Here is a 72,089-nt window from a genome sequence, read left to right as displayed (position 1 = left end):
CTCTTGTATGGGTCTGTAGGTGCCAAATTTCCCTCAGTGTTTATCAAAGGATGCCTTTATTTCATGCTCATTTTTGAAGGATGAGACTTCAGCTTATAGAAACTCTTTTGCAGGAGTTTTCCCGTCATTTTACTTTTATTTTTATCTTTATTTTTATTTTTTTGGCTGCACCATGCAGCATGTGGGATCTTAGCTCCCCAACCAGGGATCAAACCCATGCCCGCTGCAGTGGAAGCACAGAGCCCTAACCACTGGACCATCAGGGAATTCCCTCCTTTTGGGAGTCTTAACAAATAGGTTAGAACTTTTCACTAGTTCCCCTATGTTTCTTACATTGTTTTCTGTGTGTGGGTGTGTTAATCTTTTCATCTTTATGTGCTTCATTCTGTATATTTTTTTCATATTTATCTTTCAGTTCACTAATTCTCTCTTCTATGTGTCTAGCTTCATGTTAAACCTCCATTGAATTCCTGATTTCAGTTATATTTGTTTTTCTGTTCTAGAATTTCCATTTTGTACCTTTTTATAATTTACTGTTATCTGTTGAAATTATCAGTCTCATGTTTTATTATCTCAAATATATTAATTATATTTACTTTAAAATCCATTGTATGAAAACTCCAATTTTAAGGTAACTGATGGGTTCCTTATACCAACTGCTGCTTCTTTTGATTTTCCATTACACTGTCTTGATTCCTTGTATGGCTGGTTATTTTTGACTGAATGTCAGATATTGCATGTGAAAAGCGGTAAGAGGTAATTTGAGACTAGGATGTTACCTTCCTTCAGAGATTTTGTTTGCTTATGACAGGTGGCTAGGGACACTAGCAATCCTGAATTATGTTAATTCAATCATTATATGACAAAATCAGTCCCTTCTGGGGAAGATCTATTTCAGGACCATCCTTATTCATGGAATGTAGCTCTTTAGTTTGGAGTCCCAACCTAAAACCTGTGAGTTTACCAATGCTTCCCTCCTTGGCAGCATTGAACTTCTTTTCCTCCCCTAGACCTAAGCGTCTTTAAAGGCTCAGCTCACCTTATCAGCCTCCCACTTAACTTCCAAAATTGGCAGATGCCTCTATGGAAAAGCAGTCCCAAATGCAAAGCTCAGTTCTCTTTTCTTTTTTTTTTTCTTCTTTTCCTTGACTTATTAGCTCACTGGTGATTTAAATGGTTTTTTTCCTCTTAAAATTTTGTCCAGATTTTATAGTTTTCTTAGCTAGAGGGAAAGGATTGTTTGCTAATATATTTGTTTTCACATACAAAAATTAAAAGCTATACAGTCATATTTCTTGATTGTTTTCCCCATCATTCATAAAAAGGCCTACTCTACTTCAATTTACAGTTAAATTTCATCTGGTACTGATTTTAGTATGAGCTGTGAGATAAGGATCTGGTTTATATTTTTTCTCAAATAACTAATTATTGTCTAATTATATATTGAATAATTCATATACTCTCTTGGACTTACACACACACTCTGTTAATGTGTTAATGTGCTAAGCCATCTTTATATTACTTTAGTCTTTTTCTGGATTTTTCTATTGTGTTTAACTATTTTCTCTATTTGTTTTTTCACCAGCACTCCATTGCTTTTAATTACTGTAGCTTTATACTATGTCTATACATCTGGTGAGAAAAGGTTTTCTTCTTCTTCAAAGGCCCATTACACCTGGTTTGGGGGTTTTTTGTTTTTTAGAAATTTTCTGGATAGTATAGCATAATTCATTTCATCAGATGTACTTTTAAATCTTTTGTCTCAACTGCCAAACCTCCCTCCCCAAACACACACCCTAAAGAGAATATTTTAAAGAGGACAGACATCTTTACAAAATTAAGTTTTTCTAGCCAGAAACATCTTAAATCTCAAAGTTAATATGTTTTCATATAAATACTGCATGTTTCTTAATAAATATATTCCAATATATTTTATACTTAATATTTTCTTCAATTATATTTTCTAATTGGTTATTCTTTGTAACAGGGAAATTATTGATTTTTCCCTTATGAATATTAATATGCCAACAACCATCTTACTCATTATTTCTAATTATTTCTGGTATGTTTCATCAGTTGATCCATTTGGCTTCTGAAGATATAGAATTATATTGTTATGCAATAGTGAGAATTGTGCTAACTTCTTTACAGTACTTACTCTGTTCTCTTGAATAATAGCACATTAGCTTGTGTGGGAATTAATCTCAAATTTTAGCTTTAGGCTTGAGCCTTAATTCACCCAAACTAACCATTTATCATGATACCAATCTACTCACCAAAGTGATTGGTTCAAGGATGAATAATACAGGCCCAGACTCAATGGGGCATGGCACACCATTGGTCATAGTGATTTTTTTTTAGGGTTTGACATGTGATTAAAGAGTTTCCAAGGTTTTCAGAAAAGGAGTTTTCTCATTCTCTGGACTGTGAGGTATAAACACATGGGACGCCTGGGACCCCTCTGGACATTTTGCTCCCATGAGAGAAGCAGTCCAACACACAAAGGAGCACAGAGCTGAAAGAACTGAGAGAAATCAAGCAGCAAAACTGAAACAAGCCATGCTTGAAACGAAACCTATCCTGCAACTTTATAAGAGCAAATATATCTTCCTCTATTTTTTGAAACCAGTGCACATTACTTACAACCCAAATTATCCTAACAGATACACCAGCCCAATGTGGTATTCAAGAAACACACCTAAAACAGAATGATAAAGAAAGCTTGAAAATAAAGGCATGTGGAAAATTACACCAGGCAAACGTAGGCAAACAGAAAGCAGAAATGGCAGAATCAAGATAAGATAAGAATTCAAGATCAAGACCATTAAGCAAGGTAAAGAGGCATATTATGACATCTACAAATACAATGAATGAATTCCTGCACACCAAAAACTACAGCAGCAAAATACATGAAGCAAAAAACTCTGACAAAGACAGGTATAACCATCATAAAAATCACAGCCATAGGGGGCATGATTTTGCATGAGAATTTGATGAATCAAGCAGATACAAATAAGTAAGGATATGGAGATATAAATAATACAAAAAAGACAATGTAAAACAAAAATAACATTTCCCTCTCTTCTTCACCAGAGAAGAAATTAGAATATCATGAACAATCTACCATTAGAAAGAGTCTGGGCCCAGTTCATTTTACTGCAGAGAGTTTAGGTTGCAAAATAACAAATTACAGTTCAGATAGTACTCCTTACTAATCTCAATTCTCACTATACAATTAAGGAGCCAAATATATTCAGAAAATTTGAACAAATTCTTTGGTTTCTCAACTCATGAGAACAGATATTTGGCTTTCTCATCCAAACCTTAGAAACCAAATATGATCAGCTATTGTGGTATTTTTCATCTCCTATGTGGAAAGACTCACTGTCATTAAAATGTTAATCCTTCCAAAAAGAACCTAAAATTAATGCAACTACAATTAGAATTTCTAAAAGTTTTCTTTAAACCTTGTTGTATACGTTAAACATTTTATAATATAAAAATTTTAAGATATAATAGAAGAAATCTGAATAAAGGAATGCCTGAATATGAATTTTGAAAATGCTCACTGAGCTCCAGAAATAATTTAATAGAATTTACACTCCCATCTATAAAGTATGAGGAGGCCTGTTCTACCACATCTTCAAAAGCACAAAACAAAGAGCTATAAATAATAATACAATGAATAACCATCTTCCCACTACCTTACCTGAAAAAAAGAAAAAATATAACAATGCCATCAAAGCTCACTGTGTATACATTTCAGATTCCATCCCCCAATCCCTTGAGGTAGTCACTCTTTCAAATTAGGAGTTTATCATTCTCATCTATTGCTTTATATTCTCACAATGTGTTATACACATAGAAATGTTTATCTGTTTTTAAGCTTTAAATAAATGATAAAACCCTGCATGCATTCCTCTGCCACTGCTTTGTTTCGTTTTGGAAAACAGTATGTTTATAAGTTGTTGATGCATTACTTAGTTCCAGCTCATTCTAGTTTTTCATCGTCTGGTGCTCAAATTGTCCTTGTGCTGGGTCTCCACTTCTACGAGCTCCTAGTTAATTTCTATCATTGCCTTCTATTTTTCCACTGCCTCCTGTGTGCTTACCCTCCATATCTCTGATCTTTTTTCAATGTTGATGCTGCTCCTCTCTGTTTCTAAAGCCATTTTCATTTCAAACCTGATCATATTCTCCCCTTCAATTTCTTTAAGCATGCCAGGTCACCTTTCCATTCACCAGGACTGAAATCCCTTTGAGAGGATGGAGGAAATCTAGTCTATTGTTTTTAATTTCCTGAAGTAATTATTATTCTAACACGTATTATGTGCCACCTTTCTTTTACATGTCACATTGCTTTTTCATTTTTTTTTTATGATTGTAAGGAAATCCCATTTTTCCTGCTACTTATTCAACTTTTATTGGGCACAATTTCATCTGGTCCTGATATTGCCCAATAACTTTGGAGGATTACCATCAATCCATTTCAGTGTTTACCTGGTCCCCTTGAATTGTCCATTAGGACTCAGGCTGGAAATCTGAACATTTGAGAGAATGTAATGTGTATAGTTTCAGTCATTCGGAAAACTGAGGAGGGAAGAGAAGGTAGTGAGTAGCTAAAGCTCAGATATGGTTCTATTGTCTGTAAGTACTTTTCCAACAAATGTGTTGATCCTCACCCCAGCCAATCCCATTAAGAGAAATATGTCTTAAGTTCCTGTCATTCTCCCCTTTCTCTGTGAAAAGTTAACTCCACAGGAAACTAGGTTAGTGTGAGAGCTCTTGGCTCAAAGGCCTTCCATTTGTTCTTACTTATCTCTGTCTAGTCAACTTTCCTCAGTAGATGCGTTGAGTCTCAGGTACTCCTCTCCCTTGTTCCCTTAATTCTCTTCTAGGTTGCCTCTTTTTAAGAACAGCATAAAGAACACTGTCCCTGGTCACTAGGTCTCTCTTCCCCTCCAGTTCCCCTCCTCCTCTGTGGTATGGAACTATATTCAGAGTAGGGATCTATTCCTCCTGTTCTCATCTTTCTGAAATTGTGAGGCCTTAAAAAACCCTTATAAGTTATTTCCCTAGAACTGCACCATCTGAAATGGGGCTACGTCTTTGTTAACTCTGCGTCTTTGCTGAAATTGTCTTTAATTGGCTGATCTTCAGTCTGTGGTGTGAGGCTGTGGCTGTTCCATAGTTGATAAAGCATTGATACAACCATGAAGTTGCCATGGGGAATAAGGGAACTGTATGCTCTAAGGTGGTTGGGAATCACTCAGGGGTCTTGTTCAAATTGCAAGGCGGGGGCTTCCCTGGTGGTGCAGTGGTTGAGAGTCCGCCTGCCGATGCAGGGGGCACGGGTTCATGACCCGGTCCGGGAAGATCCCACACGCCGCGGAGCGGCTGGGCCCGTGAGCCATGGCCGCTGAGCCTGCGCGTCTGGAGCCTGTGCTCCACAACGGGAGAGGCCACAAAAGTGAGAGGCCCGCGTACCGCAAAAAAAAAAAAAAAAATTGCAAGGCGGGACCTGAGAATAGGTATTCCTAATGAGCTCCCAGATGATGCTGATTCTGCTTGCTGCAAAGTGGTTACACTTTGATTAGAAAAGCTGTGTATTAGGTTCTCCGGAGAAAAGAACCAATAGGAATATATATATATATATATATATATAGAGAGAGAGAGAGAGAGAGAGAGAGAGAGAGAGAGAGAGAGAGAGAGAGATTTGTTATGAGGAATTGGCTCATGCGATTATGGAAGTTGAGAAGTCCCACATCTGCTGTCTGAAAGCTGGAGATTCAAGAAAGCGTATGGTGTAGTTCAAAAGCTTGAGCATTCTCAAGAGCAGGAGAACATTGATGTCTCAGCTCAGTCAGCAGAACAAGGACCCAAGTTTCCTCAGTCTTTCTGTTCAGTTCCTGGTCCTCAATGGATTGGATGATGCCCACCCACACTGGAGAGGGCCATCTGCTTTATTCAGTCCACCTGTTCATGCTAGTCTCTTTCAGAATCACCCTCATGGATACACCTGGAAATAATGTTTAATCAGATATCTGGGCATCCCATGGCCCAGTCAAGGTGATACATAAAATAGACCATTGCAGGCTGACATCATACAGCATACAAAGCAAGAAGGTGCTATATGGCTGGCCAAATAATGTAAATAATAGCTAATATTTATTAAAATGTGACTACATCCTAACCACAGTGCTAAATGCTCTCCATGGATTATCTCATTTAATTCTCACAATAACCCTGTGAGGTAGGTACTGTATTATTTCCATTTTATAGAAAAGGAAATTGAGGCATAGACTGACTGGGTAACTAGTTTGAGATTAAACATCTACTAAGTGGCAGAATTGAGCAATTTGACTTTAGAGCCTCAACTTGAAACACCATCTCCTGGTGCAATCCTGAGGTCGTTTCTTATACTGCTATTCTGTAGAAAGCAAGGGTCCCACCATGCATTTATAACAACTAGGTGTTTTGCTTAATGAAACTGAAGGGATGCTGGGGAAGATGACCTGAGATGGTGACCTCTGGAAGGTCATCAGCATGGTGACCAAACAGCGTGGGTGCTTCCTACAGGGTCCAGGTTGAGAAGCAAATGGAGCTTTACTGAGGAAAGAAAAGTGATAAATACCAATAAGAACAGTGTGAGGAAAAAACTAAGAGAAATCAGTAAGGAAAGAAAAAGCAGAACTTGGTGTCCTTACACGTCAATTCAGAGAAGGGAGAACTACTGCCTAGCAGAACCTTGAAATAAAATTTCCTTAGAAAGCCCCAGAAAAGTTGTGTGTCTGTTACAAGTTAAAAGGGTAAGGGGAATTTACATATGCTTTTCTCTTATTTCTGTGGGCAAAGTACTACTCCTTCAAGATTCAGACCCCAGTGAAGCTTTCCAACCAACCCCAGCCTCCACCACGGTTAGGGTTTCTTCTTCGATGTTCCAAAGGTCTTTGGGCATGACTCAGGGTGCACAGTGTACTCTCATTCATTCGTTTATTTACATTTCTCCCTCGCTAGACTGTGATTTTTTTTTTAGGACAAGGTCTTAGTTTATACACATACCTTGAGCTCTAGGTACACTGGAATACTCTGTTCACTGAACTTAAGCCTTCAGTCTTGACATCCTTCCCTTTTCACTATTGACCCATCAGTCTCCTTTAAATGCCCCTTTTCTTATGAAGCCTTCCCTAAATTGAGCATTTCACTCTGTACCTTTATGATGACACAAAGTATTGTCTTACTATTAGATTTTGTCAATCCCTTTTCTGCATTAGATTATAAACTCCCAGTGGTGATGACTGTGCCGTCATGACCTTTGAATTCTCATTAGAGCTGAGCCGAATCCTGCACATTGGTTGATGCTCATAAAATCAGATACTGAACACATATTCAAAAAGAAAGGAAAGGAAAAGAGGTTTAGATACAACAAATGTGCCTGGACTGGCTAAAGTGGACTCAAACAGCTTGAAACAAAGACCTTCCAGACCCTTTCATGCATAGAAACTTCCCAGATCCTAACTTCTTCTGCTACTGAACACGTCACTCGAGAATGAGCCATTTTCTCCTCAGTCTTTGGTAAATTGTCATGCATGTGTTTTTAGTACAGAAGAAGGAGGACACCAGGAGCTAGATTTACCTTTGAACAAAATCAAAATTAAAAACAATTCACTGAATGAAAAAAAAAATTAAGAAACAAAGGACTCAGAAATTTAAAAAGACATTTAAGAAACAAAAAGAGATTAAATCCTATTTTGTTTGAGGGGAAGATCAGACTTTGCCTGCTGTGGTTCCATACCTGGGGACTGAATAAATGCAGCCCTGATCACAGGGATGGTGGGGAGGGGGCGTGGTTACTGATTTATTCTCAAGTGGATTCCATGGGCTGTGAGTGCCCTTAGAGAAAGCCAAGAAAAATGTGGTTACTTGCGCTCTTCCGTTACAGGATAAGGAGAGAGCTTTTGTGATTTCCTTCTTTTCCCCTAACACCAATTGTGAGTGCTTTAATGTTCTACACATTTTGTATTTGTCTTGAGACAATATGACCTGAGGAGGTGGGGGAGCTGTGTGCCATTCAGAACTCAGAAAGCCATGACAATTAAAGAGGGAAAATGTGGATTATATAAAAAATTCATAGCAATTGTGCTCAAGACAAATTTATTTCTTCAGCCTCTAAAATAGCTGTCAACAAGAAATGACTTGTGGCTGAGTTTACAAAGTAAAACATTATTAAAACTTTAAGTTCTCATTGCTGTTTGCATCTCCTTTGCACTATGATTTATTTCACTCGTTTACTTTTTTTTTTTTTATGAAGACAACAACACAGAAACTCAGATCTTAGAATCTGAGAATCCAAAATCTAAACAACAAAACACAACAAAAAACAGAACCAAAAATACTTCTAACAACTTAAAATATTTCATGGAGTGCATCCTCAGAAAACAGTCTCCACTCAGCAAGAGTTTGGGAAACTGGCTTCAACAGGTAAAATGAATCCACAACTTCCTGCCAGTTTTTTCTTTTGTTTTGTTTTTACTAAACATCAGTATTTCTTACAATAGAAGGATACTTTGATTATCTTATCACCATGGGACAAAAAGTGTTTAATTTTTTACTTCAATCAGTCAAGCTCTTCTAGCTCAGCCCTCTTTATTCTTCCTCATACTCAAGCTCCTAAATTTATAGGCAGGAAAAAGAATTTTAACTACCTCAGGCAACAGGCCATACCATGGAGGAAACACCGAACAAAATAGCACTCTCTCCCGCAAATCAGCTTATATTTATAGCCAAAGTTTTACATTGTGTGTGTTCATTTTCCACTTCCCCCACTAAGTTGTCCCTGTTGAGAAGTTCTTAGCACCTGGCTCCGGAGAAAATGTCCTGAGAGCTTTCCTGAATTACTGTTTCACATTTAGCATCTTTTGACCATTAATCACCACTGTCAGAGAAAGGCTCTGCAGCATCATCAGTAATCAGCTCTCTGGTTCCCTGTGATCAAGGAGAAAGGGCATTTAAGTGCTAGAGAGAGAGAGAGAGAGAGAGAGAGAGAGAGAGAGAGAGAGAGAGAGAGAGAGAGAGAGAGAGAGAGAGAGAGAGAGAGAGAGATGGGTGGGGGGCAGCGGTGGGAGAAAATGCTATTTTTCCTCATAAAACAGTCGAGTTAGAGGGCATTGAGAAACCACCCCAAAAGAAAATCGGAAGCAAATTCAACACTCAAGATAAATATAGACAACAGAAATAAAATAAGCTGATGTGTAACCTGCAGGGTCTTAGGTACTTCCTAACACAAAGTTTTGTAGCTATTCCTGGAGCTAGACATAGCCTCCCGCTGTCATTCAAGAGCACAGTGCAATGGTGAAAGTGGCCAACACTGAGTGATTATACCATGCTGGCTCCCATTAAGCCCCTCACAGCTATTAGCTATGCCCCAATACCCTCCGAGGTGGATAACCTTATCCCATGCCTAAGGGCCACTTGTGTTTCTGCAATTCAGCATTTTTCAGATTTTGGGAGTCCATATGGAGCATGTACCACAGGGTATGAATCCCTTCCTTGGGGCCTGGAACTCAACCATATGAACATTCCTACAGCACAACGTGTGAACAGATACAAAGGAAGAAGACTGCTTCTTCACGCCAGGTGAGGTTTTACTGCCAAAAGTGTTTTTGCCAAACCTAGATAGGAAAAAAACCCAAAACCTGCTTTCAGAGGTTGAATTTTGGAGTTGAAGGTTGGATATATTCTCAACTCCATTTTCCAGGCCAAGAACCCAACCCGGGACTCGGAGAGGATCAAGTGCCTTGCCTCTTGGCACCGGCAACAGTGCTTCGGCTGGATTCAAGCAGCCGAATTCAAATCTCAGATCCCAGAGCCTGTGCCTAAAGCATCCCGCCGCCACTCTGACCCTCAGGCTTTCTTGGGGTGTCTAAGTACAGGCAGGTGTCTCTGAGGTCTTTCTGCTAATCCTGAAGACTCAAACTGTCCTTCCCCGTCCCTCATTACTTGTCTTTCTCTGCAACCTCACCCAAAAAATGACTGTAAATAGAAGAAAAAAAGGGAAAACATTGTTTTTCCTTCAGCGATAGCAGAAAGAGGCAGTTATCAGCCTTGATCTCTTTATTCCCTTAGGAATTTGAGGTTTGCTCCTGAGAGACAAAACTGACAAGGAAAGGAAGGGAAAGTGGGAGGAGGAGAGAGGAAGGGAGGGAGAGAGAGGAGATGATGGCGGTGGGGAGGGGAAAGGAGAAAGGACCTGGAGCCTGGGATCCAGAAAGAACCAAAGCATTACAAAAATCCAAGTAATTCAAGATGTCTAGGCTGCTGCAGTGTCAGTCTCCTCCATCTTCTCGGCTCGTTTGCTAAAGCCACCTGCACAAAGAGATGCTCTGCTTCTATGAGTGAAGATGCCAGATGAGTTCCACACCTGGCTAGACAGCCCACGCAGCTGGGGGATCAAGGACCGAGTTCAGAGAAGAGGGTGTGCTACCTAGGGATGAGTGAAAACTTGAAAATGACATTGGACTTTATCAGGCCGGAAGGGGGGGGGTCTGATCCTTCCAGCTCTTGAGCAGTCGGGTGAACCCAGCTGCCATCGGGGTTACAGTAGGTACCGTGGTGTGTGGAGGGTTAACTTTTTATGTGCAGAGATACAGTATCTTTAGCAGTGTTACTCTTCCCTCCTACGTTCTAATGTTCTAATATGCTTTCTCCCGGGAGAGAATGGAGTATACCCAAAATTACACATGACCCTGAAATGACCACAGGAACTTGTGGTTTGTGATTGTTTTTTGCTGAGCCTATCAAAGCAGGAAAAGGGCTGAGACCCTTTGTTGGCAGTTTTCTGGGATTTTTTTGTTTTTTTCATTTGTTTGTTTTGGCTGCATTGGGTCTTGGTTGCGGCACGTGGGCTTTCTCTAGTTGCGGCCAGCGGGGGCTATCTTTCTTTGTGGTGCACGAGCTTCTCATTGTGGTGGCTTCTCTTGTTGCAGAGCACGGGCTCTAGGCGCGCAGGCTTCAGTAGTTGTAGCACGCAGGCCCTAGAGTGGCATGGGCTTCAGTAGTCGTGGCACGCGGGCTCAGTAGTTGTGGCACACAGGCTCAGTAGTTGTGGCACATGGGCTTAGTTGCTTCGCAGCATGTGGGATCTTCCCGGACCAGGGATGGAACCCGTGTCCCCTGCATTGGCAGGTGGATTCTTAACCACTGCACCACCAGGGCAGTCCTTGTTGGCGTTTTAAAGTTGAAATCCTAACGGCTAAACTTGAGCTTGGTGGCCAAGCTAATGCCAGAAAAAACCAAGCCCACAATATCAGAGCCTTGCATGGGCACAGCAGCCTCAGTATCTATCTTCTGTACTTGGAATCAGGGCAACCCCACCTTATAATTAGTGCCCCCTTAGCATTACCATCCTGGGTGCTAAGTTCATAGATGGGCATTTAATCCAGGTCTAAGTATAAAGGGGGAATTCTAACTTCACCCCTTCTTTCGGTAATAGAAGGCTCCTTTTGCTCCTTTGTCCTTTTTAATGCTGTAGCTTTTGGTACTTCACCACCAGTGTGTGGCTAGGACCTTGTCGGTTTGCCAAGTTGTATACTGCTTTGTCCAGCGTGAAGAACTTGATTCTAAAGAAGAGAGACCCTGCACGTAGTAGGCGCTCCCTAAAGCCTGGTGATTTGAAAAGCTTATGAAAATTCTACCCTCCTGGTTCATACATTTTCTTTGTCAGGTACTTTAGTCTCAATCAAAATGGATAAGGTTTTAAATGTTATGGACCCAGGGACACAGTTTTCTGGTGTGATGACAGACTGTGGTAAAAGAAATATTCTTCTTTCTCTGTTACTTACTTTTATCAAAATCAGTGGCCAGGCAGCAGAATAAACCCTATTTTTTTTTAATTAAAGCTTATCAGCACATTTCCTTCCCTGATTTAAGCACTGATTTAAGAAGAGCATACACAGGGATACACATGTGACACTCAAAGGCTGCAGAAGTTTTCCTTTTGCACCATTTCTTGAATTTTACCCTCTCCTCTTCCCAATGCTAATGCTCTACTCACCCCAGCCCTCCAGCAAACATATGTAACACACCCAACCACACAAACATGCTGGGTTTTATTCCCTTGATATAAATTTCTGGTGAAATGAACATTTGCACAGAAAAAATATACTATACTAGGCCAGAGAATTATACTCAAGATGCTGAAATGTATTTTTATTCTAATAACACCCTAAAGCCTTTTAACTATGCAATAGTCAACTAAAGAGCCCCATTTCAATGAGCTTTACCAGAACTTTAATTATTGCCTAACACACAGTGTTACACACCAAGAAAGTTAAAAATAAGTTTGTCCAACCACACATTTAGATGTTTTTACTTTTTTCTACACAGGAGAGTGTTTTTCTGTCTAAGATGACAAGTTCAGTGTGAGTTAGGTGGAAGGAAGAAAAACAAAGGGGACACTCATTAAGAAATGAAGGCAGGGGTTTCCTGGTGGCACAGTGGTTAAGAATCAGCCTGCCAATGCAGGGGACACGGGTTCGAGCCCTGGTCCAGGAAGATCCCACACGCCGTCGAGCAACTAAGCCCGTGCACCACAACTACCGAGCCTGAGCTCTGCAGCCCGCGAGCCACAACTACTGAGCCTGTGAGCCACAACTACTGAGGCCCGCGCGCCTAGAGCCCGTGCTCTGCAACAAGAGAAGCCACCGCAATCAGAAGCCTGCACACCACAACAAAGAGTAGCCCCCGCTCACCGCAACTAGAGAAAGCCCGCACGCAGCAACGAAGACCCAACACAGCCAAAAAAAAAAAAAAAAAGTGTATTTTCCCTTTTTAAATTCATTCTTTTCCCCTTTCCCCACAATCCCATCCCACCATCTTTAGTCAAATGGCCAGAATTATCTGGTTACTATTTATCTGGACTCAACCTTGAAATGCCTAAAGTACTCATCCAATTTTTATACAGCAAAAAGAAGACCACCTAGACTGGATGGATACAGCAAGTTTCAAACTGTTTGAAAGGAGATATTACTTCTTGGTCTGCAGCATGGATGGGGTAGAATTCATAGTGAAACATATTTGAGAAAGTACATTTCATTCATCTTTGATAAGGCAAGTGGAACCAGAGAAACATTCATTTTTATATCCTAACACCAGGGACTTCCTGTAACTCAAGAATAGACCAAATTACCCGCCAGAACTTAAAGAGTAAGTATTCCATGATTTTTTGAGTGACTGTATGATGAAGGTAATGTTACCCTTGCTTTTATCTTGTCTCATATATGAAAGGCCTGGGGCTCTAAATGATAACAAGTCTCTGTACTGTAATCTCAGATTCTGTAAGAAATAGACATTTTGGATAACTGAATTTTCCAGTTATCTAAATGTCAGCAAGAAAACCCTTTTTGTTTTCAGGGCTTGTCTGTTAGCTTGCCTAGCTAAACATCCTAACAAAATATTGAGCACCTGCTGTATCATACTGAACATCAGTTCTCGTTTCATATTTATTGTAGATATAGAGTTTAAAGGAATCAGGGTAGCCCCCGCTCACCGCAACTTTTTGTACAAAGTTCAAGGCAGCTTATCAGCCTGTTTATTATGATTTGCAATACTCTCTAAGATGGAGAGGAGGAAAAAAAAAATTCCAGCTGGGTTTTCCAATAATCAAAGTTGTGCTAATTCCTGGGGCATACGCTAACCAGAAAACTCAGTAAAAAGCGGTCAGGAAAAAACTGCTGTAAACCAGGTTGGTTGACATTATAACAGTGTCCAAGAATGCCAAATTACAATTATATATTTGGGGAGAAGTGAGCCTAGAAGGATTTTGGAATTCATTCAATTATTTGAATGGAATGTTATTTTCCCAGATATCTCCTAGGCTGTTTCTCTGGTCTCCTTCAAATTTCTGCTCATATGTCACCTTATCAGTGATACCTTCCCTATTTTACTTAAAATAGCAACCTGGGGACTTCCCTGGTGGCACAGTGGTTAAGAATCCGCCTGCTGATGCAGGGGACACGGGTTCGAGCCCTGGTCTGGGAAGATCCCACATGCCGCGGAGCAACTAAGCCCATGCGCCGCAACTACCAAGCCTGCACTCTAGAGCCTGGGAGCCACAGCTACTGAGCCCGTGCACCTAGGGCCCACGCTCCACAACAAGAGAAGCCACCACAGTGAAAAGCATGTACCACCACAACAAAGAGCAGCCCCCACTCACCGCGACTAGAGAAAGCTCGCGCTGAGCAACGAAGACCCAACACAGCCATAAATAAATAAATAAATAAATAAATAAATAATAACAACAGTACCCTCTTCCCTGTATTACACCCTTTTCTGCTGGATCCCCACAATGCTGCAAGACTGGGGCCGTTTTCACAGCACCAACACAGTAGCCCTGCCCCTCAGCACAAGTGCCAATTGAGACAGCATACATTTTACTGGCCTGTTTACCTCCCACTCTAAGGGTATGATCTTCGTTTGGTTCATTGCTATAACTCCAAGTGCTTAGAACAATGCTGGGCACATAGTAGGTGCTCAATATTTATGAATAAGCAGATTAACTGATTGTAGCATCTTCTAAAGCTCTGGCCTAAGAGTTCCTGTCTTTAAGACCTTCTGTCTAACTGGAAAATCAGACATGAATACAAACCATCACAATACTATGGGATCAGAGAGCAGGGCGCAGGGACCTGATATCGATTAGGAACTGGTGCTTGACCTCAAACAAACCTGGATTCCAGCCTCAAATTGTCCCTTGGGCAGGTCTTATAATATCGCTGTACCACGATCTCTTTGAATCAGCGGTGACTATAGTAACAATCCGTCTGCTCTTACAGGCCTGTGATGAGGAGTCACTGAAGGGATGCAGATAGGTGCTCGGCACAGTCCCAGCACTCACAAAGTCTACAGGAAGTGTCCGCAGCATCAGGTCTGATTCTTACAGAAGCAGAGAAGCAGAGCAGGGAGTCTAAAGCTGTCTGGTGCTACAGGAAGACTTGCCAGTAAGAGGACTGAGGCAGGAAGGAAGGAAAAATCATCCTCAACATACATACAATGAAATGTCATATTAAATTTTCCTGTGCTTAATGCATGAAACTTTTTAAAAATGAGGCATGAATCTGCTAGTAATGTCAATATGTGATCAGAGAAGGGGCTTCTCCAACTGGAAATGGGTTACTGACAAGCCTCTCCACTAACCACATATGGCTTTAACCTTCTATACATTTTGACTCATTCTTTCTAAAACAGAGTTTAGGGGGGAAAAATGTCTAACTAGTAGTGAAATATTAGGTAGTATTGCCCTGAGAAAGAAACGTCTAAGCCGCTCGCCACCATCACCATCATGACCCACCACTGCTTTGGCAGCAGATACTTTGCTAAGAAAAATAAATGCACTGTCTTCCTCAGGGGAAAAAAAAAACTTAATTCAAGATCTGATTCCAGATCAGGTTCCAAATTAGAACGTTAAATCTACAGGCAAAAAAAGGAGTAAACTCCTTTTTCAATCACTGATGATTATCTCCTTTCCCCTATCCCTCAGTAGATTCCAAACTCACTAACAGTCACTTTAGAACAAGTCTTCCCATCTCCGCATTCAAGAATCTTTAAAGACAGTGACATACAGCTCTTGAGTTCAATCAATTTCACAACTACTTGTGCTGTAACTTAGGTCAATATTCTAACTGCTCTTTGGCAACTGGAGTTGAGAATTTTGAGATGGAAGGAAGTACGCAAGGCTAGGACTCAGCTCTACATACAGGTTTAAGATTTGCTTGTCTCCTCTCCATATCTGCAAAGTCTATAGACTGACGTCATCAGGTTAAAAGAAAAAGGTGGGGACTTCCCTGGTGGCGCAGTGGTTAAGAATCCACCTGCCAATGCAGGGGACATGGGTTCGAGCCCTGGTCCGGGAAGATCCCACATGCCACGGAGCAACTAAGCCCGTGCGCCACAACTACTGAGCCTGCACTCTAGAGCCCGCAAGCCACAACAACTGAGACTTCCGGGAAGATGGCGGAAGAGTAAGACGCGGAGATCACCTTCCTCTCCACAGATACACCAGAAATACATCTACGCGTGGAACAACTCCTACGGAGCACCTACTGAACGCTGGCAGAAGACCTCAGACCTCCCAAAAGGCAAGGAACCCCCCACGTACCTGGTTAGGGCAAAAGAAAAAACTAAACAGAGACAAAAGGATAGGGACGGGTCCTGCACCAGCGGGAGAGAGCTGTGAAGGAGGAAAAGTGTCCACACACTAGGAAGCCCCTTCGCGGGTGGAGACTTCGGGAGGCGGAGTGGGGGAGCTTGGGAGCCGCGGAGGAGAGCACAGCAACAAGGGTGCGGAGGGCAAAGCGGACAGATTCCAGCGCAGAGGATCGGGCCGACCAGCACTCACTAGCCGAGAGGCTTGTCTGCTCGCCCGCTGGGGCGGGCGGGGCTGGGAGCTGAGGCTCCGGCTTTTGTCGGAGCGCCGGGAGGGGACTGGGGTTGGCGGCGTGAACACAGCCTGCAGGGCGTTGGTGCGCCGCGGCTGGCCGGGAGAGAGTCCGGGGAGGGGTCTGGACCTGCCGAAGAGGCAAGAGACTTTTACGTCCCTCTTTGTTACCTGGTGCACGAGGAGAGGGGATTAAGAACGCTGCTTGAGAGAGCTCCAGGGACGGGCGCGATCCGCGGCTAAGAGTGCGGAGCCCAGAGACGGACATGGGACGCTAAGGCCGCTGCTGCCGCCGCCAGGAGGCCTGTGTGCGAACACAGGTCACTAGCCACACGCCCTTCCGGGGAGCCTGTGCAGCCCGCCACTGCCAGGGTCCCGGGATCCAGGGACGGCTCCCCCGGGAGAACGCACGGCGCGCCTCAGGCTGCAACGTCATGCCGGCCTCTGCCGCTGCAGGCCCACCCCGCACTCCGTGACCCTCCCTACCCCCCGGCCTGGGTGAGCCAGAGCCTCCGAATCAGCGGCTCCTTTAACCCCGTCCTGTCTGAGCAAAGAACAGACGCCCTCCGGCGACCTACACGCACAGGCGGGGCCAAATCCAAAGCTGAGCCCCTGGGAACTGTGAGAACAAAGAAGAGAAAGGGAAATCTCTCCCAGCAGCCTCAGAAGCAGCGGATTAAAGCTCCACAATCAACTTGATATACCCTGCATCTGTGGAATACCTGAATAGACAACGAATCATCCCAAATTAAGGAGCCCTGTGGATGAAAGGCTCTTGGTGCTGCAGCCAGGAGTCAGTGCTGTGCCTCTGAGGTGGGAGAGCCAACTTCAGGACACTGGTCCACAAGAGGCCTCCCAGCTGCACATAATGTCAAACAGCAAAAATCTCCGAGAGATCTCCATCTCAACGACAGCACCCAGCTTCACTCAACGACCAGCAAGCTACAGTGCTGGACATCCTATGCCAAACAATTAGCAAGACAGGAACACAACCCCACCCATTAGCAGAGAGGCTGCCCAAAATCATAATAAGTCTACAGACACCCCAAAACACACCAACAGACGTGGACCTGCCCACCAGAAAGACAAGATCCAGCCTCATCCACCAGAACACAGGCACTAGTACCCTCCACCAGGAAGCCTACACAACCCACTGAACCAACCTTAGCCACTGGGGACAGACACAAAAAACAACAGGAACTACGAACCTTCAGCCTGCAAAAAAGGAGACCCCAAACACAGTAAGATAAGCAAAATGAAAAGACAGAAAAACACACAGCAGATGAAGGAGCAAGATAAAAACCACCAGACCTAACAAATGAAGAGGAAATAGGCAGTCTACCTGAAAAAGAATTCAGAATAATGATAGTAAGGTTGATCCGAAATCTTGGAGATAGAATGGACAATAGAATGGACAAATTGCAAGAATCAGTTAACAAGGACCTAGAAGAACTAAAGATGAAACAAGCAACGATGAACAACACAATAAATGAAATTAAAAGTACTCTAGATGGGATCAATAGCAGAATAACTGAGGCAGAAGAACGGATAAGTGACCTGGAAGATAAAATAGTGGAAATAACTACTGCAGAGCAGAATAAAGAAAAAAGAATGAAACGAACTGAAGACAGTCTCAGAGAGCTCTGGGACAACATTAAACGCACCAACATTCGAATTACAGGGGTTCCAGAAGAAGAAGAGAAAAAGAAAGGGACTGAGAAAATATTTGAAGAGATTATAGTTGAAAACTTCCCTAATATGGGAAAGGAAATAGTTAATCAAGTCCAGGAAGCACAGAGAGTCCCATACAGGATAAATCCAAGGAGAAATACGCCAAGACACATATTAATCAAACTGTCAAAAATTAAATACAAAGAAAACATATTAAAAGCAGCAAGGGAAAAACAACAAATAACACACAAGGGAATCCCCATAAGGTTAACAGCTGATCTTTCAGCAGAAACTCTGCAAGCCAGAAGGGAGTGGCAGGACATATTGAAAGTGTTGAAGGAGAAAAACCTGCAACCAAGATTACTCTACCCAGCAAGGATCTCATTCAGATTTGATGGAGAAATTAAAACCTTTACAGACAAGCAAAAGCTGAGAGAGTTCAGCACCACCAAACCAGCTCTACAACAACTGCTAAAGGAACTTCTCTAGGCAAGAAACACAAAAGAAGGAAAGGACCTACAATAACGAACCCAAAACAATTAAGAAAATGGGAATAGGAACACACATATCGATAATTACCTTAAATGTAAATGGACTAAATGCTCCCACCAAAAGACACAGATTGGCTGAATGGATACAAATCCTTACATCCAAAATTCCAAAGGAGCATTCTTAAATTTCTTCTTGGCTATTTAGTATAGAATAAACTTAAAATGTCATTTCTTCTTAAGAGTAGAAAAATTCTGGAATGTATGAGAGAGTGAGTCTGCTGGACCATCCTGTCTGTATACACATGGTTCAGAGCCAAGGCAGGAAGCACCCTTCCACTCTCACTACCTCTGTTCCAGCCTGTCTACCTCATAGATGCAAGGGACCACACGCCCATGTGAACTGGACTTAGAGAAGGGCCTCAAATCAGGCCTAATGAATTGAGAAGCATGAAATATTTCTGTGCTCTAACTCTATATTCAGCCCATCTTTATACCATCCCTCAAATGAAGTGGCAACTTTAGAAAAGTATTGTTTTTAAAACTAGCAAATTCCAACAAAAGTTACACTGTATGTTTTTGTCAATTTAAAAATCTTTTGCTTTAGTTTTTTGTTGGACATGTAAGGCTATTAACACAGATGTTCTTTATTAGTTCTGTAATTTCAAAATAATCTGCAATATGAAATCAGGACTTCAAATGGTACACCAGAGTCAGAAACCACAAATTAAAGACATTTTGAAAGTATATCTCTTCTTTAGAGACATGGGCAAAAATAAATTTCTCTTTTGTAGTTAGTTCTCAAGATCGTATGGAGAATTCAGTGTACACAAACCTATACTAAGCATCTCATTCAGTCTATAATCTAAGATTTTAAGCTATGTTTTTATTTTTCCATGTAAAAAAAAGTTGAAAACAATTAACTTCTTAAATACTGGTAATCATAGTAGGTTGCACTAGTTGACTCTAAACTGTCATTATTTTAGCTAGCAAAACAGATAGCATCTTTGATCTGATCTGCATTAAAAATTCTCAATTTCAGAAAACTTACCCATTTTCTTTAGCCAGGCTTTTATTCTGGATACCTATCTGTCAATTCTTTAAATCCAAGATTAAATGCCACACCCCCTTACTCATCACTTCAAAGTCCAGAACAAATTCTCTTAAAACTACTTTAGCCTACATTGGCTTCTCTGTTCTTGATACTTCAGAGTTTGTCTTACACAATTTTTCACTCAGTTTCATCCTCCCTATATTTTTCTCCTGTTTCAGAAATGCAGTCTTTTCCTTTAAATTTCTAGCTCTTTGAGGTCAGAGACCCTATCTTATGTCTTCCTTAGTCTCCACAGTGTCTTATACAGTTCTAGACATATATTAAGTGCTCAATAAAGACTTGAATTTTTTAAAATTGCAATGATCCTTATTAATAAGAGAATACAATTATAATGTGGCAGGGTAAAGGAAATAATTGGGACAGTGATTCTCTGAATACAAATTAAAAAATATTTTAATCTGTTAAAAAAAAAAAAAAAAAAAAAAGAATCTACCTGCCAATGCAGGGGACATGGGTTCGAGCCCTGGTCCGGGAAGATCCCACATGCCACGGAGCAACTAAGCCCGTGCGCCACAACTACTGAGCCTGCACTCTAGAGCCCGCAAGCCACAACAACTGAGCCTGCGTGCCACAACTACTGAAGCTCACGTGCCTAGAGCCCGTGATCTGCAACAAGAGAAGCCACCGCAATGAGAAGTCCGCGCACCAGAACAAAGTGTAGCCCCTGCTCGCCACAATTACAGAAAGCCCACACGCAGCAACGAGGACATAACATGGCCAAAAATAAATCAATTAATTAAAAAAAAAAAAGAAAGAAAAAGGTGGTGGCTAGGGAAGAATATTATGTAAATTTGGCATTATCACAATCTTTTTCAGTTGCTCAAGATTCTAAAGTTTCGGCCTAATAATAAACACCAGGCAATCCTTAGTAAGTTTGTGAGTCAGTGATAGGGATATGACTCAAATTTTACTACTCACTTTAAAAGACTAAAAAGCCATAGCAAATTGGGCAGGGATGTACTATATTAGTAACCACTAAATCATAACTAGTTGAAAGGCAACGGTTTCTTCTGGCGACAATTTGCTTCATGTTTAAAGTAACCATTACCGCATGTTTAGGAAGCAAAAATAAAGTTATAAAAGGAGAGAGAAAACAACTCATTTTGAATTTGAGGCCTGGCTCCACAACCATATTTCTTAATCAAATTTTAAGTGCCTCAAAAGGGAGTTTTCTGGGGTAGAAGAGATGTCCTATCTCTTGATCAGAGTGTGGATTACATGGGTGTGCAAAATTCACTGAACTCTATGCATTTAACTGTATAAAGTTCTTACATCAATTTAAAGGGAAAAATTCAAGTGGCTCACACCTTAAAAGTTATGTACAGGAGGTACTTATACTCAAAATGTAAACCCAGAATGAAACTTTTAAAAAAATTCTATTTAAATAAACACTCATTGCAAAATGACAAGTGCTGGACTTCCCTGGTGGTGCAGTGGTTTAGAATCTGCCTGCCAATGCAGGGGACACGGGTTCGATCCCTGGTCCAGGAAGATCCCACATGCCACAGAGCTACTAAGCCCGTGCACCGCTACTACTGAGCTTATGCTCTAGAGCCTGCGAGCCACAACTACTGAGCCCACGCACCCAGAGCCCGTGCTCCGCAACAAGAGAAGCCACCACAATGAAAAGCTCGTGCACCACAACGAAGAGTAGCCCCCGCTCGCCACAACTATAGAAAGCCCGCACACAGCAACAAAGACCCAACACAGCCAAGAATAAATAAAATTTAAAAAAAAATGACAAATGCTATAACAAAAATATGTGCAAAACACTCAAGATATGTTTGAATTGTGCTGTTTCATACACCATGGAAGTACCTCTAATCCAATAACACACTAAAACCCAACTTGCCAGGCTAAACCTTTAAAATAATGAAAGTCATTTATGTCTGTACCAAAACAAATCATTACAACCTAGCTGTTCTGAAAAACACTCTTTTGAGGTCTATTTGGGTTCCCTTTGGGCTGGATAAGGTGTTTTAACTCCCTGACATGTTCACTAGGAAGTAGAGGTGCCTCTGGTTGCCCAGCCCTTATTCAAAGAGATATCAACATGGCCCATAAAAGTGAGGTGACTGCGTGTTCTGACCAAAGCTCGTAGTCTGGGTTTAATTATTAATAGCATCCTGTTTTACTCTCAAGAGTCATATTCTAGCTGATAAACTTAGTGATCAAATTACATGGTCATTCTACCTAAAAAACCCCTCATTCCTTAATTCCTCTCCACTCCAGACACACCAGTCTTCCTTCAATCCCTCCCATTCACCGCACACACTTCACTCTTCCCTGCCTTCTTCATTTAAACCCCTACCCATCCTTCAGATCTCAGCTCAAGTATCCCTTCCTCTGGGAAGCCTTTCTGTGGTAGTCACATCTCTCAGAACACCACTCCACCACATTTCTTTCCTATGTCTCAGGTCCAAGTTTTGCATTTGTTGGGTAATTTTCTCTCTGCCATTAGGCTCTAAGCCCCTTGAAGGCAGAGACAGTGACTACCTTTGTATCCTCAATGCTTATAGCACAGTACTTGACACATAGAGGACTCAGTAAGTATGTGTTCTATAAATGTAACAGATACAGGACAAAACACTGATCATATTTTAACCATTAGAAAGGATCCCAGGGAATCCCCTGGTGGTCCAGTGGTTAAGACTCGGCGCTTTCATTGTGGGGGCCCGGGTTCAATCCCTGGTCAAGGGAACTAAGATCCCACAAGTCAGATGGCCAAAAAAAAAAGGATCCCAGCAGACTTAAAGGACAGGGCAATGAGGAAAATGCAAGAATCTGGGAGTTAGAAGAGAGCGGACATCTATTATTTCAATATTTCATAAGAGTGTCATCTCTAACTCTATAACCATAACTACTGTCTCAAGGGATAACTGTTCTGACAACACTGGCCACCCAAACCTTTTTTCAGTTAGGTTATTCTTATTCTTACATCACAATTATTCTTATATCACAAACTTAAGCACTACAGGAACACACTAACTAATTTATAAAGCTACAAAGAACTCCAAGCAGGGCCTGAACTACACAGGGGCTTTAAGATGCAAGACTTCTGAAAGGGTTAAAGGAATTTTGCCTATAAGTCTCTTGAGGCCTTTTGTTTCCTATATACTATTGCAAAATAAATTAGCAAGAAGCTCTGCTGGCTGAGTGCGTACTTCATAGAGCTATGCAATTTTATACAACCTAGCACCAAGCTATTCAATGAAGACATCTTCACATAGAAAAAGGGACTTGAGTTTAAACCAAAAAGAACCCGAGGTCACTGAGTCACTTATGACTGACTAGAAGAAATCAATTACATTATTAGTGATTCAAGCAAACGTTGCATCAGGTTACATCACAAGAAGAAACTCAAACCCAAACTGATAACTTATAAAAAGACTGCTTTTCTTTGCAGTAAAGGAAGTACTCAAACCACTCTAGATTAAGAAGATTGGGAACCCCTGAGTTCTGTTTGAAAATCTCTTGCAAAAACATGCCAAATACATATGGCTGGAAGGACTGCAAACCCTGGGAAAAGTCAACTTATTTTATATAGCAAAGAGTTGTGAGGATTAAAGATGATAATGGATGCAAATGTGCATTGTATGGGGCTGCATTTCTATACACTATACACATTTGGTAATGTCACTCCCTGTCCCAATTTAAAGTGTCTTCAATACAGATAAAAGATCTGAAGAATTCCCACCCCCCCACACCCCTTTGCTCTGAAAACCACAGTGTTAAGGGAAAGTCTATAAAATAAATATGCAAGGCCTGGGTTATCTGTATTCTCACCCTTAAAAGTGGGAGGAAGGGATAAGCAGTTCACTTTCCATTATTTCAAAAACACAAGTATATTTCTCTCAGTTATTGGCTAAAGCAGACTTTCAAGAAACTCCAAACACAATCAGGTGACACCATCAAAGTTTCAAGAAACCAAGAAATCCACCTTCATCTGCTTCCATGATATAGAGTATCTATCCACCTTCTAAGAATCCAGCCATTCCTTGCTAGTGTTTTCCCATGTTTGACGTTAACAACAGACATGTTTTTATCTCCAGTTTTACGTAAGAAGTGAATGAGCTCAGAGAGGCTAAGCGACTTGTCCAACGTCACAAGCTGGGAGCTGGTACAGGCATGAGTTCCTACTCACTCTTCCAAGTCCAAGACTAGTATTTTTTATACTAAATCCCAACTGCCTCCTAAAGAAAGAAGCCTAGTTTTAAGACCTTTCTATGCTTCCTGGGAATGGAGAGTAAAATAATTTCTAGGCTTAAAATGACCAATGATGGTCAATTAGCAATGAGAAGTTAAAACATGCATGTTCTAACAATGTGAAAACAAGGTAAATCAATCGTACACCACAATATACCAATAGTTAACAGCTTGGATTCTGGGGTCAGAAAGGCCTGAGTTCAAATTATGAATTAACCATTTACTAACTGTTTAGCTTTGGTGCAAGTTAAACTCCCTAAACCTCAGTTTTCTATCCATAAAATAAACATTAAAAAATACTGACCTACCCACCTGCCAACCTCACCCAGTTGTTGGAAGGTCAAATAAAAATGTACATTGGTAACCTGAAGGCTCACAAGTGCAATTTACAGGAAATACAACTCCATTTAGTCTACTGACGTGAGGGGACAAAACTGCCATAAGTCAAGACTGGAAAATGCATTCAATCCTGCTTATAGCGTAACCGCCATATATTATCACTTTGGGTTTATGCCCATATATAGAATCGTCTCAAATGAAGTCCAATTGGTTAGTCATCTTTCCTTCCTAAACATTTAGGGATTGCTCAGAAGAAGAGGGAAAAGATACAGGGGATTTCTGGCTAAGCTATAATTGCTAAAACTAATCTAATCACTGACGTACAACTTCATTAAGTTAGTTCCTTTTACAGCCATGCAAATAAATGAAATGTTACAAGAACCCTAACATTTAAAAAGAAAATTTCTAAAAACATAAAATATGAGTTTCAACACATAGCAATACATAATATATAGGAGGATATGGATTTTGAATTGGTATTAGCCCTTAATATTGGGTATCTGTTGGCTGTAAAAGATGTCTCAATTTTACAACTAAGGATTCAAGCAGATAGGCGAAAATTAGACAAGACCACCCTCTTTGGATTGCTACAACAGCTTCTTTTAAGACTTATCACTTAAAGAACATAATAATCACAACTTATTCTTGAGAGGAAAAAACACTCATCTACTTTAGTGATAATCTAGAGAAATAGTCTCTAAACATTTTTGTTCATGCACCCGTCAATAAAATGTTTAGTACATCCCCAATATATATAGATACATTTGTTTAAAAAATGTACCATGTGCTTTTGCATACACACATGAAAACACACACAACGATATTTTAAAAGAATGATATAAAATAACTTTGGAGATGACCTATCTAGACAATTAAGTATACCCACGAGTAAACATGTCTTCTGTCAATGTACAGTTTGAAATAATTAGTGTCTCAAGTAATATTCTCCAAATACAGGAATGCAGTTAACTCCACTGCTTTTCCCAGCCTTGTGGTCCCTTCTCTTGTGATGTTAGGTGTCTGGCCTACACTCAATTATCCTTCTATCACCAGGAATGTAGTCACAAATGGTCTTCACAACTTAAAGGTACCGGAAAGATAATCATCGAACGGTTTATGGTTTATAACAGCTTAAAAAAATCTTTTCCCTTTATAAAACACTGAGAAAAAGGCATTAAACACTTATTTGAATTTCTTTAAAAATGCCTGTAGGAGTATGCTTTATTTATGCTTCCCACCCACTCCTCCCCCAAGCCCAGTTTCCACTTAGTATGTGCCATAAACCTCACTACCAGTTTGACCTGCTTGTTCACAAACAAACTGAATGTAGACTTTGTCCCAGATTCATGAATTACAGAATCCCTACAGTAGTATTTCCCAAACTCTCTGCCAAAGACCATGCTGCACAAACCTCTCTTGATAAACACCTAAGACCATAGCAAATGCCTTTTTATTACCAAACCTTTAAATTCCTCCATGTCAGCTAAGTTTCCCACTATTCATTTCCCCCATCCTTTCCCTTTTTATCCAACCCTAGACTCAAATCAGTTCTTCCCTCAGTATTATTACTTTATTACAGAATTCCCAAAAGATCACTGCATCTTCAACACTAAAATGACAAATTATCATGCAAAGGCTCATATAAAAGTCAGAAGTTGAACTCCAAAACATTCCTTGTAAGATTATTCAACTATGAGACGACAAAGCATTAAAAAAAAAAAAAAATGCAGAATACTACAACTGGAAGCCTTACCATTTTTCTATTCCTGTTTGACACACTGAAAAATGCCAAAAGGAACTGGTAAACCAAGTTAAAATGGCAGTCAAAAAAACTGTCATATACTCCACAAATTGTCATTGAGGAAATGGTGTCAATCCTCACTATTAATACAATTTAAGGCTTACTTGTTTAAGAGCATCTCAAAAATACCAAACTTAACATCTTGCTTAATGATCTTCCTTCACCTCCTGCTATTCTCAGAAGAAAATATAAAGATCTATAGAAATAACCAGAAATAACTCAACATATGAATTCCTCTGGCCCACTTGTATTAATGTAAATTACTTAAGGACTCAGTGAAGCAGCTTGGTTTGGGTTTGGTTAGTAGTACAAACTATTTCACTACAAAAGATTTTTTCATACTGTTATGTTCCAAACATGAAAAATAAACCATTGTTATATTTTGGCAGCAGCCATATATAAAAGTTCGACTGCAGAGACTGAGAGAAGAGACTCAACTATTTGCAGTCTGTATACCTTAAGATAAGTACGAAAGCTACCGTTTCAGACAATCCAAAATACACTTTTTGAAATCTCTTGTGTATATATAAAACTTTGGACAAAATCTCCCTATATAGCTTATCAATAGCATCTTATCACATTGTCTGAAATAAAGTTGCAAAGTGGAGAGGATATATCTTTAAACTTCAATATACAAGACTGTTTCAGTTGTCTCATATCTCTTCTGCAAAGAGGAAGGAGAGTATCAGGTATGTTAAAAAATCACCTAAGAAAATGTCTAATAGTAGATGTATTTGTTCCTAAGATTAAAGGGAGTCTGAAAACCTTTAGTCATTAAACACTACAACAGTCAGGAATACTGCTTCCTCTTAACTTGAAGGCCAATTCCGTAATCTATAACACCTATATACAAAACAAAATTATTTGCTATTTGAGTTATAGTGACTTCAGGAAACCATTTGTGCAATAGTACCAGAAAGCAATTTTCTGGTCGCCTTTCCAGTCTATTATCACAGAAATATTGGAAATTAAGGGTAAGGACACGTGATTCTCATTCCAGACTGCATGGAAACAGCCACATTACGCTGCAAGAACTAGGATAACTCTTGCCACACAATTCACTTTAAGCCCTGCTTCATTCAGTGTCATAGACCAAGACAGTACTTAACATCTGGAGAAAAGGAAGTAATTTTAAAACTACCTGTTAAAACTCAGAATAATTATTTCTAAACTTTATTGCCAATAACTATGAATCCCTGGTGCCAGTGGCAACTAATGATATTGAAAGCAGTCACCCTTTCTTAAAAGGATCTCTTAAGAAACTATCTTTTAACTCAGGCAGTGTAAAAAGCCCTTTAAATTCTACCACTATTAAAGTTTTTTTTAAAAAGTACACAACACACTGGTGCGTACGTAAATAAATGTCTACGTGTGCAGGCCTGGCACACACCTGCCTGTGCATACAACAGACACTCAAATGCTTTTATCAAAATATCTCCGCAAAACGTTCCCAGAAGCAATGAAAAAGATGTATCAAACAGCTACTATCCTGGAGACAATTGTTTGGGGAATGTTAAGGTTAAAGTCACAGGAAACAGCTGGATGCTAGGTCTGAGATGTTTGCAAGTCTTGGAACTCTAACAGCTCCTTACATGCCAGACATCACCTGAATTCTAAAATAAAATGTTTTCATTAAGTTCTCTTCCCACCAAATTTCTTTAAAGTACCAAAAAGTCCGATGTCAAAAATCTTGAAGAATGACTCCCCATCGGAAAAAAAAAGTTTTAGGTACTAAAATATTGACCTATTCCTAAACTGCCTGGAAGTCATCCTTTGCCTCGGGTCCCAGTGTGCAAAGCTTTATCAGTTATCTAGCTTCGAAGGAGTTACCAGATGAAATGCAGTTGGTAAACAGTAGCAGTTAGCACCTGTGTAGAAACCATACTATCAGTTGTTTTATTGTAAATTTAAGTTTGAAAAACTGGAGGAGGTGGGGGGGGGAATTCCAAAAAACAGACTGAAAAATAAAACCATTTATGTAAGTGGCAAGGGTAGTCCATGTGTTGTGGTTATAATTCAAACTCTCAAGGACCGCCTGCCAATAAAGTACACAAACATCCTTTGTATTCTAAACACCTGCTTGTTTAGCTGTGTATTCCTGTGGCTACAAAATCAGAATTTAATCTTACAGGGAGAAATCAATTTCCAAATTTATTTGGAACTACTGATTTCAAGTAACCTAGATTGCATATTTCCAGTGTGAACATGTTTACATGAATACCCCCCAAAAGTCACTATATGTTAATACGTTACTTGTGTAGAGAAAAACAAAATTTTCCATTTTTAATTTTCACTGAAAAACCATGTTGTCCTCCTACAGCCAAAGAATTAAAAACAAGCTTTATCATATGGGGTAGTGGAGTAACCTACACTCCAGCATTCAACGTTCATTTGTTTCATTTAGGTTCTTAGTACTTATCTGAAATAAGTCTGAAAATGAGGAATCAAAAACTCAGCATTTCAATTTCAGAATAAAAATTCAAACATACCTTTTGTTGAATTCCAGCTTAAGTGATTTTTATGTAAATCTTGCAGCTGACGAAAGGCAAAAAGCAACCAATCTCTGTGCAGTGATTATAGCCTGGTGGTTAAGGCTACGGGTCACCTGCCCCAGGGTTTTCTAATTGAACAAGGAATCCATGGGGCAAAATAACTGTTTTTCAAAGGTGGGCCAGAATAGAACATTTATATCTTCACTTCAACAGGGAAGCAGTGAAATGTAATCCTTTGAGTATCATTCTTTTTGGTTGATGTTACCTTTGTCTCTTATCCTCATTTCATTAGCCTGGGAATGTGTCCATGTTTTCACTTTAGAACTTTTGAAAAATCATGTTACCCCTGTGTTTATCTTCCAACACCTAAATATGTATACACAGATCATCTTCACTCCTTATCAAATGTTTTTCAGCATGACCAGTGTGCAACTGACATTCACATGGCTTACAGAAACTAAGTCTTCTGAGAAATATATTTCTTTTAGCTGAACCTCTGTAATCATGACAAGAGATTAATTAAAATGCCAAGATAAGAAACAATTTATTATAGAGAGAAGAAAAATTTCTCATCCAAAATATAGAAATCTGTACAACTTTGCCACAATCAATATACATGAACTGTACAAATTTACACCAGTTCATAATTTACCAAATAAAAGATGACTAACAAAGTTCACAAAATAGATGGTGGTTTGTGGAAAAGACTTTTTACCCAATTAAGTACAAGGAAAGTTACAAACCAGACCTCCACTTTCTAAAAATAAGAAGTTTACTCAGTCTTAGAAAACTACAAGCTAGCAAATGTACAGAGAGCTGGCTGGTGCTAACACCACAGTTGAGACAGTGTCTTTTTAAGGGTCTTTTTTAAAGCCTGTTGCCAAGGCAGATTCTGGTCACTTGCTACTTTCAAGGCCAAAAACATAATACAAGGTCTGACCATTTCCCCAGGTCATGCTTACTAGTTTGTCTTATGTACATTTATACATATTTAAGTGCTAGGTAAAAATCTTGTCATAAAATTTCCAGTACTACCATGTTTAAAATGTTGAGCTTTCCTATTGAGCTGCCAGAAAGGATAACAACTTTAAGTGTCATAGTGCAAATTTTCTCTGCAAGTTCTACTGCAGAGAAAGGTTCTTTGAAACACAGATTTGCGTTAAAGGGACTGATGTAAAAATTTAGGTATCATGTCTGGGAGAAACTAAAACCACCCTAGGACTTCACTCCCTAGCAAATAAGGTGATCATTTACTTGGACTCACAGGCTATTAAATCATTGAAAGGTACTGTCCAAACTATGGCACTGTCACTTAAAAATTTTTTTTACCACTCTATCTTGTGCCAGATCTTCACAGCTGTGACATGGTTTAAATTCCATAATCCATCCCCAAGAGGAGCCCACCCAAAGCAAAAATCAAATTTATCCATCCATTATAAGATGATGCATCCATAGACTATATCTTAACCTGATACAGTCATCATATTGTAGTTTTTGGAAGGGCTTGTTCTGCCCAAGAGAAGTTCCTCCTTACAGCTGATTCTGCTGTCTACCATTTGCACGTTGGTGCTGTTTTGGGTGCTACCTCCTGCTGGTGAGGCTTCGTACAGCACACAGATGGAGCCATCCTCTCCAATTCTGTAGGACACTTCGTAAGGATCAACCCAGAGTGTAAGTTCACTTGGGAGAAGCCTGAACAGCTCCTGACTGCTCAGTCCAATCCGCTGTGCTGCCTGTCCAATCAGAGGATCCATTTTATGGTTGATGCGAATACAGCGGTAACCTGATCCCTTGCAGGGCTTTTCTGGGAACCAGTGATGTTTATAATGTTCTATAGAAGAAAAGAACAGAGAAAACAATGCTTAGACACCGTTACTGCTGGTTCCCGCCGTAGTTTCCTTCTTCCGCTGGCTCCTTGGAGTGAAAATGCGAACTATCAACTTTTTTAAATGCCCAGCATCGCGTTCGCGGCTGTGCGTGTCCGGGGATGGGAAACGCGGGCCGGGTTTTAGAAATAGCAGTAGTACGGGACAAAACAATCTCCGGGAACCAACCGGTTGGGCCGCCAAAACGGGAATCAGGCGCGCAGCCTCCGCCAGCCGGGAGCCTGTTTACTTTCCCCACCCCACCCCAGACGCACACAATGGGGTTTACAGCTTTGGAGGAGAGAAGCGCCACCAGACTGTTAACCCCGAAGGGAAGTAAAACCACCAACCCTAAACCACGCTCTGGGCAGGGCTGTAATTGTACCGGTGACAAATCCGATGATTAATGGGAAGGGGTAGGAGGAGGGGGGAGACGGCACGTCCGTCCCGGGCTGGCTTCGGGGCAGCGGCGCGCTTTCCCACCCCGGGGCCGGGCCGCCGAGCCCGCAACGGTTGGACGGGATTGGGGAAAGGGGGCGTCGAACCAACCCCAGCCCCGCGGCTCCTTTGTCCCCCAAACCCGCGGACCGTCCGAAGACCACAGCTCCAGACTCGGTCGGCTTTAGTTTCTTTGTTGTGCGTCTATTTTCTTCTCCCCTCGGTTTGCCAGCCGTGGGGGTAGGAGGGAGCGCCCTCGGCCCAGCCCCCAAACCCTCTTCAGGACCCGCCGTTAGCGACCGCCCAGCGCGCCAGCCACCGTCCCGCGGCCGGACCCGAGCGCGGCGCCACCGAGACTCCCGCGGCCCCGACGGCTCGGCCCGGGGATGTGCGGCGGCGTTCCCCGGCGCCCATCGCCCTCCCGCCGTGGTCTGCTCACCTGCCAGCAGCTCCTGCAGGCTCTGGCTGAAGGTCTGCAGCTGTCGCTCGCTCGTGAGCCCCTTGGTGCGGAGGAACTTGGAGATGAAGGACACGGCGGCGGCGATCTCGCCTATCATGGTGGCGGCCCGGGTGTAGAAGGGATGCATGGGGGCGGCGGGCGGGGGCGGCCCGGGGCGGCCGGGGCTCGGCGGCGCGACCCCGACGGCGGAGCGGCCACCCCGGGCTCCCTCACAGGTCAGAGGGCTGAGAGAGAGAGAGGGCGTGAGGCGCGAACGGCTACTTTTTTTCTCCTTTCTTTATAGTAAAAAAGTTATTTTTGAGGTAGGAGGCGGCAGGAGAGAGGAAAAGATGAGCGACGGCGGCCTCGTCACATCGCTCGGACCTCCCCAGCCGCCTCCGCCTCCAGCTCCGCAGCCTCCGAAGGCTCAAACAATTGCATTTCCAGCTTAGACCGGCAAAGAGAAGCAGAGGCCGTGCATCACTTTTTATAGCGCCGCGGAAAGGAAGTGGCGTGGCGGGAGCGTGACGGCCGACTCCAGCCATTCCGGAGATCGCACCATTGTGACGCAAGCAGATTCGGAGCCGGAGGGGGCGGGAAAAAGGGGCCAGGGGGCGGGCCCATAGACCGGGAAGAGAGGGAGGAGCTGACGTAATCCGCTTGTAAACAAATAAACCCCCGAGTGGCAGCCGGAGAAGGGGGAGCAGTGGCGGGGGACGGAGGAAACAGGGTGCGCGTGTGAAAGCCCCGCCCCCAGCCCTCGCCCCTCCTTCTCGCTTCAGCAAGTCTAGGCGCCGCGCCAGCGCGTCTTCTGAAGGAGTGCGCTGCCCAGGCTCGCCTGCAAGGAGGCTTAATGCTGTGCAGATAAAAGCCGCCCGGCTCAGGCTGTCTACACCCGCGCCGGCGGCACGGATCGGCCTGCACGGCACCGGCCACTAGCTGTACACGGTGTTTACATCCCGTCCCCATGCCGAGTCTGTGTGGCTGGTTCCAAAGGCCGGAAGAGCGTACGGGGCAGCGGGATGCGGGTACAAGTGTTGAGGATACAGGGAGTGCGGAGAAAAGGAGGGAGAACCGGCTCTCGCGGGGCATCCTGCAGCCTTCGGAGCCGAGTTCCCCTCGCAAACGTGCAGCCGACGCCACAGAGCCGTTTATGCTCCACCCTTAGGGAGGATTGGGGGATGTCTTTGTCAAAGTTTAATTGCAAAATAAATAAATAAAAGGTTAGTAAGCCTTTTGTGGTTGCTGTTTCAGTAACTTCAGGAGTCAGAGTGGAGACCTTACTGAATCCAGGTTAAAACTGGTAAGAAAGCCTGTTACTGAAGAGAAGTATGGCAACCGTAATAAGTTTAGTCTGTAAAAAGAAAAAAATCTATGTAATGCATTTTACACCGTTTACGCGCAAAACCGAAGGTTGTTTCCTTTTTTTCTAATCCAAGTAACTATCTGAGCCTTAGCGTTCTGCTGTTCTTTATAAAAACAAAAAAAGGTAAAATGTGAAGGTTGTGAAAGTATTAGGCACAGACATTTAAGTTTACTTGAAGTCCTACTTGCAAAACTAGGGAAAAAAAGAATACGAAGGCGCAAGCCTGCTAAAAGGATTAGGCCTGCGAGAGGGTTAACCCGAACTCCATTAAGGAGGAGGAAAAAAAAAAGATGGTGAGCTGGGTGGGCAGATGGAGAAAGCAAACAAGAGGCAGAAGCTGAACTCTGCCAGATGGAAATAAATATCCTGAGCTTACTTGGTCATCAATATTGCAAAACACAGTACTGAGCCAAAGGGTATAGAAATGAAGGAAAAGTAGAATTTACTATAAAGCAGTAGGAGAAAAAATTTTGTTGTTTAAATGAAATACGTAAAACGGGGCTTGAAAGAATAACTTCTAGATTATTTTTTCATTCATACATAGTAATTAGGTAGTTACATGTGAAATAAATACTTTAAAGGATAATAAAAATAAATTCTTTAAAAGCATTGACTTGTGAAATTATTTTCTTTGATTAAATGCATCAATGCATCAAAAATAATGGGAAATAGGTACATTTGTTTCCTTCTAGGACTTTTCAGATATAACTGTGCTTAAAAATAAACGTCATGCTAATTACTTCACTAGGGATCTGAAACCTTTCACTACTCAAAAAGGAGATAGGGAAACAAGTAAATCTTTAAAATTACCATAGCCCTAGAACAAGATTTTCTGATATCCCTCTAAACGCCACCCACCCTTAATCATCTGCTCTGTTCATTTTCCTTGCATCATCAGTCATTTGAGCATTACATTAGAAATCAGGTGAAAGTTTTTCTCCTTCAAGCCTAGTCTCCAACTTGGACTCCCACTAATTCTGAGCTTAAATTGACTCATCTACAAAATAGAAATAATGAAGATAACAAAATGCTTGGATCTGAACTCAGACCTGTCTCCCAGCTCATGTTTTCTCCACTACTTTTTTTTCTTTCATTGAAATATATTTGATATATATCATGTTAGTTTCAGGTGTACTATGTAATGACTTAACATTTGCATACATTATGAAATGTCCACTACTTTTTTTTTTTTTTTGCAGTATGCGGGCCTCTCACTGTTGTTGCCTCTCCCGTTGCGGAGCACAGGCTCCGGACGCGCAGGCTCAGTGGCCATGGCTCACGGGCCTAGCCGCTCCGCGGCATATGGGATCTTCCCGGACCGGGGCACGAACCCGTGTCCCCTGTATCGGCAGGCGGACTCGCAACCACTGCGCCACCAGGGAAGCCCTGAAATGTCCACTAGTTTTAACTGCCTTCCCAGGCAGCAGCTGGACCCTTTCTGAATGCTTCTGAAATTCAGCTGAATAGAGTTAACAGAAAGTTTAACTCACATATTCTTGAAGGGTTTTTCCTCCCACTGTTTTTTATTGTATGTGTGTGTTTACCATTTTAAATCTTTCCTTTAACAGACAAGTGGATTTAAGACATTCCTCTTTTACCCCGAGAGGATCTAGGGAGTACTCAAGGAGAAAAAAAAAAAAAAGGGAATACATATTGGTCCTAAATGTAAGCTTTAGATAGTGTACAATGTTAATTGCTAATGGTTTTCAAATCCAGACATATATGTTTAGTAATGTTGTTCCAGAAGTTTAGTAAGGCTCTTCCCATCCAAGAAACAAGGAGGTGTTTCTTGACAGCTTTTGAGTTTATAAAGGCACTTTCTCATCTTGTTGATATGCTAAACTACAGGGCACTCCCAACTATTTACAAACCCATCTCTTGACTCTGTGTCCTTAGGCAAGTTATTTAACCTCTCTGCATTGTAATCTAAAAATTATAAAGGTTGTTGTGAAGACTACGTGGAATAACTAGAGATTATTTAGCACTGTCTCCAGCACTAAGTAAACACTCAAATACATGTATCTATATCTTTATATATATATAAGCTTATATATCTATATAAGCCAGCTTATATATATTGTCATCAGGCAATTTGATAATTATCTAATTTCTAAAACCTAGAAAATTTTCAATCAAAGCACTAAAAAAAAATCTTAGGAAATATGTCAAAACAATCCAGAAAATGAACCTGGGTTTCAAAATAAATTTGCAAGTAACAAATGTCAGGTCTTTGGAGTGCTTAAGAGCTCAGAAAGTACTTTCTATAGAGGAAACTATCAGGCAACTAACTAGAATCCTCAAAGGGCTGGGCATTATATTCCCATCCCTCAGCTCAAATGTTACTAGAACAGTTTGCTTTGGACTAACAAATCCAAATCTGTAGACTTTTTGAGTAATTGTGTTATTTAACCAAAAAGAAGGAGAGAAGAAGAAAAAAAAACATTTATATAGGGTGAGGGAATGAACTTCTTTTTCTATTTCATAGACTAGTAAAACTTAGGGATCAACACAGTTTGAAAATCTTTTATTTTGCCAAAGATGTTTTTTAAAGAATTACCTTATCATCTGCTGTCACTATCATTTTGGGGAAAACATGACATTATAATATCCCCAAAGTAGGAAAGGTATCCATATCAGAATAAAGCATGGCCTTTTGGATTGAATAAATTTTAAGTCGTTAAATGTCACCTTTTGCATTTCATTATTGGGAACTCATCTAAACTATTAATCTATGAACACGATAGCACTAAATTAAGCTAATAATAGCTTAACAGCATAAACTATTCATTGTATATGCTATTCCCACCGCCTGGAATATCTCCTCCCTTTTTTTTTTTTCCCTAGCTAATTTCTGCTCATCCTCTAAGAAGCCTTCCCTGACTCTCTGGACTTGAGTAACTACAGTATTCTGCTTCCCCTTGTCCTGGCCCTGGTACTGATCAGACATACTAGATTTACTATGTTTACTAGACCCTCTTCCTTTCTAGTCTGTAAATTCTTACAGAGCAGGCATCTTCTGTCATTCATTATTTAAAAAAAAAAAATTTATTTATTTATTTTAGTTGCACGGGGTCTTAGTTGTGGCACATAGGATCTTTGTTGCGGCATGTAGGATCTAGTTCCCCAACCAGGGATCAAACCTGGGCCCCCTGCATTGGGAGCACGGAGTCTTACCCATTGGACCACCAGAGAAGTCCCTGTCACTCACTGTTGTACACCCAATGCCTAAGAAACAGGCCAACACATAGTAAATGCTGTTGACTGATGTTAAATAGACATCTAAATACAAATGAGTCCATCAAAACCATTACTTGCAAAAGAAAACACACAAAACCCACAAAAAACAAACAACAAAAAAACCCACATGACTTGCAATTTGTCAGGTGACGAATCACACAGAGTTGTTGCTGCTTAAAATCGGACAGTCAATATTTAAAAAGATAAGTAACTCAACTCTATGGCACTGTCTTCCTGGCTGCCGTAAGTGTTAGATTATTGCATAAATAGTTTTTGTAGATAAACGTTGTTTTAGGCTGCATTTCCAAAGCAAATGAAATGGAGACCAAAGTGACTTGGATATGCTGCTTAAGAAATACTGTGGTAGTGTCCACATTGCGCCCATTTAATGTTTCTTGTTTTGTTTCCCCACATGTTATTATGTAGACACATTTTAGTATTTTTACATCAGGTTACCTATGTGTGTCATTTGCTTGTGTGCCGCTCTCTCACATTGCCATTCTATCCTGAAGTTGCTCAAGAGGTGTCCTTCCTAAACTCCAGTCTCCCGCTTCATCCCTGTGATCCAGGCTTCCTGCATTATTGCTAGGAAAGTGTCAGGGTTTTTTTGTATTTTTTTTTTTAATTTATCTATTTTTGGCTGTGTTGGGTCTTCATTGCTGAGCACAGGCTTTCTCTAGTTGCAGAGAGAGGGGGGTAGCGGGGGTTACTCTTTGTTGTGGTACGCGGGCTTCTCATGGTGGTGGCTTGTCTTGTTGCAGAGCACTGGCTCTAGGCACGCGGGCTTCAGTAGTTGCAGGCTCAGTAGTTGTGGCGCATGGGCTTAGTTGCTCTGCGGCATGTGGGATCTTCCTGGAACAAGGCTCGAACCGTGTTCCCTGCATTGGCAGGTGGACTCTTAACCACTGTGCCACCAGGGAAGTCCCAGATTTTTTTCTTTAATGGCTGTATTACAGTTCACAAGGTTGCCCAGTAGGCCTTCCCCCCTCACCCCCTCACACCTCCCCTCCCTGTAATCCCCACTCAGCAAAGGTCTTATTCCCAACTGGCCCCTCCCTCCCCAAAGGTACCTTTAGGCCCATAGACTTCCTTGCTAAGCTGGAGGAGCCTCATTGTTTTGTTGCTGGTCAGCTGACAGAATTCACTAAAGTATTATCTATTGCGACCTCTGTTGTGAACTTACTTCCAGATAGAGTGCTAGGTGTCCTTGGTGCTTGCTTTAGAAAACTCACAGCTTAACCAACAAGTACAGGTTCAAGCAGGAGAGTTCTTTACAGAGTGTTAATAACAAAGAGAGACAGGGCATTTATTTGGGGGTGTGTATGGAGGCAAAAGGAGATAAGGAAGCCCCAGAAGTGAGTGATCTCTGCTGAGTCAGTGAAGCTGGCCCATAATTAGGTCTCTGGAAGGAAGAAAAAGAGGGGGCCTGACCTTGGAGTATCTTAAAGACTTAAACCAGTATGAGGAAGATAAACTATGTTGAAAAAACTGGTGGGTAGAGAGGGGCATAGGGTGCTGGGAGTGAGGGGTGGGTGAGTATTTTTGGCAGGGAAGTGATATGACCAGATTTATTTTTTGGAAAGCCCTAAGGATGATGAATTAAATAGGGGTAATTTGAAATGACTTCTATTTTTGTCTCCAATTCTTACTTAAATCTTTAAATAATTTAGCTTTCATGTGGGCTCATCTCTTCAACTAGAGACTTAATGCCTTTTGTTTATTCTTTTTTTGGTTACCCACAGGAAGGAGACCACTTTTAGCAGCCTCCCCATCTGGCAACCTGCCTTGCTTTGCTTAGGTAGGAATCCAAGGGCACAAACTAAGACAGTTGTACTAGGTTTAGATCAAGAAACATAAGAGAACTAGAAATCAGAGGGTGACGTACAGATTTAGGGCAACACTGTTTCTTCTCCATAAAGCAATTGGGATTGTTTGGAAAGAAGAGGAGAAAAAAGGGTTAAAGAGTTGCTTCCCAGCAGCAGTAATAATGATCATACAGATTAACATCATTGATGGTGTACCAGACATTGTACTAAGAATTTAGAGGCATCCCATTTAATTCTCCCAGAAACACCACCAGGTTTAAGCATAACTGACAGCATTTAACATGTGAGGTTTCAGTCCTAAAGAAAATAAGTAATTTACTCCAGCTCTTATGACCAGACTTGAACCCTCAAGTCCTAAACTGCAAAACTTGGAGGTGAGTTCCTGATACTACCTTTTCTAAAAGGGACTGTGAGAAAGAAAACCTTATAAAGGTAGAAAACTATTTGGAGATGAGTAGAGACGGTAGAAGGAAAAAAAAACAAAACTCAAGGCAGCTTGGGAGACTTCTCATGGCTGACATACCCTGGAAAACACAGCTACATTTCTTAAAAGGCTCACTGAAAAATGAATCAAAGGACATATTAAAACATTAATCTGCCAAATAAAATAATTTCTCTGGAATGAAAACTATCCCTAGGGGCAGATAAGAGAAAGCAGCAAAAATACCTTCTATTTTAGACTATTTAAGCATCTCACTTCTCCTTTGGCCTAAATTGGCAGGAGGAACGAGGAAGCGGATTGACCCTACGGTCCCTCTTCCCCAGCAACTAACGGGAGTCTGGTGACCTCTGAGAGCTAACATGGAGGGCCTGGAGAGCAGCAAGAAGGGCTGCTTTTGTGTCTATCTCTCCTCCTTCTCAGACCTTCTTATTCTTCTTTTTAGCAGATCCTATGAATCTACTTACTTTCTTCTTTTTAAAGCTGTCGCTATCTACTCTGTCTCCTGGGGTAGACCCCCAGTGTTCAGGCTTATTGGATGTTTTTCTGCATCTTCCCAGCACCAACAATCTATTTCAGTTTTAAGATTTAACAATAGTGTGGGGAAAGAGACAGATGATAAGAATCAACTTTGGAAAACTGAAAACTTTAAGGAATCATACAAAGTTCTTATAAGTTATGATCCTGGCCTACAGTAGTTATAACCTTCTGAATGTGGAGCACATGGACCTCCCCTTCTAATAGGGCAGGGAGGTTTCAAAGTGTGGTCCCCAGACCAGCCATCTCAATATCACCCCAGGAAACTGATAGAAATGCAAACTAGACCTACTAAATCAGAAACTCTAGGAGTGGGGTTCAACTATTTAGACACTAATGTTTCAGAACAACTGCTTTAAAAAAGTAATGGCAAAAATTCTGTAATTTAAAGCTGGCAAACAAACTTCTTATCCAGGCATATACTATCTCAAAAAGAAATCCTGTCCCTTAAAAAAAAAAAAAAGCATACTAATTTAATATGTAAACACTGCCTTTAAGTATCAAATAAATTTTGAGTGGTTATTTGCTTTTCTGAGGTTCTTCAGTCTAGGTAAAATGAATTTTTCTCAGCTTCTGAGACAATAGGCAAGCGAGAATATAAAGTGATGTCCATATGTTACTCTCAAGAGAGAAGATAATACTCAGGAAGCTTGGTAAAATCATCATATAATCAAATGTTGGCATGGTCCATGCTTTTATTTTCACCTCTAAGAAAAGCAGCAACTTGCCCTTTTTAAGGAACTTGAATTTAAAATCTCAAAGCAGATTAGCATTTACATGCATTAAGTAATGTCACGTCATCCATTTAAAACTAAATGTCCAACTAAAACAAAACCTCATTCTAGTTGCAAAAGTACGTGCAATAAAAAAAATAAATATAGAGGGCTTCCCTGGTGGCGCAGTGGTTGAGAGTCCGCCTGCCCATGCAGGCGACGCGGGTTCGTGCCTTGGTCCGGGAAGATCCCACATGCCGCAGAGCGGCTGGGCCCGTGAGCCATGGCCGCGGAGCCTGCGCGTCCGGGGCCTGTGCTCTGCAACGGGAGAGGCAACAACAGTGAGAGGCTCGCGTACCGCAAAAAAAAAATAATAATAATAAATAAATATAGAGGTTCTAATAGATGCCCAACATGATTGTGGAAACCATCATGCATTTTGGTATACTTTAGCAGGAATTCAAGGGTTGAAATCCCACTGGAAAATGCAATTTAGGATGTATCATTTATGGGGCATAGCAAGTTAGTCTGATCCAAATTCCTGAAAAGACTATATTCTAGCTACGGAGAAGTCCTCTAAAGAAAAAAAAAAAAAGGAAGGGGGGGCTATGATTAGCATGTCAAATTGCATTTATTTTCCAAAGGGGATAAAGTAAGAAACTTCCCATTATCTTGTGTTCTTAGCCATTTGTTTAGTAAATACTTGTAAATGAAGCAGAAGCAATCTTCAGCCTAGATAATGTTTACAGTTTGATTTAGTTGAATGTGAAAGCAAAGGATCCTTTATTAGCATTACTGCATGTGTTGAAAACATTCTATATTTGCATGTTTCTTAGTAGAGGCCTCTTCTTTAAATCTTTCATCATTTTCAGCAAAATGTAGGAAACATTCTCATCTTCTGAGAACTTATTTGAATTCTGACTGTGATGACCACCTTCAAACTCAAGGAATGGTCCTTCACCCTGTTGTTTTTAATGTCTGACCTTGCTATTTATTGCACAAGTAGACTTCAAACATTGAAACAGTAGTAAGAGACACAGCATTAAAGCACTCAGGAATGGTTCATTTCATGGTCTTCTCCCTTGTAGAAACAAAGCTGTCTGTATAATCTTTAGGTGATGGGGGCTATGAGAGTTAAGATGAGCACTTCTATCTTTATCCTTGAAAGATCTATCCTTAGTCCCTTTGAATAGATGATCTCGCCTTTATTGAGAGCTTTATTGAGATATATTTCACATATCATAAAATTCACCCATTTCAAGTGTACCATTCAATGATTTTGAGATAATTTATCAACTTGTGCAGCCATCGCCACAATCCGTTTCAGAACATTTTCATCTCCCTCAACAAAATCTCAGTCTTACCCCTGGCCCTCCCAGCCCCAGGAAACCACTAACTTTCTTACTGTCTCTATAGATTTGCCCATTCTGGACATTTTATGTAAAGGAAATCATGCAATAAATGGGCCTGTTGCAGGAGAATGGGGCACAGAGAGGATGGTCATGTCGCAAGTCTCAGGCAAGGCCCTGGGATGGGCTACCAAGTGAGGGTCCTTGGCTTCCTGCAGGAAAGAATTCAAGAGTGAGCCATGGTAAGTGAAAGCAGGTTTATTTAGAGAGATACACATTCCATAGGCAGAATGCGGTCTGTCTCAGAAGGCTAGAGTGGCTCCCAAATATGGGGTGGTTAGTTTTTATGGGCTGGGTAATTTTATAGCTTAACGAATGGGAGGATTATTCCAACTATTTTGGAGAAGGGGCAGGGATTTCCAGGAATTTGACCACCGCCCACTTTTTGGCCTTCTGCAGTCAGCCTTGGAACTGTCATGGTGCCTGTGGGTGTGTCATTTAGCATGTTGATGTATTACAATGAGCATATAATGAGGCTTGAGGTCTACTGGAAGTCAAATCTTCTGCCATCTTGGACCTAACAGGTTCTAACCAGTTTATGTTGTATCCTCAAGGGCTATGTCATTCTTTTAATGGTTGTGCCCTGCCCCCTTTTCTCCTGTTCCAGGCTCTTATATCAGACTTCTTCCACTTAGCATCATGTTTCTGAGTTTCATCCATGTTCAGCATGTATCAAAGAATTATTTATTTGTTTCTTCGTTTGCTTGCTTGTTTAATTATTTTTCCTGTTGTATCATCCCAGAACTTCCTCTTGACTGAAACTCTGCATTAAGAAAGCTTCATGTTATCGTTGCATGCTAGGCTGATGGGGGACAACTTTGGGGGCTTCTACATCCTCTTTCCAAGGCCCTTCTCCTTTAGACATTTGTCACCATCTCTAAAGCCTTCAAGATGTCATTTCTCCATAGGTTGACCTAGTCACTCCTCTCCCAGGCCATTGCCTGCTGCCGAATGACTTGCTTACTTATGGCGCCTAGCATATTCCACACACCCACACCCTAACATCACACTCCATAAGGAATAAGCTAACCGAATTGAGGGAAAAAGCCCTTTCCTCAATACATTTACTTCAGAGGAGTCTTCGGGGGAGGCAGACATTTCAGGTAGGAAAGAGGGTAATAAGAACACTCCAGTTACATAGTCCAACTAAGAATGAAAATTGCCAGATAATTTAGCTGAGAGGACTTAGCTCAACAGTTAAACTCTTAGCAGAAGTTTTATTTAGGCTCATTCGAACAAACAGAATCAGCAGACAAATTCTTTTTAAAGAAAGTTCTCTTTCATCTGACTAAAAAGAAGGAACACATTTAAACCAAAACAGGAACTACTCTGGCAATATATGTGTAAAAAAATAAGCACCCTATGGGGTTCTTTTTAAATTAGCCAGAGCACACAGAGAACTCTTTGAAAAGAAAACTCTGGGGGGGAAATATTTTTCTTGATTTCATAAACACTCATTGTTTAATAATCTGAAGAAAGTGCAGAGCTATGATTAAGTTCCCCCACCTCCTAAAGGGATGAGTTCCTTTAAGTCACCTCCTCTCCCATCCATCCCCAACCCCCTGCTCTATTTAGGGAAGTAACTTGAAAACCTGCCTATCAGGGAAGCAAGAATTGACCCAGCAGGTCCTAGTTTTCAAACTGGATACACACAGGCAAGGCTACGCCCCACACTTATGGCACAAGAAGCTGAGTTCTGCCTAGTTGCTTCCACAGTGTACTAATAAGTTGTTTGAATTTCATGAGGAGTGCATAACCGACTCCAGTTTATTTTGCTGCTTTTTTAAAAAAAGAGCGACTTCAAGGACATCTACCCTCCCCAACCTCTTTCCCACGCCTAAGGCCATCATATAATTTCATTCAGGACACTCAGAACCACCTGAATCTTGGACTTCCCTGGTGGCACAGTGGTTAAGAATCTGCCTGCCAATGCAGGGGACATGGGTTCAAGCCCTAGTCCGGGAAGATCCCACATGCTGTGGAGCAACTAAGCCCATGCACCACAACTATTGAGCCTGTGCTCTAGAGCCTGTGAGCCACAACTACTGAAGTTCACGTGCCTAGAGCCCATGCTCCACAACAAGAGAAGCCACCTCAATGAGAAGCCCAAGCATCGCAACGAAGAGTAGCCCCCACTCGCTGCCACTAGGGAAAGCCCGCACATAGCAATGAAGATCCAACGCAGCCAAAAGTAAATTAATTAATTAATTAATTAAAACAAAAAAAGGAACCATCTGAGCCTGGTTGTAGCTTCCATTCTTAGCAATTGTTCAGGTATGGCCAAAGATGTGCTATTTATATATTTTTCTGGACTTACTCCAATGAGAAAAGTTATATCTTCAACACAATCAAAATAAAATTACTCAAAATTGAGGCAACTTGATGTGAAGCAAATATCTAACAGATTTTTAAATTTTTTTTATGTTAACTTTTAATTTTATATTAGAGTATAGTTTATTAACAATGTTGTGTTAGTTTCAGGTATACAGCAAAGTGATTCAGTTACACATACACATGTATCTACTCTTTCTCAAATTATTTTCCCACTTAGGTTGTTACATAATAACAGATTTTTAAAATAAATAAATAAAAGGCCTAATATGCCATGTAAAGAAAGTAGAAAGAATTTTTACCAGGAATCTGGGTTTGGAGAACATTCCTGTAAATAAGCCATATATTTACTTTTGAGCTTCATGGAGTCCAGGAAAAAGAGAAACACAACAAAGTATTTTGCTCTTGCTAACTAAAAAAAAAAGGACTCTATTCCCCCAAAATTGTATTAGCATTAAATTCTGATAAATTTATCAATTTATAACATAGAACAATTTTACATACTTATATAAAACGTTCAGGGAAACATGCTTCAGGTAGTGCATTCTTAATCTGACCCTCCCAACAAGAGCTGAGAATAAGTTCACTGTTAAACTGTCTGATGTATGAGTGTTCTGTGGTGTTCATAAGTTCATTCCACAAGTTTGATTGATAAATAAGGTACTGGCTGGAGACCATCAAGATGGCGGAGGTGTAAGATGTGGAGATCACCTTCTTCCCCACAAATACATCAGAAACACGTCTACATGTGGAACGGCTCCAACAGAATACCTACTGAATGCTGGCAGAAGACCTAAGACTTCCCAAAAGGCAAGAAACTCCCCATGTACCTGGGTAGGGCAAAAAAAAAAAAAAAACAGAGACAAAAAAATAGGGATGGGACCTACACCTCTGGGAGGGAGCTGTGAAGGAAGAAAAGTTTCCACACACTAGGAAGCCCCTTCACTGGCGGAGATGGTGGGTGGCAGGGTGCGGGAAGCTGCAAAGCCACGGAGGAGAGCACAGCAACAGGGGTGCAGTGGGCAAAGCAGAGAGATTCCCGCACAGAGGATCGGTGCTGACCAACATTCGCCAGCCTGAGAGGCTTGTCTGCTCACCCACCAGTGCAGGTGGGGGCTGGGAGCTGAGGCTCAGGCTTCGGAGGTCAGATCCCAGGGAGAGGACTGCGGTTGGCTGCGTGAACATGGCCTGAAGGGGGCTAGTGCACCACAGCTACCTGGGAGGGAGTCTAGGAAAAAGCCTGGACCTGCCTAAGAGGGAAGATACCATTGTTTCAGGGTGCATAAGGAGAGGGGATTCAGAGCACTGCCTAAACGAGCTCCAGATACAGGCGCGAGCCGCGGCAATCAGTGCGGACACCAGAGACAGGCATGAAACGCTAAGGCTGCTGCTGCGGCCACAAAAAAGCCTGTGTGCGAGCACAGGTCACTGTCCACACCGCCCCTCCCGGAAGGAAGCCTGTGCAGCCCACCACTGCCAGGGTCCCATGATCCAGGGACAACTTCCCTGGGAGAACGCATGGCGCGCCTCAGGCTGATGCAACGTCACTCTGGCCTCTGCCGCCGCAGGCTCACCCCGCATTCCGTAACCCTCCCTCCCCCCACCCCGGCCTGAGCGAGCCAGAGCCCCGAATCAGCTGCTCCTTTAACCCTGTCCTATGTGAGCAAAGAACAGACACCCTCAGGTGACCTAATGCAGAGGCGGGGCCAAATCCAAAGCTGAACCCCAGGAGCTGTGGGAACAAAGAAGAGAAAGGGAAATCTCTCCCAGCAGCCTCAGGAACAGTGGATTAAATCTCCACAACCAACTTGATGTACCCTGCATCTCTGGAATACCTGGATAGACAATGAATCTTCCCAAAATTGAGACGGTGGACTTTGTGTGATTTTGTCAGTATAACTTTGCTTTTACCATTTGTCCTATGGTTCTGTCTGTCCGTTTTTTGTTTTTGTTTCTGTTTTTCTTTTAGTATAGTTTTTTAGCACTTATTATCGTTGGTGGATTTGTTTTTTGTTTTGGTTGCACTCTTCTTTCTTTTTTTTAATACTTCTTAATTTTTTTTAATTATTAATAATTATTTTTTATTTTATTAACTTTATTTTATTTTTCTTTCTTTTTTTCTCCCTTTTCTTCTAAGCCGTGTGAATGACAGGGTCTTGGTGCTCTGGCCGGGTGTCAGGCCTGTGCCTCTGAGGTGGGAGACCTGAGTTCAGGACATTGGTCCACCAGAGACCTCCTGGCTCCACGTAATATCAAACGGCGAAACCTCTCCCAGAGATCTCCGTCTCAATGCTAAGACCCAGCTCCACTCAAAGACCAACAAGCTACAGTACTGGACACCCTATGCCAAACTAGCAAGAGAGGAATACAATCCCACCCATTAGCAGAGAGGCTGCCTAAAATCATAATGTCACAGACACCCCAAACACACCACCAGACGTGATCCTGCCCACCAGAAAGACAAGATCCAGCCTCATCCACCAGAAACAGGTACCAGTCCCCTCCACCAGAAAGCCTACACAACCCACTGAACCAACCTTAGCCACTGGGGGCAGACACCAAAAACAACCAGAACTACGAACCTATAGCCTGCGAAAAGGAGACCCCAAACACAGTAAGTTAAGCAAAATGAGAAGACAGACAAACACACAGCAGATGAAGGAGCAAGGTAAAAACCCACCAGACAGAACAAATGAAGAGGAAATAGGCAGTCTACCTGAAAAAGAATTCAGAGTAATGATAGTAAAGATGATCTAATATCTTAGAAATGGAATGGAGAAAATACAAGAAACGTTTAACAAGGACCTAGAAGAACTAAACAGCAAACAAACAATGATGAACAACACAATCAATGAAATTTAAAATTCTCTAGAAGGAATCAATAGCAGAATAACTGATGCAGAAGAATGGATAAGTGACCTGGAAGATAAAATATCGGAAATAACTATCACAGAGCAGAATAAAGAAAAAAGGATGAAAAGAATTGAGGACAGTCTCAGAGACCTCTGGGACAACATTAAATGCACCAACATTCGAATTACAGGGGTCCCAGAAGAAGAAGAGAAAAAGAAAGGGACTGAGAAAATATTTGAAGAGATTATAGTTGAAAACTTCCCTAATATGGTAAAGTAAATAGTCACCCAAGTCCAAGAAGCACAGAGAGTCCCATACAGGATAAATCCAAGGAGAAACATGCCAAGACACATATTAATCAAACTATCAAAAATTAAATACAAAGAAAAAATATTAAAAGCAGCAAGGGAAAAACAACAAGTGACATACAAGGGAATTCCCATAAGGTTAACAGCTGATCTTTCAGCAGAAACTCTGCAAGGCGGGAGGGAGTGGCAGGACATATTTAAAGTGCTGAAAGGGAAAAACCTACAATCAAGATAACTCTACCCAGCCAGGATCTCATTCAGATTCAACGGAGAAATCAAAACCTTTGCAGACAAGCAAAAGTTAAGAGAATTCAGCACCACCAAACCAGCTTTACAACAAATGCTACAGGAACTTCTCTAGGCAGGAAACACAAGAGAAGGAGAAGACCTACAATAACAAACCCAAAACAATTAAGAAAATGGTAATAGGAACATACATATTGATAACTACCTTAAATATAAATGGATTAAATGCTCCAACCAAAAGACGTAGACTGGCTGAATGGATACAAAAATAAGACCCATACATATGCTATCTACAAGAGACCCACTTCAGACCTAGGGACACATACAGACTGAAAGTGAGGGGATGGAAATAGATATTCCATGCAAATGGAAATCAAAAGAAAGTTGGAGTAGCAATTCTCATATCAGACAAAATAGACCTTAAAATAAAGACTATTACAAGAGACAAAGAAGGACACTACATAATGATCAAGGGATCAATCCAAGAAGAAGATATAACAATTGTAAATATTTATGCACCCAACATAGGAGTACTCAATACATAAGGCAAATGCTAACAGCCATAAAAGGGGAAATCGACAGCAACACAATCATAGTAGGGGACTTTAACACCCCACTTTCACAAATGGACAGATCATTCAAAATGAAAATAAATAAGGAAACAAAAGCTTTAAATGATACATTAAACAAGATGGACTTAATTGATATTTATAGGACATTCCATCCAAAAACAACAGAATACACTTTTTCTCAAGTGCTCATGGAACAGTTTCCAGGATAGATCATATCTTGGCTCACAATCAAGCCTTGGTAAATTTAAAAAAATTGAAATTACATGAAGCATCTTTTCCGACCACAACGCTATGAGACCAGATATCAATTACAGGAAAAAACCTGTAAAAAGTACAAACACATGGAGGCTAAACAATACACTACTAAATAACCAAGAGATCACTGAAGAAATCAAAGAGGAAATCAAAAAATACCTAGAAACAAATGACAATGAAAACACAATGATCCAAAACCATGGGATGCAGCAAACGCCATTCTAAGAGGGAAGTTTATAGCAATACAATCCTACCTCAAGAAACAAGAAACATCTCAAAAAAGCCACCTAACCTTACACCTAAAGCAATTAAAGAAAGAACAAAAAACTCCCAAAGTTAGCAGAAGGAAAGAAATCATAAAGATCAGATCAGAAATAAATGAAAAAGAAATGAAGGAAACTATAGCAAAGATCTATAAAAGTAAAAGCTGGTTCTTTGAGAAGATAAACAAAATTGATAAACCATTAGCCAGACACATCAAGAAAAAAGGGAGAAGACAAATCAATAGAATTAGAAATGAAAAAGGAGAAGTAACAACTGACACTGCAGAAATACAAAGGATCATGAGAGATTACTACAAGCAACTATATGCCAATAAAATGGACAACCCGGAAGGAATGCAGAACCTTCTGAGGCTGAACCAGGAACAAATAGAAAATTTAAACAGACCAATCACAAGCACTGAAATTGAGACTGTGATTAAAAATCTTCCAACAAAAGCCCAGGACCAGATGGCTTCACAGGCAAATTGTATCAAACATTTAGAGAAGAGCTAACACCTATCCTTCTCAAACTCTTCCAAAATAGAGAGGGAGGAACACTCCCAAACTCATTCTACAAGGCCACCATCACCCTGATACCAAAAGCAGACAATGATGTCACAAAGAAAGAAAAGTAAAGGCCAATATCACTGATAAACATAGATGCAAAAATCCTCAATAAAATACTAGCAAACAGAATCCATCAGCACACTAAAAGGATCATACACCCTTGATAAAGTGGGGTTTATCCCAGGAATGCAAGGATTCTTCAATATATGCAAATCAATCAATGTGATAAACCATATTAACAAATTGAAGGAGAAAAACCATCTGATCATCTCAATAGATGCAGAAAAATCTTTCAATAGAATTCAACACCCACTTATGATAAAAACCCTCCAGAAAGTAGGCATAGAGGGAACTTTCCTCAACATAATAAAGGCCATACATGACAAACCCACAGCCAACATCATTGTCAATGATGAAAAACTGAAACCATTTCCTCTAAGATCAGGAACAAGACAAGGCTGTCCACTCTCACCACTATAATTCAACGTAGTTTTGGAAGTTTTAGCCACAGCAATCAGAGAAGAAAAGGAAATAAAAGGAATCAAAACTGGAAAAGAAGAAGTAAAGCTTTCAGTGTTTGCAGGTGACATGATACTATACATAGAGAATCCAAAAGATACTGCCAGAAAACTACTAGAGCTAATCAATGAATTTGGTAAAGTAGCAGGATACCAAATTAATGCACAGAAATCTCTTGCAGTCCTATACACTAATGATGAAAAATCTGAAAGAGAAATTAAGTAAACACTACCATTTACCAGTGCAACAAAAAGAATAAAATACCTAGGAATAAATCTACCTAAGGAGACAAAAGACCTGCGTGCAGAAAACTATAAGACAGTGATGAAAGAAACTAAAGATGATACAAACAGATCAGAGATATACCATGTTCTTGGACTGGAAAAATCAACATTGTGAAAATGACTATACTACCCCAAGTAATCTACAAATTCAAAGCAATCTCTATCAAACTACCATGGCATTTTTCACAGACCTAGAACAAAAAATTTCACAATTTGTATGGAAACACAAAAGACCCCAAATAGCCAAAGCAATCTTGAGCAAGAAAAATGGAGCTGGAGGAATCAGGCTCCTGGACTTCAGACTATCGTACAAAGCTACGGTAATCAAGACAGTAGGGTACTGGCACAAAAACAGAAATATAGATCAATGGAACAGGATAGAAAGCCCAGAGATAAACCCACACACATATGGTCACCTTATTTTTGATAAAGGAGGCAAGAATATACAATGGAGAAAAGACAGCCTCTTCAATAAGTGGTGCTGGGAAAACTGGACAGCTCCATATAAAAGAATGAAATTAGAACACTCTTTAACACTATACACAAAAATAAACTCAAAATGGATTTAAAGACCTAAATGTAAAGCCAGACACTATAAAACTCTTAGAAGAAAACATAGGCAGAACTCTCTATGACATAAATCACAGCAAGATCCCTTTTGACCCACCTTCTAGAGAAATGGAAATAAAAACAAAAGTAAACAAATGGGACCTAATGAAACTTAAAAGCTTTTATATAGCAAAGGAAACCATAAATAAGACGAAAAGACTACCCTCAGAATGGGAGAAAATATTTTCAAATGAAGCAACTGACAAAGGATTAATTTCCAAAATTTACAAGCAGCTCATGCAGGTCAATAACAAAAAAACAAACAACCCAATCCAAAAATGGTCAGAAGATCTAAATAGACATTTCTCCAAAGAAGATATACAGATTGCCAACAAACACATGAAAGGATGCTCAACATCATTAATCATTAGAGAAATGCAAATCAAAACTGCAATGAGGTATCACCTCACACCGGTCAGATGGCCATCATCAAAAAATTTACAAATAATAAATGCTGGAGAGGGTGTGGAGAAAAGCAAACCCTCTTGCACTGTTGATGGGAATGTAAACTGATACAGCCACTATGGAGAACAGTATGGAGGTTCCTCAAAAAACTAAAAATAGAACTACCATATGATCCAGCAATCCCACTACCAGGCATATACCCTGAGAAAACCATGATTCAAAAAGAGTCATGTACCACAATGTTCATTGCGGCTCTATTTACAATAGCCAGGACATGGAAGCAACCTAAGTGTCCATCGACAGACGAATGGATAAAGAAGATGTGGCACATATATACAGTGGAATATTACTCAGCCATAGAAAGAAATGAAGTTGAATCATTTGTAGTGAAGTTGATGGACCTAGAGTCTGTCATACAGATTGAAGTAAGTCAGAAAAAAACAAATACCGTATGCTAACACATATATATGGAATCTAAAAAAAAAATCGTTCTGATGAACCTAGTTGCAGGACAGGAATAAAGACGCAGACGTAGAGAATGGACTTGAGGACACAGGGAGTGGGAAGGGTAAGCTGGGACAAACTGAGAGAGTGGCATGGACATATATACACTACCAAATGTAAAATAGATAGCTAGTGGGAAACAGCTACATAGCACATGGAGATCAGCTTGGTGCTTTGTGACCACCTAGAAGGGTGGGATAGGAAGTGTGGGAGGGAGACGCAAGAGGGAGGAGATATCGGGATATATGTATATGTATAGCTGATTCACTTTGTTATAAAGCCGAAACTAACACACCATTGTAAAGCAATTATACTCCAATAAAGATGTTTAAAAAATAATAATAATAAGGTACTGACTAAGCCCTGAAGATCCATCCACAAACAGAACAGACCTGTCCCACACTTTATGGAATGTGGTAGGAATACTGAAATTAAGTAAATAGTGTAAGTAAGTATATATTTGCCATTTTGAAAATTGGTGTAAAAGAGAAATACAGGCACTATTAAAGTCTAACTTAGATGATGGGACAGAAGGGCAATCAGAATAGTCTTTCCTACAGCAGCAAAGTCAGAGATCTGAAAATGAGTACGAATTAACCTGGATGGGACCTGAGGGGATGAGAATTGCTCTCCAGACTAATGAAACGAATTTACAAAGAGGACACAGGTTTGCCCAAAGCAGAATCCTGTGGTCCTTACAGGGAGAGTAAGAGAGACCAAAGGTAAGACTGGAAAAGTATGTGAGGCTAGAACCTGAGGCACCTTGTAAATTGCATTTAAGGTGTATTTAAGATGTTAATCTTATCCAAAGAATAACTAGGGAATCACCCAAGAGTTTTAAGCATATTAAGAGTTACACCCAGGGCTTCCCTTGTGGTTCAGGGGTTAAGAATCCGCCTGCCAATACAGAGAACACGGGTTCGAGCCCTGGTCCAGGAAGATCTCACATGTCGCGGAGCAACTAAGCCCGTGCGCCACAACTACTGAGCCTGCACTGTAGAGCCCGCGAGCCACAACTACTGAGCCCGCCTGCTACAACTACTGAAGCCCGTGTGCCTAGAGCCAGTGCTCTGAAACAAGAGAAGCCACCGCAATGAGAATCCCGTGCACCACAGTGAAGAGTAGCCCCTGCTCGCCACAACTAGAGAAAGCCCGTGCGCAGAAACAAAGACCCAATGCTGCCAAAAATAAATAAAATTTTAAAAATAATTAAGAGACATTTTGGGGGAAAAAAAGGAAAGTTACACCCATTAAGCACCAGGGCAATGAGAATTTTGGTATCATTATAAAAATTAAAAACTGAAGATCCATTCCTAAGGTGCTCTATTCCTTATTTGCTTTATAAGAGAGCTATAAGAAAGGGGACTTCCCCAGTGGTCCAGTGGGTAAGACTCTGTGCTCCCAATGCAGGGGTTCCATCCCCGGTCAGGGAACTAGATCCCACAGGCATGCCACAACTAAGAGTCTGCATGGCGCAACTAAGACCCCGCACAGCCAAAATAAATAATAAATAAATATTTTTTTAAAAAGGAGAGCTATAAGAAAATATATAACCATGGCCACATCTCTTAAGAAGCTTCTTTAGATCTGCTCAAATATTCAATAATACTTGAAACCCTAGAAATCTAGATCAGGATGGGCAAACTTTAAAATAAAGAGCTAGATAGTACATATTTTTGACTTTGTGGGCTAGAGGATCTTTTGTCACATGTATTCAACTCTGCTATTGTAGTGTAGAAGCAGCCATCAACAATGTGAGCATGGCTGTGATCCCATAAAAAAACAGGAGGTAATGGATTTAGCCCTTGGGCAATACTTTGCCAATCCTTGACCTAGATCAAGCAGCATCAAAGAGAGTTCAGTATGGAAGATTTTGGAGGATATAGTAAACATCTAAGTAAACAAACCTTTAATGGGATAGCTGTATTTCCTTGGGACTTTGATTTTGTAGAAGACTGTGCTGTGATGGGACCATAAATAAGGGACAAAAGGCACCTTCTGTGAGCTGAACAAATTGACCCTGTGAACGGAATTATCATCTGTGTAGACTGTGAGAAATATAAGCTCCTTAGAGGCAGGGATTTGTGTCTGTTTTGTTCAGTTTTTTCTTTTTAACCCCTAGCTGAATCCATGGATCCTCAAGTTTTGTTTATAGAATAATATGCTAATAGCTAATAACAGATGTACCTCACCAAATGAATGTTCAGTTAATGATTTTTTACCAATATAATTCTTAAAAAACTCATATCACTTTTGGGCAACTTTGTTTTATGCCCGGTATAAAGAAAAGTTTCACCCAAAACACACTAAATACATGTAGTACTAGAAATTGTGTCAATATTATGATCTCAGGCAAAGAAAGAGTTTTTTGTAGTCAGAGTATTATGGGGAACAAATTTATATTGGAACAAATTGCTCTGTTTGGATGAAGGCAAACATGTTTGCTTTGCCTGTGGATACCAAGCAAGAGGTGAACACATAGCATCTTCATTTCTTACAACACTTTGGTCGGTTGTGTGCATGTGTTTTGCTTTTATTTTTGCTCTAGAGATAAATTTTTAAGCTTATTTTAAGTAAAATTTGACCTCGATAATAATGAGCCCCCAAAAGATCAAAAAGTCTATGAAGAAAATGGTGCACAAAGCATAATGAGCTTTCCAACGCCAAACTCCCTCACTCCTTCCTTGTACATATTGGGTTGGCCAAAAAGTTCGTTCAGGTATTTCATACCATCTCATGGAAAAATCCGAACGAACTTTTTGGCCAACCCAATGTACCACCCACTATCCAGTTATCTCTTCTTCCTTTGGTGAATACAATAAACCTTCACTGGATTACTTGTTTGCTTACTTTCAAATTCTTTATTATTGCTCATACAAACTTACTTTTACTACATATGTGTGTGTGTGGATATATAGGATATATATCCTATATATATTTAAATCTTTGAAAATTGTTTGGGTGTCTTAGGTTAGAATGTAAGATGTAATACATAATAAATTTTCCCATTAAAATTAACAGCTATTTTTTTTAATTTAAAGACAGCTGGGCTTATAGAAATGAATTAACATTGTTAACCAAGGTATAGGGCAATTGGTTTTCTTTTCAGCGTAATGTATTTTAATTTATGAATTTATAAAAAATATTGTTCTGAGAAGGAGTTCATAGACCTAAGCTAAAGGGGTCCATGGCACAAAAAAAGAGCCTCTGGGTCTAGATCCTAGAATAGTGTGCCTTACATATAGTAAGGGCTCAGAAGATATTTCTTGAATACCAAATCATCTTTAACCCATATCAACAATATTGGTTCTATTAAAAAGCCACTAAACTATTCAGACAAAAATTATTTGAAAAGTGTCGTGGTGGTGCCTATGGCATGAAATACCTTCCCTTTTCAATAGGAAAAGATGCTGAGCTGGCTGTTTCTTATGGCAGGAAGACATAAGGGAGGCTAAATCTGCATCAAATATTTAAATAGATGCTTCAAAGGACAGTTGAAGACAAAGAATGTTTTTAATCACATTTGGGATTAGAATTTGTTCAAAGCAATTCATAACTACCCAGCATTGTGACTATTTTGCTCACCAGTATATCCACAGCTCTTAACACAGTGCTTGGTAAACAGTGGCATCAATACGTATTTGAGGGATGAATGAACCCTGCTTGAGATTCTGTGGCAGTAAAAGCTCTAAGGGAAGATTAAAAACCTTGAATCAATATCAGAATCATATGGCTTGGTTAAGTGGTACCTGTCTATGGAATCAAAGATTGATGAGAGATCAATAAATATTGCAGGAGTCTTCAGTTATTTTTAACTGTATCTACCCCCAAACCTCCCATAGATTAAAAGGCACCAAAAAAGGTCAGCAATAGAGTAGTGGTGCTTTAAATGCTCCTTTTCCATGCAGGGTGTTAAACAGAGAAGTCAGATCTGCAACTCATTAAGAAGCAAGCATGCAAACGCGGAATGCTGAGAGACCGTGGAGCTGACTGACTGATGGAAGGTGGCACAGTAGAAGGTTGCCCTTTTTGTAGTGGTAGATAATGTGACTCTGTCCTCGGGGAGTTGAGTAAAGAACTTTGCAGAGATTTGAGCTCACCATTCAGAACAGGACCTGGAGAGCTAGGGCAGCCGAAGATTTTACCCTGGGGACTTCTTCATCTGGGAACAGTTAATTGGCTAAGGCTTAATGAGTCAGGTTTGTCAATTCTTAAGACAGCATGCTGGAGACGCAAGAGGGAAGAGATATGGGAACATATGTATATGTTTAACCGATTCACTTTGTTGTGAAGCAGAAACTGGCACACCATTGTAAAGCAATTATCCTCCAATAAAGATGTAAAAAAAATAATAATAAATAATTAAAACCAAAAAAAGAATGCCTTTTAAAAGAATGAGGTAGAGCCTTATACTACTGGTTTGGAGTTCTTTTGCAGCATTTTAAGTAAAGAAAGCAAACTGAAGAAGAATAAAATAAAAACATCATGGTAAACATGTAGTATTTATTTGTGTATGTATGTGTGTGTACATATAAACAAACATACACACACACAAGTATCAAAGGACTACATGTGCATAAGAAAAAGTCTAAGATTAACATCTAATGTGTACTACTCTGAGGGGTATGTTTGGAGAGGTGGGGATTTATTTATTTTATATAGTCCTGAATAATGGCTTTCCAGATGCGAGTTAGACTTCTACATTATATACAAAGTAAAATCCACTTGAACTACATTACTAAAATAAAAACCAGTAGAAGAAAAGTTTAAAAATGTGCAGATAGATCCACAAGAGTAGGGATGGGTGGGAAAACTTTCTTAAGTCAGTCAGGAAGATAAGCATCATAAAGAAAAGATGAACACATCTGACCAAAAAAAAAAAGTTTCAGTACAAGAAACATCATAAACAAAGCTGATACAAATGATAGGTAAAAAAGAAAAAAAAATTGGGGACGTGACAAAAAAGAGTGTTTTTTTTTTTTAAATTTTAATTTATTTATTTTTGGCTGTGCCGTGTGGCATGTAGGATCTTAGTTTCCCGACCAGAGATCAAACTGGTGCCCCCTGCAGTGGGAGCGCGGAGCCCTAACAACTGGACCACCAGGGATCATTACCCGAAGAGATTATTACTAATATTAAATATATAATAAAAAATTAAAATGTAATACATTAATATCTTCACACAAAGAACTACTATAAGTTGAAAAAAAAACTAATGAGAGAAAAATAGGCAAAATGTAGGAACAGGAAATGTATTAGAGAACAAAGTAAAGTGGATAATAAATATAGTAGAAGATACCAATCTTACCAGTAGTCAGAAAAACGCAAAACAAAACAATATGCCATTTAATACCTATCAGATTGATGAATATTAAAAAGGTTAATGATGTCCAGTGCTCATGTGGTTATAGGAAACCTTTTTGGAAAGTAACTGGTAGAATTTATTCATTAAAAATAGGCTTACACTTTGACATCTCACTTTCGACAATCTCTTATAGACTCCATGTAACACAGAAGGCAACATACTAACCGAGAAATTCTCACTTCTATAAATGTTGTCCTTTTCCTGAGTTCCCCACCAGAGTTGAGTATAGTCCTTTGCAGAGAACAGAGCTAACTCAGGATAAGTTTAAAGCAAAACTGATCACCTATACCCCTAAGAGATGGAGATAAGTAGGAATGTCTACATACTAGATAATTAGGGGTTATCTACACAGCATTTCCGTTCTGGGAAATCCCTCAAATACTCCCTCATTTCCTTATTCTCCCAGGGCTCCACTGCTGTAGGAGCAGCCATGACTGGGTGCCTGAGTTGGCCAAGGGCTCCATTCACAGGGATTTGGGGACCTGGAAACACTGGAACTGGTGGTCTCTCTCCTGCAGTTGTATGTGTTGCAAGTAAAATCATGAATCCTTTGGCAGTCATTTTTTCTTCTACATGTGAAGAATACAGAGAGAGAGAGAAGAGAAACAGACATGAAAGGCATAGAGAACAACCTAAGGATATTTAAGCTTCTGACTTGAGTTGCTCCAGAGGACTCGACTGCATTCTGGCCTTTCCTGTGACTTGGTTATTCACCTTCTCCTTAGATTCGGTGAGAGATCTCCAAAGTCTTCCAGTAAGGTCCATTTTTTGCTTAAGCTAATTTAACTTGTCATTATCCCTTGCAACCAATAGAAACCTAAATAACAAAGTTTTCCTATTAAATAATTAGCTTCTTGATAAGAACATGAAATATTCTCCCCTGCCATGGACCTTGAGCTAACAATTACAAGTATTAAGTGAAAGCTGATATACATCCTCCTCATTCCACTCAAGCTCTGTTTTTTTTTTGGCATGTGGGATCTTAGTTCTCTGACCAAGGGATTGAACCTGCGCCCTCTGCACTGGAAGCGCGGAGTCTTAACCACTGGACCGCCAGGGAAATCCCTATTCCACTTGCGCTCTGCCCTAAAGCTCATGCCTACCTTGCTCAATTCTACTTCTTAAGACTGACTTTTTCGGGAAAGAAGGGAAAAAGAAAAAGGAAGGTTCTTAGAGTTTCCTACAGAACATCAAGTATGCACAACAGGCATAAGGTTAGAGATCAGACAAGCAAGTTCCTGACTCTGTTAGTCCACTGTCATACTGCTAAACACCAGGAAACACCGTGCTGGTCTGAGCTATTATAGTTATATTATATATTATAATTATGTATATAAAATATATAATTATGTATATATAATACATATAATCATATAGATAATATATAGTTACATATTATATTTAAACTGTTTTTATTCTTAATTGCATATGTAAAAATTTATATTCACAATGGTTTTTAAAGCAGGAATTGCAAGATACTCTGATGTGGAAATACATCCTAATTAGAAGCATAGATTTGATTGCATGAAACTTTAAAACTTCTAGCCACCAAAGCCCACTATGAACGAAAGGAAAAAGACTAATGACAACTAAGCAAAAATATTTTTTAAGGTTTAACAGAGTTGACTTTCTTTCTTTCTTTCTTTCTTTCTTTCTTTCTTTCTTTCTTTCTTTCTTTCTTTCGTTGCATGGGGTCTTAGTTGCAGCAGGTGGGCTCCTTTGTTGCGGCTCCAGGGCTCCTTAGTTGCAGCTCACCAGCTCCTTAGTTGTGGCATGCGAACTCTTAGTTACGGCATGCATGTGAGGCCCTTAGTTACGGCATGCATGTGGGGTCTAGTTCCCTGACCAGGGATCGAACCTGGGTCCCCTGCATTGGGAGCTCACCAATGCCCCACCAGGGAAGTCCCCAGTGTTGATATTCTTGATGGGTTGGCCTAGAAAGAATGAATAAAGAGCTGGCATTTTCTGTTTCCCATTCACCTAAAAGAGCCAGTGTCCAGTGGCATATATCCTGCATTAACATTACATAAAGTGGCAAGAATTAGGTGGCTAGCAGATAATAGCACCTAAAAAGATTCCTTTCAGAGCCTGTCCTCTGCCTGAAGAGATCAAATAGGAAGCTAGCATTATATCTCAATATGATAAACAACACAGAAAAACCAATTTAACACACACACACATACATGAAATGGGCAAAGGATATGAAGAGATAATTCCCAAATGAAATTGAATGATGAGGGAGGGAGGGAGGAAGAAGCAGAAAGGGAAGAACAGTAGGGACAATAGCACTTGCTGGAGACCTTGCCATGAACAGCCTCTGGGGCATTTTTCTTCTGGCAGTTTCCAGAGCTTTAGGGCTATTTGCACTTCTCCCCAGAAGTGTAATTTAGTCTGTGGTCTTCCTAAATTACCTGGATGGATTTTTTTTTTTTTCACACGGCGTAGCATGCAGGATCTTAGTTCCCTGACCAGAGAACAAACCCGTGTCCCCTGAAGTGGAAGCGGGGATTCTTAACCACTGGACCACCAGGGAAGTCCCCTGGATGAATATTTTTAACCTGGGTCTTTAGGGTTCTCTGGCAGGCCTTCTTCCTGACAAGAAGCATAGGAAGGAAGGCTGCAGAAATACCTTTCGGGCAGACACTATTCTCTGAGGTGCTACTTCCTCTTCCCCATCGTTAAAAGTGAACTATTAAAGGAAGATTAAAATAAGCTAAAAATTTAATTAACAAAGTAATGAGATCATCAGAACCCGAAGATATAATCAAAACAGTACAGATCCACCCCCAGCCAGGCCTAAATCAGAAATAATTAAAAGCAATGTGACTTATCCTGAGCAGCAGATAAGACATACAGGCAGGGGCATTTCTTAATCAGGTTACAAGGCAAGGTCCTTAATGCCTCAAGTCTCAGGCCTGAGAACTCTTTGACTGCCCTAAAAGCTTACTCATTCTGATTTACTTGTAGGTTAGCACAGCCTCATTTGAAAGTTTTAAGCTGTTTGCAAGTCCTCTGAACTCTTCCTTAATCCCTAAAAAGTCACATGCAGATTTCAGAACTATAGAGCCCTTGTGTGTTTCCCTAAAAAGTGGGGTTTACATACCAGTAGTACAAACAGCCCTCCTATTTCAGATTCTGCTCTTGGGGAATAATCATCTGGTTGACACCCCATTTCTCTGTGCAGCCAAATGTCAGGTCCATAAATGACTTCTTTATGGTGTTAAAAGAAAAACTGAGGCATATTACACATATTAAGAGTTTATTTGATCAAAAGTCCATTGAAACCAGGCAGCAACAAACCAAAAGTGGCCAGAAGTGCTCCAACTACAGGAGCCTGGGGAAAGAATTTTATAGAGAAAAGGAAGAAGCAAAGCAAGGCAATTCTTTGAGTAACTACAGTGTAAGCATTATTTGGGACAAGCCTAGCTGGTTGTTTGTGATTTGTTGTCCTTAGGTTTCTGTTTCTTAAGCATGAGGCATTTACATTCTTAGGTTTTTGTTTGCTTATGTAGGCTGTTGAGGCCTCATCTAATGGCCTCCTTGTTTAATTAATCTAACAATGGACCAGGATATGGGTGTCATGGAATTTTTCAGTCTCTGTTACCTATCTCAGAGATGGCCATCCTAACTGGAAATATTCCAGCTTTTTCTGTGGACCACATCTCTTTAGAATGTTATAGAAAATCAGTTCACTACAGTGGGAGGTAATCGTATTAAAGTTATGAGCAAGAATAAACCATGTCCCAGAAGACAGCTTCCTTTGAAAGTGGCTCTGACATTTTGCTAGTCTGCAAGCACATTTCAAAGCAGCTGCATGTTAAACTACCATGGAAATGGCTGATTTCAGATATTATAGTGATAACGTATTTCAATTACAGTTACATTTAGATTACAAAATGATATCCGTTGGCATGATACTCTACCTGTAAAAGTGCTGCATTAAATAAACTACATATTTGGTGTTCACCTCCCTCTGTGATAACTATGGTATCTGTTGTGCTCAGAACAGCCAATTCTGTCAGAGAGGAGCTAATCTAAAATCTCGGGCTTCACTTGAGCCCTTCTAAATCCTACCAGATTGTAAGCAGGTGAAATAATGGAAATGACATCCAAATCAGTTGTTCTGCCTATAATGTTCTTCTTTGCTTTTTAGAGGAGAAGGTTAAAATTTAGGTTTAAGTTATTTATAGACCTTAGTCTTTCCTGCATTGTTGCCACAGAGAATCTGGAGAATCTGTGCTCGGTAATTACCAACATTATCCTCATTTAGTTTCCTTTCAGAAAGTAAAAGACAAACCTAGACCCAGGACAGGTGATAGGCAAACTAGACCTACAGGATTTGTTCTGTTTAAAAACAAAGTAAAAAATTCACATCAGTGAGATAAAGGGAAGAAAACAAACGTTCTCCAGATGCTACCACTATTATGTGGGGTTGCAATGGCTGAGGTGTCCCGTTCAGCTGAAAGGGTTGGTGTCAGATGGGAGCAAGCCAGTGCAGCCTGGCAGGGATGGTTTCCTAGGGAGCCTTTACCATTTCCCTCTGTGATCAGGATTATAGAATAAAGAAGACACTCTTAAAATCTGTAGATGTCACTAAATTTAAATGCTAACATATTTTATAATGATGGGTTGGGGTAGGGGTAGGGTTACCAGATAAAATACAAGATGCCCAGGTAAGTCAGAATTAGATAAACAATCATTTTTTAGTATAAGTATGTCCCATGCAACATTTGAAACATCCTCATGCTAAAAAATGATTTGCTGTTTATCTGAAAATCAAATTGAACCGAGTGTCCTATGTTATTTTATTGCTGGATCTGGCAACTGTAGATAGGGGAGTTATGGAGGAAAGGAGCCTAAATAGTGATGCTCAGAGTGGTGAGCATCTCTTTTTTAGAACTCAAAATCATCCAATAAATCTGAAGAAACACTCAGGCTGCAACACAATGAAGTTGAGTGAGAGAAGAATGTAAGACAGAAAAGATAGGAAAACAATGAAAATTTTGGTTGTGAGCTCCTTAAGGGTAGTTTTATTTTTAAATCATTTTTGTATTCCCAAGTTGCAACTTTCTCTTTTAGTTCGTGAGCATTACATTGTTTTTCGAATGAATGAACTCTTTCCATAAAGATGCCCTTACAGTGTTCTTAAAAATCATTGACTTTCTTTTGTAAGAAATGCGTGACACTTATCTATTCCTTAGGGAAAAGATCAAGGATTCCGCGTAGTGAGAAAATCCCCAGAGCCATTAAATAGTGCTCACCCAGTCCACAGGAGCTGAGGGCTACAAACTATCTATTTGAGAATCTACTCCCAGGATAACTTTCAAAACACTCTGAGTTTTTCCTAGAAAGAAGGAGAAAGAATTCAACCAACAAGTTCGCCAGAAGGGATCCATCTTGAAAGGAAAAAATCAGGCAGCAGCCATCCTATAACCCTCTCAGCAAGGGAGTGAGGGCCTTTTAAGAGTTAAGCTTTTTAACTGCCTTATTGTTATTTTTGGAATCCTGCTATTGTTTCCCCACAGTGTTTTCCCGCAGTGATTGACAGGCAAACCCCTAAAATAAGAAGGATCAATGGGTCTGTCTGTAGAGTGACAACTTGGAAGAAGGCATTCAGAAGCTAGTCTGACGTGGAAGGGGAGAAGTATAACTGCCACCCTAACCCCACCCCCCCACCCCATTTCAATCTGAGAGGGTGGGTCTGAGCCTAAAGATGGTAGGAGAATGGGCTTGGTTCCTAGGGAAGGGAGATGGGGATCTACCAAAAATCCACTGAAAACATTTGTAAATTGTACTTATGCATTATTTTGATGAGAAGGTCCATATCTTTTATCATATTTTAAAGGAATCATAAAGGTAGCTATGACTGAAGATTGGATAGGTAAAACTGGGCTTTGAAGGACAGTTGTGAAAACTCTGCTTGCTCTTGGAAGCAATAAGATGTCATTGTTGCATTTATTTTTCATGGCAGCCATATTGTTTCCTTACCATTTCCTTATTCTTAAAACAAAAAAAGGTTAACAAGTTTTAAGTATTTATTGACCCTCTTTGAAAATCTTTGTGTTCCACTTGCCTATTCAGATATAGGCAAGTGTATAGGAAAGGGAAGCAAAAGGATGATGAAAAATTTTACCTGCTTCCCAATTCGTTCAATGTCAGTCCCCTCTGTTTAACTACCGCAGATTAAAAATTACTCTTCAGAGATACCAGGGCTTTCTGAAAGCAAAGGCATCTTCAATATAGCTCCAGAGCTTGGTTTTGGAGTGACAGAGCCTAAGCCAGCTCCTGCCAGTAGAAGTAGTTGTTGTAGAAATATAATAGAATCTTGTGACACACCTTGCACATATGCTTTTGTCTGAGGACACAGCCTCTATCATAGAAAACATAACACCTACACTCACCAAGAATCTAGGTGGGATAGGAGGAGGTGGGGGTGAACTTCACAAAGTCTAGAGATAACACATTTGTGACATTCCAAGCGCTGAAAATAAGTGTTTTTGCACCTCTGAAGTTATTCTCGCAAAATGAGGTGCAATGACAAGTTAACATCTAGGTTTCAGTTACCACTTAGCTGCAGGGGAGTATTTTAAACTATTATATTTATGAAATTAGATTTATAAAAAAAAATTCCCTTAAAAGAAACATAACCATAAAGAGAGCTTAAATATCACCATGTATTGTGGCAATCTGTTGTCAATTAAACAAATAATTCAGAAATCAGTGACAGTCTGTTCTAGTGAATTAATAATCAGAAACAGATACATTTTGAAATATACTTCCCCATTTTAAATATACATGTATTTCTCAGAAGACTCAAGGTCAATGCTCTATTTTAAATTAAATGCTACAATCCAGGGTTCTAATTTGTTATCCGTTGATATTCATTTGCCTAGAATTTTGGATGCAATTCTATTAGTATTTGAAGTAAGTTGGTTGGGCACCCAATAAGTTGCCTAGTTCTGTGTAATCCAGAGGGAGAGTGGCCTGTCTGGCCAAGTCCATTTCTTCCTTCCCCTCATACACCTTCATCTGACATAGGTACTTTGAGTAGATGAGTAAAGAACTCGTGACAGATGCAGGTTTTACTTCCTTCCAGGAGCCCTGTCTAACCACTTAGGGATAAAGCACCACTTTTTTTCTCTCTGTCACTATAGTTCCAGAGACCTATTTAGGGTGCATCTTTCTCAAAATATTATGAACTCTTTTAAGGAACTACCTTTGTGTCCCTGGGTCTGACACAAAGTAGCTACTCCCAAAATGTGGGCTGAGTAAATGGGTTGAAGTGAAAATAAGATAAACGGCACGGAATTGGAGGCGCTTGCAAATACCACCACTGTAGTGGGTTGAATACTATAGTGCCCTTCCCCAAATTAATTTCCACCCAGGACCTCAGAATGTGACTTTATTTGAAAATAAAGTCTTTACAGATGTAATTAGTTTAGGATCTCCAGATGAAATTATACTCGATTTGGGGTGGACTCCAAATCCAGTGACTGGTGTCTTTATAAGAGAAAGGAGACAGAGATTGGAGACAGGCACACATAGGGAAGATGACCATGTGAAGACAGGGGCAGAGATTGGACTTACGCAGCCATAGACCAAAGAACACCAGGAACCACCAGAAGCTGGAAGAGTCAAGGAAGGATTCTCCTCCAAGGCCTTCAGAGGCTACATGGCTCTGCTGCAAGCTTGACTTTGGAATCCTGGCCTCCAAAATTGAGAGGGGCTAAATTTCTATTGTTTTAAGCCATCTAGTTTGTGGTAATGTGTCACGGCTGCCCTAGGAAACTAATTTACCACCATGTTGACTGCAGCTGTGATCCTAGATAATTGCAAAGCAACCAGCTCAGTTTCCCTTCTCACTTTCAAAGAATTAAGAAAACATATATTAGATTGAGTGAGTGCATAATATCATATTCTGGATCATACACACAACTTTATAGGTGTCATTGCTAAAATCAGTTCCCTATTTGACAGATAAGGACATTGAGGTTCAGGGAGTTTAAATAACTGGTATCATGAAAAAGTATGTAATAATCTTAGCTAACATTTGAGTGCTTAATATATATTAGGCATTGTGCCAGACTCTTTGTATCAATTATTTTATCTCATCTTTACAACAAGACTGTAAAGGTAGGTACTCTTAAATTTTTCCCTATTTCAAAGATGAAGAAACTGAGGCACAGAATATAAACTATGTGCCCTAAGTCTAGTACTTGGCAAACGCAGGATTTGAGCCCAAGTAGTGTGGTTCTAAAGCTCTGGTGCCTCAGACACTTACTATGTTGTATATAGATATTGTGTGCTCATCACCCCACCATTCCTGCCTCTGACTCCAAAGACAACCCATGCACTGACTAACTGCCCTTTAGCATCTTGCACACATGATCATATTACCTTGGCCATTTCCAACAGGATGTTTTTTTTTTAACCTCTCACTGATACTCCTAGTACACCAAAAGAGCAGGACAGTATGCTTATTTTCTCTGATTTCAGAGCTAATTTTTAGAAAACACTTTGATACACAAAGCAAGTCTGATGGTCAAAATATAATCATCTGGGTGTCCCCTCCAATAAAGAAAAAAATATATATATATACATATATATAACATAATCTTCTACCATTTGCTTTGTTTGGATCCCAGTGAGACAGCAGCAAAGCCATTTGTTTTGTCTACATTGTTTGATCACAGTCAATGTTCTGTTCTTATAAGTATAGGCAGTTCTGAAGCGATCTTTTCATTTGTCATGATTACACAACTGTAGCTAGAGAAATACTGTAGCTTGATTAACGCTCACCATCCTGGTATAACAACTGATCTTACATTTTTTCCCCCACTTTGCTGGAATTTTATCAGTTTTTCTACACATGTAGGAAAATAGGCAGAGAATGGAGGGCCAAATGAGCCTGTGATACAATGGGTGTATGAAGCTTCGTTGGCCTTAAATGTCAAACCATATCCTTTCTGAATAATCAAGAATGTCAGTGTCTATTACTTTCTACTTCTTGGCATGTACCTTGCACAAATGTCAAGTTTCATATGATGCATTTTCTAGGTGGGAAGTCTTTTAGAGACCTTAATTTTTTCTATATTTACTTTTTAGAGTAATGGTATATATGAGCTTAGTAATTCAAATATATTACTAGCATATACTAGTAATTCAAATTGTATAAACAGTAGGCTAAAGTGAACAAAATAAGGAAACAAATTACACATCTACCTTCTTCAGTCTTCACAGTTACTCCAGACACTGTGGCATTAGTACACTTACCCAACCAAGATCAATCACAGTCTCTTCCTTGCGTGTTTCCCTCCTGGGATAGATGATTGGTTCAGAGATGCATTTCTGATCCAAGATCAGCCAATCTGATTCCCGCCATTAGAGTTTTGGAAATGTATCTAAAAAGACATTAATTTCCTTCAGTATGACAGAAACAGAGGGCAGGTAAATGTGGCAGCTATTGGTGTATCTTGCACTGAGGGCAAAGTGGTTTGGTAATGAGAGTTGAGTGAGATAGACAACTAGAGAAAAAGAGAATCAAGGAGCAGAAAGACACATTTTATGGATTTCCCTAGCGCTCCTCCAGTCTGTTGCTGACTATATTAGTTATCTATTGTTATGCAACACATTAACTCAAAACTAAATGACTTAAAACAACAGCATTTATTACCCCACAATTTCTGTGGGTCAGGAATCTAGACATGGCTTAACTGGATCTTCCATCTCAGGGTCTCTCACAAGATTACAGTCAAGGTGTTGACCTAGTCTGTGGTTTCATCTGAATTCTCAACTAGGGAAGGATCTTTTTCCAAGCTCTCACATGGTTGTTGGCAGGATTCAGTTCCTTGCAGACTGTTACATCGAGAGCCTGAGTTCCTCTTAATTATGGATAGAGGTTGTCCTCAATTCCTTTCTACATAAGCTTTTCACAGGGCAGCTCACATCACGGCCTTCATCAGAGTGGAAAGAGAAAGAACAAGGTGGAAGCTATAGAATTTTATAACTTAATCTTGGAAGAGACATCCCGTCACTTTTGCTATATTCTATTTGTTATAGGTCACTATTTCCAGTCTACACTCATGGGGAGGAGATTCTACATGGTGTAAATACCAGGAGTCAGGGATCATTGAGTTCATTTTAAAAGTAGCCTAAAACACTGATATATCTTAGCCCTTAGGTACTGTGAAATAACACCAATAACCCTGCAATGAAGCTTAATTTTTGCTTAAACTAATCGAAATTGCTTTCTAAGATTTACTGCCCAAACTTCTTTTTTTCCTCCTAGTTTTATTGAGAAATAATTGGCATACAGCACTGTATAAGTTTAAGGTATACAACATAATGATTTGACTTACGTACATTATAAAATGATGACCACAAAAATGTAGTGAACATCCGTCAGCTCATATAGATACAACATAAAGAAAAAGAAAAAAAATGTTCTCTTTGTGATGAGAACCCTTAGGATTTACTCTCTAACACCTTTCATGTATAATATACAGCAGTGCTAATTCTATTAATCATGTGTGTTACATCCCTGTTATTTATCTTATAACTAGAAATTTGTACCTTTTGACTACCTTCATCCAATTCCCCCTGCCCCCACTCTTCATCTCTGGTAACTACAAATCTGATCTCTTTTTCTGCAGTTTGTTTATTTGTTTGTTTTTTGAAGTATAATTGACCTACAGCACTATGTTCCTGGTACACAACATAGTGATTCGATATTTCTATACATTACAAAATGATCATCACTGTTTATAGCCAAAGCTTCTTACAGGTATCCTGTAGTTTAATAAAATCCACATTTAGAATCAAAATATAATTGTATTATGAGAAAATTTGTTACTACATTTCTAAATTCCTTTAACACATGCCATGCACATAAACACATACATGTACACACATATCTAACATTATTTAACAGTGATAAAGGCTGAGATATGAGGAAACAAAACAGTCAGGACTCCTACCAATAGGAAAATCAATACAAAAAAATAGAAACTCTGAAATCTTCAGGTAGTCAGTGAGTATATTATAATTAGTGGCCTTTCCTATTTTTTTTTTTTAACCCCTAAATGCTACATGGAGGAAATTTATTTTTTTACGCTTTTGCTTTTCAAAATATCTTACTTTTCTCTCATCATATTATGAAATGGAAAGGCAAACAAACAAACAAGAAATTGTATAACACTGTGACTAATTTGATTATTTCTCTCTGCTTCAGGTTATGGGATACAGTTTTGCATTCATTATAAAAACTGGAAAAAAAATTTGTGAAAACCCCTTGTCTTGGGGTTACTACATCAGTCTGTAGGAAGTAGAGTAGCTTTCTTAAAAAACCTTTAGCAAAAAGTCCCCTCCCTGGTTTTTCCTACAAACATTAACCTCAAGCATTCACTTCCTTCCATATTATTTATACATGTAACCTCAAAATTTCATCTAAGAAGACACAAATAGATATAAGAAAGATCACAAATATCAGCCATCTGTAGACCAGACCTGAAAGCTTCATGGTAGAGATGAAAACCTCTCATTTCAAAGAACTAAAAAAGGGCCATTGTATCTACCAGAAGCTGGACTGCTGACCCTCCGGGTCTCACCAGCCAATCAGGAATTCTATAAATATGCACCTCAACCACATAAACATTTTCTTTCTAGTTTCTGGACTGGAGTTTATCTTTGCTGTGCAGAATCAATTTAGCTTTGGACAGAAAAATTTGCAAGAAATTAAAGAAGCGGGTTTTAAAAGCAAACAAAGAGACATAATGGGCGTAATTTCCCAAACATGCCAGAACAGGACCATGTGTTGGATTTTATTTAAGAAAGCAAAGAAATCCCCAAAGGATTACTCGAGTTGGATTCTTATTTTGGTAATGATTTCTTGTTTCTATTGGTTCTGTCAATTAAAATAGACCTTGCAGGATAAAATGATATTATAAACCATGTCCAAAAGACCTTGGAATTAGAAAAAGAAATTTGGTGCCGCCCAAAAGGGGTTGGAGGGTCAGGAGAAAGTGGTAAATATATACCTTTCCCAGGTGCCTCCTCTGGATTTTGACAATTAAAAACCAGCAGAAAAAAAGAAAAAGAAAAAAGGCACAGTCTCCCATTGAAGATGACATACATTTCCTCTCCATTTTAACTCAGTTGATGCGCCACCCAAGTAACATACATAAGTAAAAACTCCTTCTTACAACCAGACGTTTTCTATACTGCCTGTTTCACATATGGTGTAAGTGTTGGTTGTGGCCCGACTAGTCGATCCTGCTGATTTTTTCCAACAGAGCATCCACCACCTCTTCCTGATTGCCACATCTTATCTTCGAGTATGTGATGCCCTGCCTCACTGATAACACCAGATGGGCCAGTAAATCTCAATCTTGACTATACATTAGAATCATCTGGGAAAGCATTGGAAAAAATAATCCCAATATCCAGTCTGCCCCCCTTGACCAATCGCATCAGAATCTCTGTTGTGGGATTCAGGCATTAATATTTTTTAAAATTCCCCAGTAACTATAATGTGTAGCCAAAACTGAAAACCACTGCTAAGGGGACTTACCTGATGGCACAGGGGTTAAGAATCCACCTGCCAATTCAGGGGACACGGGTTCGAGCCCTGGTCCAGGAAGATCCCACATGCCGCAGAGCAACTAAGCCTGTGAGGCACAACTACTGAGCCTGCACTCTAGAGCCCACGAGCCACAACTACTGCACCCGCGCAGCAACTACTGAAGCCCACGCGCCTAGAGCCTGTGCTCCGCAACAAGAGAAGCCACCACAAAGAGAAGCCCACGCACCGCAATGAAGAGTAGCCCCCCGCTCTCTGGAACTAGAGAAAGCCCGTGCACAGCAACAAAGACCCGACGCAGCTCAAAATAAATAAATAAATTAATTAATTAATTTAGAAAAAAAAAAAGAAAAGAAAACCACTGCTAGGTACCATTTGGTATATTAACTATGACCTTAACTGATGAAAGCTGCTGAACTGCTAGGGGATTTAAGAAATCATGTTTATGTCAGTTATATCTCAATTTAAAAATTTTAAATAAATAAATAAAGGTAAAAAAAAAAGAAATGAATTTTTGCTTGAAATACAATGACCACTCACTAATTTAAGGCAGTGACACACTTATTGGCTCCTTACTATTTTCTTCCAGAGAACACATTCCACAAAATTCCACAAATTTTAGAAGACATGCCCTTCTCTCGTCTAGAAGAATATCCCATCAGTTCATTGAAAGAAAATGATGGTGCTGCTTTTGATAAACTACCATAGAGAACATTCTAAGAAAAGTATCAATTCATAACTGGGGTAAAAGCACTTATAAACCACAAATGTGAGAAGCAACCTTTGCACCATGAAGTTGATCCTGACAAAGTAGTAATAGAATATTGAAGTCTGGAAGGAAACTTTAAAGATGTGCAACCAATACCAGTCCAAGCCTAGAGAAACCCAGGACCAGAGATAAGTGATTAGTCGAATGTTTTACTGCTCTTGAGAGGCATTATAAAAATCACCCTTCTCATTTCTAGTTCAGGGATTTTGCTATTAATGTATGCGAAGCATTTCATTTCCTGTCTGGCCAATAGTAAATGCTCAATAAATTGTAGCAATTGGTAGAAGTAATGGTGGTGGTAGTGATCATATTGGTAATAATAATATCTGCAAAGCTTTATTCAGTGTTATAATCACTGTCTTAAAGTACTTCACAAATAAAAATGACTGTTTCTCTTGTGGATGACACCTCACTTATTTGAAACATGAGAAGTTTAAGAGCAAAATAATAATAAGTGGGGAGTCAAAAAGGCTTTTATTAGTACTGCAATGAAAACTTAAAATAGCCTTTCACTATTTAATGACTCATCAGTTGAACATTTTATGTAATTAATTATAAAATATATATAATCTGATCTGACTTTATCCTTTATCCAGAAGATCCTAGAGTATAAATTTTTCTGATGAAAATATGTTACCTATCTGCATACATATTAGAGAGTTAAAAGTACTTTGACATGTTACTTAATTTAATTCTCACATATAGTCAGAAAATATTGCTATTATTACCACTTCTTTACATTTAATAAACATAAGCTCAGAGAACAAGAGGGACCTAGCTAAGGCGGCTCTGTTAATAAGTGGCAGGGCTAGTATTTCATTGTAGGTTTTCTACCTTTGAGTCCTTCATTAGGTTACATACTTGGACTGAGTCACTATAGCCTTTTGAATACTTGACTTTCCAGAGCTACAGTGTAATGCTATGCCCTTGGCCTTCACTGAGCTGAATGTGTACCACCTCTATTTAAAAACTTGCTTTTAGGGCTTCCCTGGTGGTGCAGTGGTTGAGAGTCCGCCTGCCGATGCAGGGGAGACGGGTTCGTGCCCCGGTCCGGGAAGATCCCACATGCCATGGAGTGGCTGGGCCCGTGAGCCATGGCCGCTGAGCCTGCGTGTCCAGAGCCTGTGCTCCGCAACGGGAGAGGTCACAACAGTAAAAACTTGCTTTTAAAAAAAATAATCCCTCATTATGTTGCTCAGTCTTATTTAAAGGACTTGGAGACAAGTTCTTTTCAGAATTCAGAGCCAAAAAAGTATCTATATCACCCGACAAGCTGGGAGCTTCCTTTCTTTAGATGAGGTGAGTGTTTCTTTTCGATTGAAAGTCTCTCCTTGCCTTTGCTTCTAGGAAACTCAAAGCAAAGTTTTATACTTGATCATTCCAGATTTTCTCAATCCAGGTTTCTATGACATATCATCTCCCCTTCTTTCCCCTCACCCCCAAGACCATCACCTCATTTATACATGACTTCTGCTTTCCAGTATTTGTCAGTGATTCAGTTTTATTGTACTTGGATTGGGGTAGACATCCATAGTGTTCAACTACATGAAGAATATTTCTCCCTTTTGTGGTAATAGAATCTCAATACTTCTTGCTTACTTTCTTTTCCCTATTCTCAGTCCATGTGGTTTAGAGGGAATTCATTCTAGTTTTTGAGAGCCCAGGGGTGGAAACATGACCCAGGCCAGGGCTATCAGTGTGCTCTGCTGCCCCGGCCTCAGTAACTGAATCAAGAATGAAGCCATGACATGACACAAGTCAGGCCTATCAAAGCGCATTCATATGCTTTTACTAGCATGACTGTAAAGGAGGTGTTAATTTTCCAGGAGAATGGCCAACAGGATGGGATGAAAAACTAGAGCTTCTGGCCTCCATCTTATTCCACAGTACAGAGTGCCTGAGGATGGGGCCAGCCCAAAGGAAAGCAGATCTGAGATATGAAGATAAGGACACCAAGGCCTGTTGACCTCTTTGAATTCTTGGATCTAGTTGTGTTAGATATGGGTTCTACCTCAAGTCTTCAACTATATGGGCCAATAAATTCCCTTATGTGCTTATTAAACCATTGTAGCTGGGGTTTTCTGTACTGTGCAGTCAAACGTGAGTTGGTAAATATAGTGATTTATTTTTTACCACCACAAATTCTAGTTGAAAGCAGGCAGGACACAAATCAAAATAAATACACACCATGTGCAGGTTTTTGTCCTTAATATCACAATTAATCAAGACAAGTTTTTGATTATCTGGTGGTTATACTAGTCATCAACCTTTTTTCATAAGGGCTGAAATATAGCAGCATTACAGTATATACTTTCTTTGTTTTGTTTTTGCTAATTAGGTAGAACATAACAAAATATAAAATGTGCTCAGTTTCTTCCACTTTGGTAATAAATTGGAAACCATAGTCAATAGAGTAGTTTTGTACAAACATTTTGTATTTCAGTGAACATTGTACCCTTTTAAAATGAGGATGTTTCAGCTCTTATAGCTCCAAGATGCTCAAGTTAAATTCAAAAGGCTCTTTTGGGACAGTTAAACCAGTGTTCGACCTTCCTGCTGACTTATTTATGTCTAAATATCTCTGATTTCTTAAAAAATAATGTCAAATGCATGACTCATTCCTGTTTAGCTTTATTTGGTCTTCCATTGTGGATTGTTACTCTAATTTCTATTATTCAGAGGTAGTCCCTCAAGATTAGGCATAACCTCACCCATGGTCTTGTCAACGTTTTGGAGTGTGGCTTAGTCTCGTGTGTGTGTGTGTGTGTGTGTGTGTGTGTGTGTGTGTGTGTGTGTGTGTAATGCAACCAGTTTTATTTCTTTTAGTTATACCTCCTGTTATGAGCTGAA

At 40.1% G+C, this 72,089-nt stretch overlaps 1 protein-coding gene across 1 annotated transcript; it reads right to left on the bottom strand.

The window, feature by feature from the left end:
* Positions 1–29,062: 29,062 nt before the first annotated feature.
* BTG1 (BTG anti-proliferation factor 1) lies at positions 29,063–31,757 on the bottom strand. Its single transcript, XM_060165017.1, has 2 exons — positions 31,286–31,757; positions 29,063–30,374 (listed from the first exon to the last, which is right to left on the bottom strand). The coding sequence occupies exons 1-2, from the start codon at positions 31,431–31,433 to the stop codon at positions 30,007–30,009; spliced, it is 516 nt and encodes a 171-aa protein (XP_060021000.1). The 5' UTR covers positions 31,434–31,757; the 3' UTR covers positions 29,063–30,006.
* Between the last annotated feature and the right edge of the window lie 40,332 nt (positions 31,758–72,089).

This window comes from Lagenorhynchus albirostris, chromosome 11 (assembly GCF_949774975.1).
Source record: "Lagenorhynchus albirostris chromosome 11, mLagAlb1.1, whole genome shotgun sequence".
NCBI lineage: Eukaryota > Metazoa > Chordata > Mammalia > Artiodactyla > Delphinidae > Lagenorhynchus > Lagenorhynchus albirostris.
The sequence above is the reverse complement of the archived record's forward strand: the minus strand, read 5'-3'. Positions and strand labels throughout refer to the sequence as shown.

Excerpts from the sequence above, each read along its gene's own strand:
- BTG1 (XM_060165017.1), bottom strand. The coding sequence starts at position 31,433 with ATGCATCCCTTCTACACCCGGGCCGCCACCATGATAGGCGAGATCGCC. Across the intron at positions 30,375-31,285 it reads CCTGCAGGAGCTGCTGGCAG|AACATTATAAACATCACTGG; the intron begins GTGAGCAGACCA and ends TTTCTTCTATAG.